This window comes from Paramormyrops kingsleyae, chromosome 4, assembly GCF_048594095.1.
Source record: "Paramormyrops kingsleyae isolate MSU_618 chromosome 4, PKINGS_0.4, whole genome shotgun sequence".
In the NCBI taxonomy this organism is placed as follows: domain Eukaryota; kingdom Metazoa; phylum Chordata; class Actinopteri; order Osteoglossiformes; family Mormyridae; genus Paramormyrops; species Paramormyrops kingsleyae.
Genome location: NC_132800.1, coordinates 45,007,029 through 45,079,117, shown reverse-complemented (window position 1 = coordinate 45,079,117; position 72,089 = coordinate 45,007,029). Strand labels below are relative to the sequence as shown.

Here is a 72,089-nt window from a genome sequence, read left to right as displayed (position 1 = left end):
TTATTGCCACTTAAGTATTCAGTTACAACTGACCCACCACTTACTTACAATGTACAGGCCCTGGACACTGTTTATTCTTCTGAGGAAAGTACTGATGCAAGAAGTTCCTATCTTGACACACTGAAAAACATTGCTGAACAAAGTGGTAGGTCTTTCAGTGACATACTACATGAGGAACTTTCACAAATCTCACATTTGTTGGACCCGGTGGATGGAAGTATTATTAAGGATGCAGATGAAGAGGGTGAATGTGAGGAGGCTAACCCAACCAAGGAACAGTGTAGGAATTATTAACTCAGGTAAATTTTAATATCTCCACCAATATGTTTGAATTAATTAAAGTTTAATTAATTATTATTTAATGCTGATTATTAATCAATTGTTATGCCGAATGGTCGGCTCCTCCAAACTCGATTGCGTTATCCCCGTGAGTCTGTTAATGTGAGACTTAAATGGGATTCACTAATTACCAATATCACTTAGTAACCTGGGTTAGAAGGCTCGTCCACCGAGCTGCGTCACCAGGTAATGTAAACGATTGGTAGCGAAGCTCCCCTCACGGCCGATGAGAGAGAGTCTCGCGATGTTTCAGGCGAGTTTGAGGTTCAGAGCGTGTAGCAAGATTGCACAACGGCAGGGACTTATTGTGAGCACTCAATGACGGAGGCTGAAGTTGTGTAAAAGACATGCATTTATTCCTAGCTAACACTACAACTAACATAAGACAGACATTACACCTAACACAAACAACAAACACGAAATAACGGAATAAAACAAATGATGTAATTATGAAAATACAATGACCGGATTTAAATGAGTAACCTTAAATGGGAAATACTGTTCTGCAAAGCAAGCCCAGTTTGTGGAAACACGACCCTAAAGTATTATAGCAGGTTAACAGAACAGCTTAAGTGGTTAGAATGAAAGGATGTTGGCTTACTTGGTTGAAGAGTGGGGGGGGGGGGGTCTTGGCAGTTGATGGCAGAGCTGCTGAGCTGATGGCGCTCAGGAAGGAGCGGCGGTTGGAGCAGTGGAGTGGAGCCCCTTTGGATTCTCTCTCCTGGTGAAGCTTTGTCTTGGGTGCTGTTCTCTCTTCAGCTGGGCCTTCACCGGAGGACTTCTTGTGGGCTTCTCTTCTCCCGGGCTGATGGTCTTTTTCTGCGCTGCTGATGGTCGTTCTGTGCTTGATGATCTGTTTTCCCCGGCTGATGGTTGTTCTCTCTCTTTTGTTCTGAGGTGCCAGGGTTTTATGCTCTAAAGTTCATGAATAGGGATGACCAGGAATTCGACTCCTGGCCCAATGGCTGGCCATCCATTTGGCGGGCTTTTGGAAGGGGGTCTGTATCAGTCCTTTTGGGATTTATGACTTTACTGATGATTTTCATTAATCTGTTATAACTTTTGATACACCCACTTTTATGGTAATCACTGACCAGATTTGGAATCAGGGGTGATTAACAATCAGTTTGACACCAAACATGCCATACCAGCTTCACAGGTACATACCTCATACCATTTGCATTAATTGATTAAACAATGAATTATTTTATCTATGTGACTGATTCACATCAGTATAGGATACAGTTGTTTTGGGTTGCACCTCAACAGATGTTACACTTTGTGCGGATATTACATCAAATATTCATATTACAAACAGCACATCTTATCCATAGATAGGCGTGGCCGTTAGTTTGTGGTAATATCAATATAAGTTGCACATCTGGAAACAACATATTTTGTTTGGTGTGGCTTATGCCAGTTGATCTTCTCCAGAATGGATAAGATACACCTTAATTCAGTTCTTTTAACATAGCATGTTAGAACAAAGAAACTTGGTCCACCAAGATCAGATAAGGACCACAAAGGAATGTTAGAAGAGAAGGAGGGTTGTTAACAAACTCTCTAAAAGTTAGGACACATTGGTTACACTAATTTTCCAGATTCTTCTGGTATACCATGAGAACATGTATACAATGGTAGCTATACCTATTTATTTATTTATTCAACTTTATATAAGTGTTCAAGTGCAAAGGGGTAAAATAGGTGATACTCCGTGAACATGGTTATAAGGGTGGCACACAAAACACTAAGATTATCTAAGGACACATTCAAACATAACCCATCTGTATATTTTGACTAGTAGTCATGAGTAAATCAATATACAGGGTATACAAAAGCCAAACTTAAATGAAACTTTCTTTAGGGTGTTGGTTTGTTCGGTGAGTGGTATGCAAGGCAGGATATCTGGGGAGGGGGTTGTGTGCCAAGTCGAGGGACCCCTGTCCTTGAGGTCCACTCTGCTTGTCTATAGGTCCCTAAATCTTTGGGCAAAAAGTTGGAGTGCTGGCCTCCCTTGTTATCTGTGTGTGTTTGTGTGTGTTTATGTGTGTAACCCCCCTTTGGTGCCTCTCATACCAGGCTCGGCCTTGTCTCAGGCCACCTGGAATTTAGGCCCTGTGATACAGTATGTGCATGTGTGATCCTACAACAGTGTGATAAGAGCCCCTGCTTGCCCTAGCCTTCAAAGGTTCTTTCCAGGGTATTACTAAGAAAGTTAAATCCTTGAAGACCCCTCTATATCTGATCTGCATAGGGTCAGGAAGATCATGGAGAGTCTCTTGCCTCCAGCTGCAGACGTCATTAACTGCTTTATTAAGTGTGGTTTACAGTCTTTTAAGATAGTGGAATATTTTCTCACCAGCATTCTGGAAAGTGTTCATGAATTTCACAAACAGCTCATCCCCATCTTCAACCTTACCAAAAGCTGAATCAAGTAAGTCAAGGTAGGCTCGTGGAGAAGCATGACAACCTAATGGCTTAAGAGAGCTGGAGTATTCTAGCCTGAAGTTGACCGTCATCTTCTCAGGCAGTTTTGTCAAGGCTGCTGGGATGATGCTTTAATTACTGACCTCAGCCTGGAGAAGTTGAACGACCCACCAACTTTTCAAGAGTTTCTGAAGTTGCTTCGCACATGGGAGGATAAGCATGCAATGAAATTAACACGCATGAAGCAACACCTGGGAGCAGAAGGAACTTTGACATTCCCAGTCAGCTCAGGTGTACCACCAGGGTACTGTTATCACAGGTGAACTCACTCAGGGTTCTGTTTCATCTGAGACTGTTGATTTGAGGAAGCCGATTGCTGAACTCAAAGCTCTGAAACAGAAGCACACTAGGTTAGCTAAAACCAAACAGTTTTAGCTAACCTTGTTATCTGTGTGTGTTTGTGTGTGAGAGGTCACTAACCCCCCTTTGGTGCTTAGGCTAACGAGTACCTCTCGTACCAGGCTAGACATTGTCTCAGGCAACCTGAAATCTCAGCCCTGTCATATGTGCATGTGTGATCCTACATATGTATACATATGGTTTTATTCTATCATTTTTTCTTTTGTTTCCTTTAATGTCTTGCTCCTGAGGTGGGGTGGGTGCTGGTGGGGCTTCGGTTCTGGTGTTTTTTTCTCTTCTGTTTTGTATGTTGAACACATCTGATGTGTCACTTTTGTGTGCATTTTACTAAAACCCAATAAAAAATTGGTTGCAAAAAAAGATTCTTATGCTTTACCCAATCTTGAAGAGTCTTTTTCAACCTTAACTGGTTCGAAATGGTTCTCGGTACTAGACTTGAAATCTGGATATTATCAGATAGAAATGGAGGAATTTGACAGACATAAAACTGCGTTCATATGACCACTTGGTTTTTGGGAATTCAGCCAAATGCCACAGGGAATTACTAATGCCCCAAGTACGTTTTAAAGGCTAATGGAGAAGTGCATGGGAAATCTACATCTGAGAGAAGCTTTGATGTTCCTTGATGATCTTATCATATTCTCTCAGACCCTTGAGGAACGTCTCATGAGAGTGCTAGGAAGGCTCCGAGAATACGGTTTAAAGTTATCCCCTGAGAAGTGTAGATTTTTTTCCAGACTTCAGTACGTTATTTGGGGCATATCATATCAGAAAATGGAGTTGAGACTGACCCTGAAAAAATAAAAGCTCTTAAAACCTGCCCAAAACCTAAGAACCTCAAAGAGTTAAGAATTGAGTTAAAATTAATTAAATGAGCTCCTTAAAAATAACTATTGAAAATGAGTAACTGCAAGTAGCACGCATAAATGAATTAAGTAAAATTTAAACAAAAATATTGGTTTAATTTGACACCCCCTGCCCAATGCAATTGAGTCCTACTTAATGGAATTGTTTTGACGTAAAACAAAATGTTATTTTATTTAAAATGAGCAGGTTAATTAAAATAATTTAAATCTGATTTCAGGTATGAATAATAGACACAGGTTTCAAATATGAATTACAAACTCTGGCTTTAATATTAACAACAACAGCCAAAGAAAATTCTCATAAAACAGTGTTAATATACTCTTTGTCAACATCACTGCATCTTTTTTGTTCCAATTTCTTTTAAGGCATATCAATTCACACAGGACAAGAACAGTAAAGTTTGCACATTTTGTTTAACTTTCTAGACACATACTGTTCAAAAAACATAATGCAGTTACACTGTTTAAAATAAATGCATGTAACAAACATGGTTTTCACCTTTTCAGACCACACAAATGAAACATTGTCTCACCCAAAAGGGTCTCAAAAGGAACATAAATGTTTTAAATGCACATCCAATAAACACACACTCTGGATTTGTGACTCTTCAAATGATTACCAAGATGTTTAAAATATTCCTTTTCACTGGTATAAATACTTGAGCAAAGCACACACTTAAGAGAGAGAATTACTTCCGACTATCTTACTTCATCTTGTGTATGATACCTTGAGAGATGTGTGCAGAGAGCAGTCCACGTTTTAAAGGAGCAAGGATAATCCAAATGGAGACACTCCACTGAGGTTCCAGCTGACCAATGGTGTAGTCTGTAATGTTGTAACAGGTCACCCCTAGTCGTTGCGTTATACCTGCAGACTTTACAGCTCCATTTCATTGCACCTATTAAAAAAAAATTAGAGTACATTTCACTTCCAGTTTAAAGTACTATGCTGTGCAACAATATCCGTTTGTGTTTAGTGATTATTATTGGTAGTACATCAACTCATCAATGAACTGGAAACAGTGTTGTGTCAAAGTTGGTTGCCCCATCGAGATGAGGTTTCTTAGCCCCACCCCTGTGAAAACTCGCCTTAAAAAGCAAAACATCATTATATGCGTTGTATTGTTTTTTTTTTTTTTAAATCACTCTATACACAACCCATGGTTCATTTATGATTTTTTACAAATTGAATCATTTTATTTGGTACTTCTGATAGGATATTTTATATTTTATAAAACATGGACCACTGTGCTGTTTCCTTTAATATGTTTCCTTTAATAAGCAGTTAAATTATAATAAATAAGCGCGTGAAATTCCATTTCTTTTCTTCCATTCCAGGGATTAAAAATGGTAACAGTGTCAAATTTGGGCTTTACCGCGCTCTGTTGAAGCTCGGTGGTACGCGCATAACCTCTTGCGGGCGAGTCTTGCTCTGAATGCGCGCTCCCTGCGCCGTTTTCACAGGGGTGGGCCTAAGAAAACTCATCCTGATGGGGGATCCAACTTCGACACAACAACGGCATAGCCATTGTACATCTGCAAAGCTTGTTTGAATGTTATCCCCTTAATTAATCGGTGTAAAATATGCGTTAAAATATAAAGTCTGCTAATGCGACACACACATACTCTATATACACTCACCTAAAGGATTATTAGGAACACCATACTAATACGGTGTTTGACCCCCTTTCGCCTTCAGAACTGCCTTAATTCTACGTGGCATTGATTCAACAAGGTGCTGAAAGCATTCTTTAGAAATGTTGGCCCATATTGATAGGATAGCATCTTGCAGTTGATGGAGATTTGTGGGATGCACATCCAGGGCACGAAGCTCCCGTTCCACCACATCCCAAAGATGCTCTATTGGGTTGAGATCTGGTGACTGTGGGGGCCATTTTAGTACAGTGAACTCATTGTCATGTTCAAGAAACCAATTTGAAATGATTCGAGCTTTGTGACATGGTGCATTATCCTGCTGGAAGTAGCCATCAGAGGATGGGTACATGGTGGTCATAAAGGGATGGACATGGTCAGAAACAATGCTCAGGTAGGCCGTGGCATTTAAACGATGCCCAATTGGCACTAAGGGGCCTAAAGCGTGCCAAGAAAACATCCCCCACACCATTACACCACCACCACCAGCCTGCACAGTGGTAACAAGGCATGATGGATCCATGTTCTCATTCTGTTTACACCAAATTCTGACTCTACCATTTGAATGTCTCAACAGAAATCGAGACTCATCAGACCAGGCAACATTTTTCCAGTCTTCAACTGTCCAATTTTGGTGAGAAATTGTAGCCTCTTCTTCCTATTTGTAGTGGAGATGAGTGGTACCCGGTGGGGTCTTCTGCTGTTGTAGCCCATCCGCCTCAAGGTTGTGCGTGTTGTGGCTTCACAAATGCTTTGCTGCATACCTCGGTTGTAACGAGTGGTTATTTCAGTCAAAGTTGCTCTTCTATCAGCTTGAATCAGTTGGCCCATTCTCCTCTGACCTCTAGCATCAACAAGGCATTTTCGCCCACAGGACTGCCACATACTGGATGTTTTTCCCTTTGCACACCATTCTTTGTAAACCCTAGAAATGGTTGTGCGTGAAAATCCCAGTAACTGAGCAGATTGTGAAATACTCAGACCGGCCCGTCTGGCACCAACAACCATGCCACGCTCAAAATTGCCTAAATCACCTTTCCTTCCCATTCTGACATTCAGTTTGGAGTTCAGGAGATTGTCTTGACCAGGACCACACCCCTAAATGCATTGAAGCAACTGCCATGTGATTGGTTGATTAGATAATTGCATTAATGAGAAATTGAACAGGTGTTCCTAATAATCCTTTAGGTGAGTGTATATGAGTATCGGGTACAGAGTAGGCGTAAAGCCAACACAATGTGGTGACATTGGCTGAACTTGAACACGATGGCGTCAACAATATGCAAATTGACATGTGACGTCACCTAGCGAAATCGTTGCCAACACAGACCATAACTCATTCGGAGCTCTAACATTGTAGATCCTGCAATGAATAGCTTGCCTGTGATGCACACATCGTCCGACTGCACTGTAAAAAAAAAATGTTCAGCCAACTCAAAAATTCAAGGCAAAATGCTGCAATACATTTTTGAGTTAAGTCAACTCAGTTACAAAAGTTCAACAAACCTATAGACAGAGATTCAGCTAACTTTGACTTCAGAGTTAAGGCAACACTAATACAAGTTAGATTAACTTAGGTACAAAGTTTCAATAAACTTAGATTGTTAAATTGTCAACACTATTTTGCAAGTTCGATTAACATAGGCACAGAGGTTTAGTCAATTTTGTTTGGGGAGTCAAATTAAATTTAAATTAACCTGCCTTGTTTAGGTGACATTTTAAGAGTTCATGTTTTCATTAACTTTTTTAAATAACAAGATTCAACTGTAATATTTCAAGTTGCCCCTCCCATTTGCGTCTGATTTCGACCAAACCGATCGCAATCGTGTGTGGCGTTAAAACTGTCCTTTGTGCTGCTTCCATGCAGATATTGCTTATTTAAGTTAGCCCCCCATTTGCCTCCGAACTGGTTTCAATAGTTTGTGCCGTTTAAAAATTGTTTGTACTTGTTAATTTCAAATCAAATTAACTGTCACACCCTGCTCCGTACGATCCCGATGTGTGCCACGCCCCCCTCATTACCTCGTGTTCTTCCCTAATGGATCTCACCTGTTGCTCGTTTCCCTCAGCTTGTCTAGTGTATTTAGTCCTTGTCAGAGTCAGTCATCCCCAGATCAGTCGTGTTGTATTGTCCGTAGATGTCCGTGCCTGTCCGTCTGAATAAATCCCGTTTACCTGACGTTCTGGCTGCACGTCGCCTGCTTCCCTGCTCGCCCGAGCCCGAACCCGAACGTGACAGAATGACTGATCTCCGTGCAAGCACGAAGCAGCAGTCCGAGCACCACCGGCTGCACTGCCTGCTGCTGCCGCCTCTCTGCCTGCGGCACCGCCTGTTGCAGCTGCCACCTCTCTGCCCGCGGCACCGCCTGTTGCAGCTGCCATCGCCGCTCTGCCCGCGGCACCGCCTGCTGCTGCTGCTGCTGTCGCCACTCTGCCCGCGGCACCGCCTGCTGCTGTTGCGGCCGCCCTACCAGCAGCACTGCCTGACCCGCCTGTCCTGCCTGCAGTCCCTGCAACTGCCACCGCTCTGCCTGTGGCACTGCCTGCGGTGGCCGCGGTTGCGCCCCCTGCTGGCCGCGTGATGGCGGCGCCCCCGGCTGGCCGCGAGATGGCGGCGCCCGCTGCGGCGCCCCCTGGTGACCAGGAACTGAGGGTGCCCGCTGCAGCTCCGACTGAGGTGCCCGCCGAGGCGCCCCCTGCTGGCCGCACACCCGAGGTGCCCTCTGAGGCGCCCCTTGCTGGCCACGTGACGGCGGCGCCCATCCTGCTGGCACCTGAACTGCCTGTCTCGCCTGTCCTGCTGGCTCTTGACCTGCCCGTCTCGCCTGTCCTGCCGGCTCTTGACCTGCCCGTCTCGCCTGTCCTGCCGGCTCTTGACCTGCCCGTCTCGCCTGTCCTGCCGGCTCCTGAACTGCCTGTCTCGCCTGTCCTGCCGGCTCCTGAACTGCCTGTCTCGCCAGTCCTGCCGGCGCCTGAACTGCCTGAGGTGCCCGCCGAGGCACCCCCTGCTGGCCACACGCCCGCGGCCCCGTCCGAGGCCGCCTCTCCCGTCCTGCCCGCGGCCCTGCCTGAGGCCGCCTCTCCCGTCCTGCCCGCGGCCCTGCCTGAGGCCGCCTCTCCCGTCCTGCCCGCGGCCCTGGCTGCTCCGCCTGCGGCCACGCCCGCGGCTCTGGCTGCTCTGCCTGCGGCCACGCCCGCGGCTCCGGCTGCCCTGCTTGTTGCCTCCCTCCTGACTCCCTCGCCCTTAACCCGGCAAGGCCGACGCCCCCCAGGACCCCACCTTTCGGTGTCCCGTAAGGGACGGGGACATAGGCGTCGGGCCCGGGTCCCGCCCGCCCTGCCCCCTGGCTCGCCCGTTCGGCCCCTGGCGGTGGCTAGGTGGCTGCCTGCGGGTCCTCCGGCTCGGGGTCGGCGGTCCCCTCCGGGTCCCCCCCTGGATCCTCGGTGCCGGTCCTCTGTCCCGCCTCCGGGTCCATGTCGGCCGCCTCCGGGCCCCCCTGCTCCGGCTGGGCGTCGGACGGCGCCTTCGCCGGCTCCGGCTGCGCCTCCGCCTGCCGCGGCTTCCCCCTTTGGCCTGCCTGCACTGGTGTTCCCTCCTGCTCCCTCCGTGTCCCCTCCGTCACTCCCTCGTCCCGTTCCCTTGGCCCCTGGGTGGTCCCCTCCTGCTCCCTCCTCCCTCTCCCCTGCGGCCCCTCCGGCCGCTGCCCGTCGCCCGCCTGGGCTCCCTCGTGCTCCCCTTGTTCCTCCTCCGCTCCCGTCTGTCCCTCCTGCCTTTGTTCTTCGTCCCTCTCTGTCTCCTCCATTCACTCCTGGCCCTTTTGTTCCGCCTTTCTCCTCTTCTTCTGTGTCTCCCTTCCTGGTTTGTCTGTCCGCCTTCCCTGTCTTGTGTCGTGTCTTGTCTTTCTTCTCGTCCCTGTTCTTGTTCTGCGTCTCCGTTCTGTTCCCTGTTTTTGGTTGACGTTCTGCTTTGTTTTCCAGGTCCTGTTTTCCCGTTTCGTCTCATCCGTCGCGTCTCCCCTGGCGCGCCCGGTGTGCGCGCCTTTGGGGGGGGGGTTCCGTCACACCCTGCTCCGTATGATCCCGATGTGTGCCACGCCCCCCTCATTACCTCGTGTTCTTCCCTAATGGATCTCACCTGTTGCTCGTTTCCCTCAGCTTGTCTAGTGTATTTAGTCCTTGTCAGAGTCAGTCATCCCCAGATCAGTCATTGTTGTATTGTGCGTAGATGTCTGTGCCTGTCCGTCTTTGTGAATAAATCCCGTTTACCTGACGTTCTGGCTGCACGTCGCCTGCTTCCCTGCTCGCCCGAGCCCGAACGTAACATTAACAAGTTTAATTTACCCATTTGTTTTAAGTTAGGTGCACTGAATAATCTGATTACATTCAAATCAATAGTTTTTATTAATGCAGCTGAAATTTTAGACAAGTCAACTTAAAGTTTGCAGTTCTTACAAGACAGAGAACTGCTAAATTATACAATCTTTTGTTTTCAGATTTTATTATGTACAACCACATAAATGACTTCTTTGTCCATTTCTCTAAATGACACATGCACTAAATGCATATTTAGAATAGATATGACAAGAAATGATCATAACTACTTTCATTTAACAAGTTGTCAAAATTCCACTGAGCAACAGCTAGCACATTTTTAAAAAGTGCATACTTAGTCAGCCCCGCCAGCCAGATACCACATTTCAAGATCGTGCTGAATAAATTTAGGTTCTCAGCGGCTAACATCCAAGCACTTAGTATTCATTTTATGCTGCTATTTAATAAGGGGGAGCTGTATTTTCACGTGAGCAATGCCATTTTAGAAATTGGGGGGCAGGGGCGTTAATATTTTTGAGGTCTATACCTGTGTGCATTAACTATACACACACACACATACATACGTATTCATACATAGACATACATATTTTTCGCTATATTTTTACAAAGACAGTAAAACTTCATTATTGGACATTTTTATTTAACCGCCTTGTGCAAGAAGTAAGAGGGTCTATGGGAAGGTAAAGACATCACAATACACAGTGCAGGCAAAATGACAAGAGTTTATTATACATTGTTGTACAGTATTAAGCATTAACTGGGCGTTCACTACCTTGTAGCAAAACGCTATGTACGTCTGTACAGGATTTAGAGTTCTGTGATGTGCTTTACCACTGTAAATGGCACACAATCAGTTTTGACACCGCAAGAGCCACTTTCCATACTGTCGTTTTGTTTTTTCACTCCCAAATTACACGTTCCCAAGAATCTTTACATCTCAAGGAATCGTACTGTGCTATGATGAGTTGGTAGAACAGATGATGACCTTGGTCAACCCTGCACGTAACGAGGCAGTATGTAACGGTCGGTCATTTGTGAAAATATCTAGCATGATCCTAAAATGCTAACGTAACAGCGGAGTCACGTAACTATGTAAATAAGCAATATCTGCATGGAAGCAGCACAAAGGACAGTTTTAACTGCACAAACCGGCACAAACAATTGCGATCGGTTTGGTCGAAATCAGATGCAAATGGGGGGGGCAACCTTACAAACATTAATATCTCAGAAACTAAAGCAGCACAAAGGATAGTTTTAACGGCACAAACGCAGCACACACGATTGCAATCGGTCTGGTGGAAATCAGACACAAATGGGGTGCCAACTTCACGCTGATGACGTCACCATGTAAACAAACATTTATATCTCAGAAACTAAAACAACACAAACAAAAATTTTAACGGCACAATCCGGCACAAACGCGGCACATGCGATTGAGACCAGTTTGGTTGAAATCTATAATATATGGGGGGCCAACTTCACGCAGGTTCACAAATTTCTTTAAATATCATAAACATGGCAAATAAATAATTTTTTATATATTTGTTTTGGCATTAAACTCATCTTAATCTTACTGTACTTTGTAAATATGTCAGATTTATGTGAAGTTTGTAATTTAATTGACATCAAAGTATAGACATTGCAAAATGCAGTTTGGAACACTTGCAGAAACATTGTAAAAGTACATAGTAAGCAATGGTGCCAGTTGATCCCAGATATCTGATCACCAAAGTCTTGGCTACATGAAGATGACTAAATGATGCAGTTGCAACATTCAGTTGGATAAATAAATAAGAAAAAGCTAACTCATGTCACTCTTTCTGGTCTCCTGCCATTGAGTATGTAGCAACTTTCATGTGTATGAATGAGCCATTGACACCTGCATGGCCACATCCCTCCCCCCCTTTTATGGTGCTGATGGGGATGTATCTGGATTGTCACACCCCGCTCCGTCCGATCCTAATGTGTGCCACGCCCCCTCGTTAACTTCATGTGGAATCCCAGTGTTTTACAGCTGTTTCGGATTGTTGTCATTAGTTCAGTGTATTTAGTCCGCGTTTCCGTTTGTATCCCCAATCCGGTCATTGATGTTGTTATGTGGTGTGCTTTGTGTTTTTGGCATTAAACGCCGTATTCCCCGATCCCTGGCCTCCGTTCGCCTGATTCCCCGATCCGTGCTGCACGCGACATGACATGGCGTTGTTCATTAAATTACCATGCGAATGCAATTTGAATATGCGCTAATGCGGCTATTTAGAATGTAAATAGTGATCTTCTGGTGAGAGCGGTACTACACGCCCCCGATGCAGGTAAAACAAAGTAAGGTGACATGGTTTACTTTTTCGCCGATTTAACCTAATTTAAAAAACTTTAATACTTCCGACAATTGACGTTTTGAAAAGATGACAGATTACGGATTTAACCAGCGTTTCTTCATGTTTCTACAATAAGATTTCAGCGAGTTATGAACTGAAAATACATGAGAAAGATATGCGGCATCCAAAATAATTCCACATCACCGAAGTAGCTGCTTTTTGGGAATTAATTCTTCAGCAGTACAGTGTGATTCATGCTTGTTTTGCCATTTGCTGTTCTGTACTCATAAGTTTTGGGACCCTCTGATACAAATTCCACAATGTGGTCATCTGCGTCCAAATCACTTGTCAGCTCCCCGAGGAAGTCCCACAAAGGTGGCATCCAGTCACCCAGCTTGCTGACAAAAATGACAGAGTCTCTATCATGATACAACGTGCACGTCCCTAAGCGATCCATAAGGTTGTGAAGCTCAAGCCTAGCATATTCCGTAGTAACTGCGGCAATAAACGCATTGCCGTGTCGCGGCGTGCTAGGGTAACCCATTATGTTCCGCCATTGGACCAAGGCAACATCATCATTCAGAAAGAAAAAGTGAGACACATCAACCACAGTGGCCGAGCCAGAGGGGTGTCCGGGGTGGCACTGGACACCCCTGACATCCGATTGACCTACCCGGGTGCCACCCCAAAATTTTATTTGCTGCTGGCAGTTCCTGATGCTGATTGACATCTCATTTGTCTAAAGAAGTTTTTTAATTTTGCCGGCAACGCTGCTCAAGCTATTTTCAAATCAAAGACGAGCCGAAGACAAGAGCATGGTTTCAAGGTAAGACGAATAATAAAACATCATATTTGAAATACGTTTTATAGTTTATTATAAGGTTTGTTTAACGAGGCGCTGACGACATCAGTTAACTTAATGAGATTTTGTCGGCGCAGGATAGGGAGACACGCCACCAACAAATATATTTTAAATGGGGATCTTTACTAAGAGGGTCTAGTCGGTTTCCTTCACAACGTGTAACAAAATAAAAGTATACAGAAAAGGAACAGAAATAACATACACAATGTAATTTGGTTTTAATTTGGCAAAACCGTATTTCTCCCTTTACAGTCCGGAAATATCAAACAAATATTCAAATAATGTTCAAAATGGCGCGGCCACGTCCGGACGCCTTCCTGATCGCTCCGCTTAGACTGTGCTTTTATTTTATTTTTTACCTAGTTTTTATTGCTTTTCATGCAAGCGAAATAACTAGTTTGGTTATTTATGACAGTGCAACGCTTCTTAACATCGGAAGCCAAACTCCAAAGTTTATTTTAGACGATTTTAAACCCGATCTGTCGTGGCCGGCTCAACGTTCGCATCACTGAGGACCTGACATGGACAGAACACATCCGGAGCCAGTGCAGCAAGGCAAGACAGCGTCTCTACCACCTGAGACAGCTGAAGAAATTTTGCGTCTCTACTGGGATCCTGAAGTTGTTCTACTCCGGCCGTGGAAAATGTCCTGACACAGAACATCACATCCTGGTATGGAAATAGCCGTGTCCAGGACTTAAAGGGACTGCAGAGGGTGATTTGGGCAGCAGAGTGCTGCACCAGATCTGCTCTGCCGTCTCTGCAGGACATATACACCAGGAGATGCCGGAGCAGAGCAATCAGGATCATCAAAGACACTACTTACCCCAGTAACAGTCTGTTTGAGCTGCTGAAATCAGGCAGGCGCTTTAGAAGCATTACGGCAAAAACAGAGAGGCTCAGGAGGAGCTTCTATCCTCATGCCGTAAGACTTCTCAACCAGGACATGACACCACTACCTCTCAAATATCATACAGAAGATACGTAAACTGCTGTATGATATTTTTTTCCCACTCTTTAAGGCAACTTCAATGCACACTGCACTTTGCACATCACCTTATGCGTCACCACTTGCCACTTTTTTGTATTTTGTATATGTTGGATATTTTGTTAATTTTTATTCTTATTGTCTGCACTTTATGTTTACAGTATATTGTCTTATCTGCACTTTTTTTTTTTTTTTTTACTCTTTCTCTTTTTGCACAGTCTTTGGATCGGTCAGGGTTCATTTCACTGCATGTTGTACTTGTTATAACTATGTATGTGACAAATAAAGAATCTTGAAATCTTGAAATTTATTTGACCCACCAAACGAAGATAATCTTATACGTGAAAGAAGGTACTACTATGCACTAACAGCCCCTTACTCTGGACACTTTCCTTCAACGAAGGAAATCCATTGATCTATTTTCATACAATTCTACAACTTTTACAACTTATTTTATGTCTGCGTTGCTGTACTTACAACAAAAGTAATCTGCAGCTACTCAGCGCCCAACAGCAGCTCCGACTAACTCTCGGCTTTTTTAGTCACGTACGCACAGCAATCCCAATGAGCTTTGCAAAGCTCATTCGCGTACAACAAAGTGACGTCACTGTAGTCCTTCTCTCCCAAAGGAACATACGCCTGAAACACCACACAACTATTTAAATGTGTTCATCCCATCAGACATGACCCGACTACATTCTCCCCTGCTTAGTCGTTACCGTTCTCGGGAACGACAAGTGAATTTCTCACTTCCTTAACAGCTTCCCTAAAGAATACTGTACCTAGGCTGGCAATAATCTGCGAAACTGCCGCTGGACTAAATGCCCCTGCCTCCAAGACTGATTTTGGTTCATGATGCAGATTTGAATGGTGCCCTGCAGTTACTCTCTTACTCTTCCTAGGGACAGGAACAGGTCTAGAGTCACAACTGGACTCTGATACAGGTGCACTAGGTGCTCGCTGAACCTCCACATTAAGCTCAGGTTCCGAACCCCTTGCCCTGGCAGCCAATCCATTTTCACTTGTATCAGCTGGAGTTGCTGTTTGCACCCCCTCACTCAGACTTGGACATGGATTGGAAAACACCACCTCTTCCACAACCACACCACCATCTAACGCTGTATCTGCTTCCATGACTACTGCTTCCACTACCAGCTTGTCACTATCTTTACATCTCTGAGGCCTACGTGGCCTGGGAACTGGCACGGAGTGCGGAGTAACATTATATGCATAGACTAACTCAGGCAAGGTTACTCAGGAAGTTGATGATAAGAAGGCCTATGATGTCATCTACTTAGATTTCCAAAAGGCTTTTGATGTTGTTCCCCACTAGAGGCTCTCACTTAAACTCAAAGCGACAGGTATTTTAGGAAATGTAGCGACCTGGATTGATAACTGGTTAACGGACAGGAAGCAGCGAGTAGTTATAAGATGCTCAATGTCACAGTGGGCCTGCGTTCATAGTGTGGTACAGCAGGGTTCAATTTTAGGACCACATTTGTTCCTAATTTACATAGATGATATAGACACCAATATATACAGTAAACTGGTGAAATTTGCAGATGACACCAAGGTGGGTGGTGTAGCAGATACTGAACTAGCGGCTCAGCAGCTACAGCGGGATCTTAATTTAATTAGTGACTGGGCTGACACCTGGCAGATGAAATTTAACATAGACAAATGTAAGGTACTCCATGTAGGGAGCAGAAATATAAAGTACAGGTATTTTATGGGACCTACTGAAATAAAGGTAGCTGATTATGAGAAAGACCTTGGTGTGTATGTTGATGCTTCCATGTCTCATTCTCGCCAGTGCGGGGAAGCAATAAAAAAGGCCAATAGGATGTTGGGGTATACAGTATCTCCAGGTGTGTGGAGTTTAAGTCAAGGGAGGTAATGCTAAGATTATAGAATTCCTTGGTGAGACCTCACCTAGAATATTGTGTACAGGTTTGGTCACCATATCTTAAAAAGGACATAGCGGCCTTAGAAAAGGTGCAGCGTAGGGCCACAAGAATGATTCCTGGTCTCTGAGGAATGTCATACGAGGAAAGGTTATTTGAGCTAAATCTGTTCAGCCTCAAGCAAAGGAGACTGAGGGGGGACATGATCCAGGTCTATAAGATTCTAACAGGTTTGGATGCTGTTCAACCGAATAGTTACTTCAGCATTAGTTCAAATACAAGAACTCGTGGCCATAGGTGGAAATTAGCGGGAGAACATTTCAAACTGGATTTAAGGAAGCACTTCTTTACACAGCGTGTAGTCAGAGTATGGAATAGTCTTCCTGATAACGTAGTGCAAGCTGAATCCTTGGGTTCCTTTAAATCAGAGCTAGATAAGATTTTAACAACTCTGAGCTATTAGTTAAGTTCTCCCCAAGCGAGCTCGATGGGCCGAATGGCCTCCTCTTGTTTGTATAGTTCTTATGTTCTTATGTCTACTCGGCTGACTCGTTTGCTCGGCCCTCCTTCCACCGGTTCCACTGTGAATGTGGTACCCTGTATTTCTACCACCCGGCACGGAATGGGCTTCCATGCATCCTGAATTTTGTTTCGGCCAATTGGTCGATTCCTCAGATACACTGTCTGGCCTACCTCAACAGGAGGACAATACACTTTAGCACTGAGCCCTGCAATCCGCTCTGCAGCTTTCTGCTCACTATATTCCCTCGCCCTCGCATGTGCCTCTTCCAGTCGCTTCTGGTGAATGGCGGTCAATCGTGCTTTGCAGCAACAGCCGACTCCCGTCCTAAAAGGGCATCTACGGGAAGGTGTGGGTCAACCCCAAACAGCAGATAATAGGGAGAATAACCCGTGGTAGAGTGCGGAGTAACATTATATGCATAGACTAACTCAGGCAAATATTCTGGCCACCTGCGCTTCTTCTCTGGTGGGAGAGTACATAACAACTCATGTAGGGTTCGGTTGAAACGCTCGCACTGTGCATTCCCAATAGGATGATGCGGTGTTGTACGGCTCTTTTTCACCCCATAAAGCTTACACAGTTCCACTATCACCTCACTCTCAAAATTTCTACCTTGGTCTGAATGCAGCCGCTCTGGCACTCCATATTTCAGAAACCACTCCCTCAACAAGATTTTTGCTGTGGTGTCAGCCTTTTGGTCGTGGGTGGGAAACGCCTGTGTGAACTTGGTAAACACGTCCGTGACTACCAACACATTTTCCCGTCCATCAGCCGCCATCTCCAATACAGTGAAATCCATCGCCACCACCTCTAATGGTCTGCTGGCCAAGAAAGCTTTCATGGGTGGATGAATTTTGGGATGAGGCATTTTTGTTAGAACGCAGCGCTCACATTTTTGTATCCACTGCTTCACATCCTCATGAATCCCAACCCAGAAACACCTTGGTCTTAACAACGCTAACACACGGTCACTACCTTGATGACCCATGGAACCGTGAACACTTTCCAGCACTTGTGGCCGCATACTAGCAGGCACTAGTAGTTGGAAACATTCCCCATGTCTCACATCATCAACCACCCGATAGAGAAGTCCATCTCTCTCCTTAATGTGCAACCAGTGCTTTAACAGAACCAGCACCGGTTTTGCCAAGTTCTTTCTCTCCTGGAAATTTGGTTTCCTTTTCTGCTCCCAGAAAGTCCTAAAAACTCGGATCACTGGGTCCTGATCCTGAAACATACGCCACTTTTCCTTGGAATAGCCAGGTAAAACAGGAGTGTTACCCTGTGATAGTGTATGGGCTAAGGAACTACCACTCTCCAATGCTCTTATCTGCCTGACCTTACAGCTAGCAATTCCTGCTGCTGCCAGCTCAGTATCTACTTGGGTTCCCTTCTCTATCACATTGCAAATAGCGACACACCCATCAAATTCCACATCATCTGCAACAGGTTCCGGCTCCCCTGCTAAAGGGTGCCTAGACAGAGCATCTGCCGCCTTATTTAACTGGCCAGGTCTGTACTTAACCTCAAAGTCAAATACTGCCAACCAGGGGCGTCGCACCCGTGGGGGATGTGGGTGTTTTAACACCCACACTTTTCCCGGTGAGAGGGTTCAACACCCACACTTTTTCTACAGTTTTCCCGCAGTTTTGAACAAACGCCTTTGCATTCGCTCCTCCGTTTCTCTGGCCGCTCTGTGTCTATGCTCGCTTCAGCTCTCTTCTCCCCTCCCTCTCAAACATGACACCGGCTGATGATTGGCTGTTCTGCCTTAAGTCTTGCCTCTCTTGGTGTGTTAGATTTATCGGTCAGCTCGTGCAGAGGAGGTGGGAACTTATGGTTGTTATGATTATTTATATCTCCGTTTTCCAGGTACTTTCCCAGATAGCAATCATTATTGATTCAACATTGAATTATGGTCAGAAAGTTTGTTTTGTGGTTGAAGTTACAACTTCAACTTTAAATCAACATTTTTACAACAACAACAATTTCTATGTTGAAAATGAGCCATTGAATCAATGTTGACTAAGGGTCCTGTTTTCAACATTGAAACTTTGGAATACGTTATACCCATAGCAGAGAAGCAGAATCACTTCCTTGTTTTAAAAAGCTTTTAAAAATCACATTTCACTTTATTGTAAAGTACTTTGAGTTGCATTTCATGTATGAAAGGTGCTATATAAATAAAGCATCTTCTTTTTCTCTTTAAACAAAGCAGTTTTTCCACTGCAATGCATGCAACATATTTGGATAATTAAGCAATTAAAATGATGTGGAGAACTTTTAAAAGTCGCTCTTTAAGGGAAAACAGACATTAAATTACCAACAGAAATTAAAGGCTTGCGCTGTGCATCCCTGTTTTTATATAGCGATCTGGGTCACACCATTTTTTGGTGCGGGGGGCGTATTATACACATAGTTGTAGATAAATCACAGTTTTTTTAAATACATGAAAATAGTCTTATGTTACGTGTGTAATGTGTAATAGAAAAACATCTAAAGGTCATCTCTGGACAGAGACTGAACCAAAGAAGGAGCGCGCGGCCCCCTGTTCGGAATGTTCCATACTTTAAACCTTACCCGCCAGCACCATCGCGCATTCACGCCATCATTGTCTTTGAGGCTGCGAAGAGAGAGTGAGTTAAATTTGAAACTTACTCTTATACTGACCGGTTCTGTGAATAAACAAAACTGCTGTTATTGGGGCTGAGATGCTCCTCGAGCCTAGCCCGGTTGACGCGCACTTTACAGCCAGCCGGTGTCGTCAATGGCGATTCCGGTGTTCCGGGCAGTTCAGCTTCCCTAGGTTTCCCCTGTCGCGCGCTGATTTGTACACTGTTTCGCTGTTGTTTTCATGTCTTTTTACGAAGCTCTTGAGGTAAACAAGCCGTATATTTTAAAACATCACATGCCTTTTCGATGTTTTTTGTTTTTACAGATAATAAATTAAATTATTTAATTCGCTGGATAGGGATGTGAGAAATACTTGAAGTCTGCAGTGTGTCTTTCATGTAGTACAGTATAGTAGGAATGTTACTTTTCTTAGTTTCAGATAAGGTACAGTATGTTCAGATGTATTTCAGCAGAAACCTCATTAGTAAAACTATTGATGTTTGAATGAATATTGATCACAAACAGTTTCAATATTAAATCAATTAAAACAGCTGAAGACTGGCTTTAGATAATGGTTGAATCAAAGTCCTGTCAGACCCATGCCACTATCAAGCTTACCACTGTCCTTTTGTCACGCAGTATCATTAAGATGCAGAAAAGAAAGAGGCAGGAAAAGATTGACACCTTTTTCAAGAGAAATCCTGTAAGTGAAGTTGAGAGATGAAAGTTGAAAAATGTTGACATTAAACAACAGTAGCCTATTACCATTAGATGCTATTTGCATTTATTTCATTGTATTGCTTTTCAATATTCACTGAGGTTTTCTAGTGCCACAGCTGTAACTGTTTGAACCTATTACCACTGCAACCTTGTTTAGGAGAGGACGTTGCTGGAGGCATTGGTTTCAGAGGCAGCACAGGAAGGTTCACAGGTGAGCAATTAAATGAATGTTACAGTTTGTAAAAGAGGTTTATGAAGGAAGAGGGGCTGTGTGTGTGTTTGTGTCATGGGTGGTGCTTATTTCCATCTCAGGTGCACACGTGTGTATGGTGTGTTTATATCAAATTCACAAATTCATTTTAAATGTTTTGATTATGCTGTATGTGAGGATGTGGCCAGGAGTGAGGAAGACAGAGATGAAGAGGGAGTAAAAAGCAGACAAGAAGCAGACAGGCAAGCAGCAGACAGGCGAGAAGCAGACAGGCGAGAAGCAGACAGGTGAGAAGCAGACAGACAAGAAGCAGAGAGACAAGAAGAGATAGACAAGAAGCAGACAGACAAGAAAAACAGAGTGAGGGGGAAGTCAGAGAGGATAAGGATGAAGATGAAATGGTAGAGAGAGGAGCAGAGAACACAGACGTGGATGTTACTCGCCATCAGTTCAATAAACCCAATCAACCAGATCCAAAATTAATTTCTAAACAGTCCTTGCCCAAATATTCTCTGAGTTTTCAAACTCAGTGGTACCAGAAATTTCCATGGCTCCATGTGAGTCCTGATGTTGAGGGTGTATTGTGCTTTTACTGCTCCAAAGCCTTTGACTCGGGGACATCATCTCTTGCCAAGAATGCTGATTCAGCATTCATTTCATCTGGGTTTAAAAATTGGAAAAATGCCCTTGAACGATTTACTGTGCATGAGCGATCTGATAGTCATGAGACAGCCATGACAACGCACATCTATGAAAATCGATCAGTACAGGTTCAGCTATCTAGTGTGAGTGTGAAACAGCAAGAGGAAGCAAGGGGATGTCTTCTCAAAATCAATGGTGCTGTGCAGATGTTGGCTAGGCAGGGCTTACCTTTTAGAGGCCATGAATGTGGTGAAGGAAATTTTGAACAGGTTCTGAAGTACAAATCAGAGGATGACCCCTCTCTAACCAAGTGGTTGACATGTGGTAGAAAGGATGTATATACTTCAGCTATTGTTCAAAATGAAATCCTAACTTTGTTCAGCAGCATGATCATACGTGAAATAGTTGAAAACATCAGATCACTTCCACACCTGCAGTACTCTGTGATGATGGATGGGACACGAGATGTGTCTGGAAAAGAGCAAGAGGCGGTGTGTTTGAGATATGTTGATAAGGATTTAGTCCCTCATGAAGAATTTATTGGTCTTTATGAAGTTTCTTCGACATCTGGAGAAAATCTAGCAAAAGTAGTCATGGATGTTTTGCAGCGCCTAAACTTGCCTATCACTGGGTTGCGTGGCCAAGCATACGATGGGGCCGCAAATATGGCTGGCAAATACAATGGAGCACAGGCCATTATAAGAAAAATACAACCTCTGGCTCCCTATGTTCATTGTGCTGCACACTGTGTTAACCTAATTACACAGAGGTCCTGTACTGCCTCAATATTTATCCGTAATTCTCTGGATTGGGTCAATGAGTTGGGTGTGTTGTTTGGGCAGTCAGGGAAACTGAAGGACATATTTAAGGGAATTGCAAGGTCTGAGGGGGGTGAGGGTCCATGTCACACTATAAGACCTCTGTGTCCAACAAGGTGGACCGTTCGCACTAGTGCCATCCACACTGTGATAAACCAGTACGAGTGCATAATCAAGGCTTTGGCTGAAATGGCAGTGAGTCAGTCTGATGCGGCTAGTAAGGCACAGGGGCTTTATGACACATTTCAGCAGGGAAATGTCTTTGGTCTTCTGTGTGCTTTGGAGATCACAGAGGAGTTGGAGGTTTTGAATATGTCCTTCCAGAGCACAATTCAGACCATGGATGGGATGCTTTCAGCTGTTGCCTGTGTTAAGGAAAGTTTCAGCAAAAAGAGAAACTCAGAGAGTTTTCAGGCTCTTTACACAAAAGCAACAAGTATGTGTGAAACACTCCATCTCACTCCTATTGCCGCTCCTCGTGTCCGTATCCCACCTCAGCGCTTCACAGGTAATGCTCCTGCACATGTACATGTGTCCCCTTCTGACTACTACAGGACTGAATTCTACAAAGTTCTGGATGTTGCTGACATGCAGTTTAGAGAAAGATTTGAGCAGGAAGGAATGTAAATGTTAAGGCACCTGGAACAAGTTCTATTAACTGGAAAAATACATGTTGTTGTCCAACAGTACCCAGAAATCAACCCAGACATCCTCAAAGTTCAGCTTGCATTGTTCAGAATGAAGTACAGCTTCCAGTCTAGTACTGAAGTTGTTGCAGTTCTTCAAGGAATGACCCCAGAGGTCCGTGGTCTCTTTGACCAAGTCGAAACAGTTGCCCGACTCCTCCTAGTTATTCCTGTGTCATCAGCAGAGGTAGAAAGGAGTTTCAGCAGCCTCCGGAGGCTGAAAACATGGCTACGCAGCACGATGACCCAAACTCGCCTCAACAGTGTTGCTGTGTGCCATGTACATAAAGACAAGCTGGACAGGGTAAACAGAAAAAAGGTTGCTGAGCAGTTTGTCTCTTGTAAGGAGAGCAGAAAGAGCACTTTTGGTTCTTTTAAATGAGAGATATAGTTGGTCATATATTATTTGGTCAGTTGTTGTTGGTTGCATTTATATATGTACATAGTTGTTTATATTTTTGTTCTGAATATACAGTATGTTGTTTGTATGAAATGTTGTCTGTATATTTGGAGCAACAAAATAATTTCTCCCTGAGATTATTAAAGCATTTCTGATTCTAAATCTTTAGCAAGTCTAGCAAGTGTGTTCTGAGTGTGTTTTTAGTATCACTCTAGTTTCACTATCACTCATTTAAATTGAAAGCTTTTTATATCTTGTATGTTAATACCTTTTGTACCCTTCTGTCATTGTATTCATCATTTTTATTGTTAAACAAACCACATTCATCCCCCACACTTTTGAAAAGCTTGCTACGCCCCTGCTGCCAACTGTGTCATCCATCTCTGTTCAATGGCTCCTAATCTGGCTGTAGGTAAGTGGCACAGCAGATTGTTGTCCGTTAGAACTACAAACTTAGAACCCAACAAATAACCTCGGAATTTGTCTTATATGGCCCATTCAGCGCTAGAAGTTCTAACTTCATGCTGCGGTAGTTCCTGTCATTCTTTTCAGAATTTCTGAGCCTTCGGCTAGCATAGGCGATCACCCTCTTTTTGCCCCCTTGCTGCTGATATAAGACTGCTCCCAAACCGTGACTATTGGCATCCGTCTCTACAATAAACGAGCGGGTAAAATCGGCAAATCCAAGTACTGGAGCACTTGTAAGTTTTTCTTTTAAAGTGTCAAAAGAACTCTGACACTCTGGAGTCCACAAACTGCACACCATCTGATTCACTTTAGAAAGAGATGCTGCATGCAAACACAAGTTTACCAGGTCATGAAGTGGCCCTGCTATTTTCGAAAAGTGTTCAACAAAACGTCTATAGTAGCCGCAGAACCCTACGAACGACCTCAACTCCTTCAGCGTTGTGGGGACAGGCCACTGTCTCACGACTGCTATTTTATCTGCATCTGTCTCTATCCCTTCAGCTGAAACCTGGTGCCCTAAAAACTTAACTTTCTGCAGCAGTGAAGCCCAGTTTCACTTTCAGACCAGTATCCTGCAAGCGTTTAAGAACCACCTCTACTCGTTCCAAATGCTCCGCAAACGTCCTAGAGAATATCAAAATATCATCCAAATACACCAGCATTATTTGAAATATGAGATCATTCAAAGGGCGTTTTTCCACCGCACCAGGTACCGTACTTTCGGTACTTTCGGTACTTCCATGAAGTGCCGAAAGTTTGGTACTTCTTTCATGTCGGTTTTCCACTGGCGTAAAAAAATGGTACCGGCGCCAAATGACATCATCATCAGTGACCGCCCCTGACTGACAGCCCAAAATTAAAACTAACAGTTGAGGCTGGAAAATGCGATTTATTGTTATGTCAGCTTCTATCACAGTATAAGATTTAGTAAAATCCAAATCATGCTGCCATCAATTACGTTTACGTAGGTACACTTACTTTGGCTAAGCCGATCAAAGCAGTAAGAATTAGCTTACTGCTAATTCAGTCTTTTGAAAGCAAACAAATTATTTAATTATGTTTTTTGATTTTCAAGCGGAATTGTTCGGTGTTTCGCGTGTGCCCCATTTCTTCCAAGCGGCTTGGTATTACGGTGTTCCCGGCAATTCAGTTTCCCTATGTTTCTCCTGTCTATCAGGAAATAATGTTTCCCCTAATATTAAAGCAAAGAGGTATGTGAAATGTCTGAAAATCACTCAGGTACATTATTACATATGAATACAGTAGATCGTCACGCATAATATAGTCTTATAAGCAATACTATACCGTTTTCATCAAGAAATATCTCTATCGAGCGAAATAAGTAATTTAATTTATTATCTGTAAAAACAAAAAACATATAAAAGGCATATGATGTTTTAAAATTAATATATGGCTTGTTTACCTCAAGAGCTTCGTAAAAAGACATGAAAACAACAGCGAAACCGTGTACAAATCAGCGCGCGACGGGAAACATAGGGAAACTGAATTGCCCGGAACGGCAAAAACTTTTTTATTTCGAGTCGTGCCATCCAAATCCCACTGGATCTGTTCATCCGACCATATGGCGATTAAAGCCTGTGTTTCCTCGTTTGCCCATCCTTCCATTTTACTTTTTTATATTTTTGTTTCTACTGCTTTTTATTTTGTTTCTCGCGGTGATCGCTCTGTTCGCTGTGTGTTTCAAAAGATGGCGGTTGTATTTTGTGTTTCAGCGGCAGGCTATTTGAATAACCAATCGACAGCAAATACGTTTGCAAGTCTCACCCCAAAGTACCGAAGTACCAAAGAAGTACCCCAACTGGTTTGGCACTTTTGGTACTCGAGATTTCGGTACTGGTACTCGACCGGAAGTCAATGGAAAAGCGAAAGTACCGAAAATACCGTACCAAAAGTACCGTATTTTGTGCGGTGGAAAAGCGCCCATAGTGACTTGCATCAATCTTTGAAATGTTGCTGGACCATTACATACCCCCATGGGCATTCTCAGATGTTCATAAAGGCCAAAAGGCGTCGTGAATGCTGTTTTGTGCCGGTCTTGCTCAGCAACTGCCACCTGGTGATAACCACTCGCTAAGTCTATGGTCGAGAAAAACATAGCACCCTGTAAGGCATCAAAACTCTCATCGATGCGCGGCAATGGAAAAGCGTCTTTTTTTGTTTTCTGATTTAGCTTGCGGTAATCGATGCACAGCCGTATGCTACCATCCGTTTTTCTGACCACCACTACTGGGGATGCATAGGAGCTGGAGCTCGCTTGAATAACCCCTTTTTTTTAACAGTTTAGAGATATGCTCCTTGACCTCATTGTACTGGTTGGGTGGAATGTGGCGATAAGACAATCTGACGGGAACATCATCCACCAAGTTTATCTCGTGCTTAACACCGTAAGTATAACCTAGGTCATCATCATCGATGGCAAAGACCTCTGGATACCGAGACAATACTGCTCTTAGCTCTGCCTGCTGTCCCTCCGTACCCCCAATGTCTAGGCTGTCTAACACCACCTGCATACTCGAATGGGCAGAACCCCTAGGATCAATGGAAACGTGCTCCGTGCCAGCTGAAATGCGGTGGAACTTCACTTCTACCTGGGGTTCATCACTCAGGCACTCCACGAGTGAAAATACACCCAGACGTGTTCTTGGACACAGCCACACATCCTCCTGCGTGAGATTTACAATCTGGACGGGCACTCCACCACGGCTAGTATCCACCAAGGTGGGCAGCACTACCAGGCCCCCTGGCAAGGGTATGTTTAGGGGCTCTAACAGCCTCTGGCAACCACTATCTGATTCTTTTGTAATACCCCTGACTAATACTGGAACCACTGAGGATGCAGGAATATGAACTTTGTCTTTGCCAACCACTCTTGCAAAAGTCCTCTTCTTAATCACACACTTCTGCACTCGCTGAAACGCGCTTCTCCAATCTGAATCTAAACTGCCCCCCAGAGTAGACTCAAACTCAGCATGGACTAGCTGTCGACAGCGACTAATGATGTTCATGCCAATGATGCCTGTTGTTGACACCTTGTTGTTGACAATCTTCAAACCCAAGGCCTCCACTTCCAACTCAAGGTAGCCTAAATAGGGAATATCTAATCCGTTTGCAGCCGTCAACTTCAACCAACCGGTCGTCGACAACATGTCACCCTCCCTGTCACACAAATGTTCACGAAAGAACCCTTCTGTGAGGGTGCTCACTTGACTATCTGTGTCCAACAGACAATGTGTGGCTATCTTCATTTCCACGACCGGACATGTCCCTACTGCACGAACTAGTAACTGGTCATGAGCGGAGCTAGCCCTAGCTGAATGGTTGTCTTTTCCCCTAATTGCCCTATTAACTGCCACATAGAGCCCATCGGCCCCCTGATGTTTAGCTGGCCTTTGGTTCTGTGCCCCCCCTTTCTTTGGGCAGTATCTAGCTATGTGCCCCTCACCTTGGCACTTAAGGCAGATGGGCGTACCAGCCTTTGTAAATTTCAGAGGAGTCCTAAGCTTGGTACTGTCCTTATTGCTGACACTGGTCTGGTGCATCGCTAGTGTCTTTACAGCTGCTGTCAATTCACTGATCTGTTTCCCTTGTTCAGCCACCACTTTCCAAAGATCTTCTAAACCCAAAGTAGGCGGTTCCTTTGCGTTAACCACCGTACACCGAGCCTCATTAACTAGGCCATCAGATCCTTTAGTCCTACCCCTTACTACCTTGTTAGGACTCTTTACTTCCTCCATTACCCACAGGGAGGCCTCTTCTCGTACCTCTATCAGGGTAGAGTCCGGTTTTGCTCTAACAAACTTCCGCAGCTCTCTCTTAAGACCTGAATCTTGAAGCCCTTCAATAAAGTGGTCCCTAAGCACCTGCTTCTCATCAGCTACAGCTCTTGGATCTTGCTTCAGCACAGTTCTCATGATCTGGCACAAGGCGTGAGAATATTCTAGTATATCCTCCCAATCTTTCTGCTTGCGATGGTAAAATTCATGCAACAACTGTGCAGTACCTGTTTTATCTCTAAAAGCCTCTCTCAAGTACACGAACACATCACTGACCTGACTGAATGCCCCATCACTCCTACATCTTACTTCCTCCAGTGCAGTACCCCTCAACAATGACATAACAAAATCATATTGATCCCTCACTGACTGGTTTCTCGCTTGTAAGACACGTTCCACTTCTTCAATAAAATCATCAACAGAACGCCCATCTTTCTCAATCTCGCCACTAAAAGGAGTGACATGTCTTTCTCTAGGTATATACAAGTAGGACCGCTGGGGTTCTTGCCTCAGAGCAGCAATATTCGCCATCGCTTGATCATGTTTTCTGCTGAGTTCCAGTAGCTGTGCTACTACATCAATGTCCCCATGTTCAGCTGCCTCACCATAAGCCTGCATGGTATCAGTCGCTGGTTGCTTTGTCACCGTTCACAATGATGAGCTGGTCTGATGATCCCCAAGGAGATGCGGTCTCGACGGCGCAGTCCCTTTCGGTCTGCCAAAGTCTGCACTCCATCGGCACGTCCTCACGCCACACGGGGTTGGTCCGTCCAGCTCGTCACTGCTGCCTGGTATCACCACTGTATACCGTTCACTGCCACCCACCTCTGTACTATCTTAGCCACGCTGCAATCTATAACCTATCAGATAAACCCCACTCCTGGTACCAAGTTGTGTACAGGATAGGGAGACACGCCACCAACAAATATATTTTAAATGGGGATCTTTCCCAGCCAACACATCCATGTGGGGCCCGCAAGGGATGCACTTGGGCTGACATGGGAAACCCAAGTGGGGCCCAGTCAATTTTATCCGCAGTTTCCATGGTGGCCCCACATGGGTTAGCCCACATGGGCTAATGATGAGCTCTTGATGGGCTCCATATACACTGAAAAAAAGAACATGTTGGATTTACTTAATTCAATAGTGGACAGTGGTTAAACAGATGTTTTGCTTTGGCAGCAACTTGAACAATTGAGTTAAAGTATTAATCTTTATTAACTCTAATAATGTTTAATTTACAACATAGGGTAAGTCAAGTCAATGAGTCTCCACCTCCAAACATCTGGCCCGTTTTAATATGCGCACAAGTCATGAGGATCAGAAGAGCCAGCCCAGATTTACCCACCATCATGAGAAAGACTCTGACCAAAAAGGACCTTACAGCTTTTTCTTGTTTTATTTTGAAGCTTTGTTGGTTCAGTTCTGATTGTTCTTGGAGATTAGGAAGCTGTGGTTCTGGTGCTTTTTTTTCCTGATGTGTGATTTTATCACATATTGATGTTAAGTCAGATGAAAAACTTTAGGAAGTGTACTGGGCATGTCTCCTGAGTGGTATATAGTTTAAAGGGATAGGCGTGTATTTGGCTGCTGGTCCTGCCCTTAGATGATTAACATATGCAGAAAGGTGTCAGGACATTTGTATTACCCTTTCTGTAGAGTTCCTGGAACTGCCTACTCCCCTGTAGACCAATAATGCTGGGTGTATATTTGCATAGCATGATACAGTACTGTCTTTGAGTGAATAGAGTTTTTTTTTTTTTCTTTTTTTAAACCACCACGATTGCGATGAATAGGGCAAGAGAATAAAAACCACAGAAATGGCTCGGTGTGTTGCTCCTTGTGACTAGACTAAATGGTTTTTGCCTCTATGGCTTAACTAGAGAATGCATGCTACTATGAAAAATCAGTTATTTTGTTTGTAGGCTCTCTAGAAAGGATATTTGTACCTCTACAAATGAGGTTTCAGTGGGGATGCACATAGATAAGTACTACAATACTCAGACAAATTAGCATACACAGATAACCCAGAACAACTAATAGTAAAATGTGGTAAAGACTAAATATCAGTGCCATACCATCCTCAATCGTGGTGGGTTTCTAAAAATGAAGCTTAATGAAGATCTGAATATTAAATGAGCAAAGTGATTAGATTTGTTCTTCTATCCCAAGTTGTGGTCTAAAAGCAATAAGGCCACCACACATTATATATGCTTTAGCAGAAATACACTCCTTCGACCATTAAGATAGCTTTAACCTTTCCTCAGCCCTTTCATACCAGGGATGGTTCTCAAGAAAGCTGGTTCTTCCATACCCTAACTGAAGACACCTTATTGATGCTTGAATACATACATTTATAACAACAGCTTTTCAATACACTCCAACTTACATGAGCACAGTTCTTTGGGTATAAAGAGCTGAACTGGGGGGGGACTTACATAAAAAGAGAAAAGGCTATGTTGGTCTGAATCTTTCTCATGATGGTGGGTAAATCTGGGCTGGTTCTTCTGATCCTCATGACTTGTGCGCATATTAAAATGGGGCAGATGTTTGGAGGTGGAGACTCATTGACTTACCTTATGGTGTAAATTAAACACTATTAGAGTTAATAAAGATTAATACTTTAACTCAATTGTTCAAGTTGCTGCCAAAGCAAAACATTTGTGTACAACCACTGTCCACTATTGAATTAAGTAAATCCAACATGTTCTTCTTTTCAGTGTATATGGAGCCCATCAAGGGTCCATCATTAGCCCATGTGGGCTAACCCATGTGGGGCCACCATGGAAACTGTGGACAACATTGACTGGGCCCCACTTGGGTTTCCCATGTCAGCCCAAGTGCATCCCATGCGGGCCCCACATGGATGTGTTGGCTGGGTTATTATCTACAAGACCACTAAGAGGGTCTAGTCGGTTTCCTTCACAACGTGTAACAAAATAAAAGTATACAGAAAAGGAACAGAAATAACATACACCAGTGGTTCCCAAACTTTTTCCAGCCACATACCCCTTGAGACATGTCAGCCTCAGCCGCGTACCCCCTGCTACCAACGACTCTTAATTAGTGTCTATAAATAGATTGCAATACCGCATGCATAAAAATAAATACTGAACAGTCGATTATTTCTCACCACCAAATGAATGTATTAATATATTTTAGTAATAGATTGTTGCTATCCGGTGGGAGAATTTCACAGTAGGGATGGGCACGGAAAATGTTTTTGGTTCCCATCCCATTCGCGTTGGAGGGTTTCCGTTTCCATCCAATTTAACCGCCAAATTTTCAAAACCCATTCCCATCCCGTTCAGTCCTGTGGGATGTCATTCCCGCCGTCCCATTCCCGTCAAATTTCAAAAAATCTTCTACCGCTCCCGTGTTTTTCATATATTTCCGTTAGCGCTTGTTTTCCGCGACCAGAGTGGCAGATATTTTTGACTAGGGTCCTGGGAAAGTTGCACCAGCATCATACTGGTGCATGCCATGGCAGAATTTCAGAATAGAAACATACGCAGGACTTTATTTAATGTGCGGTTAGACGCTGTTAGAGACAGTTAAGTTATCTGTGACCAAACTCTCCAGTGAGTGTCATGCCCCGATCGTCTGCTCCTTCCGTGTGCCAAGCCCCCTCATTAACCCTGTGTGGATTCCCCGTGTTTACCAGCTGTTCCTGATTGTTGTCAAACTTGTCATTAGTCCATTGTATTTAGTCCGTGTTTCCGTTTGTTTCTCCAGTCCTGTCATTGTATTGTAATTCTGCTTTACCGCTAGTGTGTGTTCCTTTTGCTCATTAAACCCCGCATTTCCCCGATCCTATGTCTCCTCGCCTCTGCTTCCCCGGTCAGCGTTGTGACAGTGAACCTACTTCCATGCTGCAATGTGAACATTTGCAATGTTCCTAAAAATTCTGTTTATTGCACAGTGTCTGACCACACAGACCTAGATCATACTGGACATATCAACTGGACATATTTTCCACTATTACAGATTGAAGTCTTGCACATACTGATTTTATCGATTATTCAAGAACATACAATATAATTAATACCAATTGTTTTCACTGTAGAAATAATTCCCATGGTTGTTCATATTCTCATTCTTACTTAATATTTACTTTTTAATAATATATATAACGAACAGAATCAGGCTTAATCAACACAGGTGATCTATCACTTTAACGATCCCCAAAATTAACCTCCTGGACCGGACAAATACAAATTAACGAATGATTAAACATTATATGCTTCTCTTTTTGTATGTTTTCTAAATAAGACCGCGTGCCCATACCCAACTGTAATAGCGATTAAAGCGATCTATTCTTTTAGTATTTATTTTAAAGACATTTATTTTATTACTGTTGTGGGATTAATCTTTGGAAACACTTAAATTTAATAAGCACAAAAACATATGACATAAACACGACTGTATTTTGTGTTTTACGGCTTTTTTGAAGGTCATCGACTCCGCTGTTGTGAGAATTACTGACTGTCTCGTTCGAATTCGTGATTCCCCCCGCTCCCTCGCGTACCCCCTACAGCCTCTTGCGTACCCCAGGGGGTACGCGTACCCTAGTTTGGGAACCGCTGAACTAGAAAAATCAAATCCTGTTATTACTTATTAACTCACAACAAAGTGAGTAGATGATGAGTAAATTATTATATTTTCATATTTTGAATTAATAAAATAAAATAAAACTTTTGAATTCCTTAATTTATAATTTCAACTTTATGAGTACACTGCGTGTGTGTGTGGACCGCCTGAAATAGCAGTGGCCACCCCCTGGCCACTCCATATAAAAAAATTGTAGCTCCGCCACTGATCAACCAGCTTTGAAAAAATGAACATGAGAAACTCATCAGGATCCTTGATAAGCGTCGTGCTTGTCTGATTTATTCTCTGGCCAAACTTTCCCCAAAGGCTGTTTAAGAACAATTTGGAAATTTGGCGTTTCACTTTGTTAACCCCGATGTTTTCGGGGTTGAAACGGATGCCCTCCTTCTCAAAGTAAGTCTGAATGTATCTCTCTTTATCCTCAGCACTCTTTACCCAAGAGGGATAGCCAGAAGCCTCCTGTTTTCCCTTTAAATGGGTGTTAATATAGTCAGTGTCTGTTCTCTCGGGGAAATACCAGACCTCGTAAAGCTTGACGATTTTGTACCCCTTTTCAAAGGCCTTGTTTACTTCGACACTGCACCACGTGCCGATCAGAGCTCTCTGCTCATCTGAATGATTGCAGACCCCCTGACTCTCAACTTCACAACATGTTCTGCAAAGTGTGAACATGAGTTTACCCCCGGACCTGCAAGGCTGAAAATGCGGATGTACAGGCATTCTTGAGGGAATTTGACTTTCCAGAGCATAGGTAAAGGCCTCTTGGTGGATCAACCTTGGCTTTGATCACACCAAAATAGTTTTCAGCACTGTCAAAATCATGGTAAATGATTACAGGGTGGCCTACTGGGTACTCCTTAAACTTGTTGACCGAAAGGTAAAGGCTCGTGAAGTCGTAGTAATCTATGCGTTGATCGACCTCTGCTTTATAGGACAATTGCAAGACGTTAGTTCTGCAACCAAACAGAGCGTCCCGAGGATCGATGCACTCTGGAAAGTCAAATTCCCTCAAGAATGCCTGTATATCTGCATTTTCAGCCTTCAGTTTATTCCACTGGTGTTTCCAAATAACATGTACATTGAGATTGCACTTGTGTTTAAGGGCAAAGATCTTATCCTGAAACTGCTGATGCATGTCCCCAAAACACAGTAATGTTACAGGGTTGAATGCGTTTGAATCAAAGCATTCCAGGCACCCGTGGAAAAAACAACCCGCAAATTCGTATGCCGCATGAACCCCGTTGATTTTGGCCATCAAAGTAGTAGTTACCCATTTTCACCTCTCCTCTACAGAGTGTGTGCTGAAGTCATAAAACCCATAGCGTTCTGTCAAGTCCTCAGGCTCTACTGGCTCAATAAAGCACCGATGCTCACACTCAGCTGTCAAGTGTTCTTTACAAAAAGCACATCTTTTAGCTAGACATTTATGCGCCTTTGGATTATTTATGCCGATAGTGTATCTTCAGTTACACTTGTCACAATACTTGACCGAATTACACAAAATATATATTCCACTGTGTGGTTGCCGTTTTGAGATTTTGTGCTGCTCAAAGCAATACCGTGTATGTACTCTCTGCAGTGCTTATGGCACTCGGGGCTGACACACACGTTGCACTGATACTTGCATTTGTGTTGTGTTTTATAGCTGTATGAGGTGTAACAATAATCACAGACGTATGATTCCACAAAAAATGCCGTCAAGCTTTTTATGCCGAAATAATGCTGATCTTGAAGGTATAGAAAGATTGTTTTATCACAAAAGTTCAGGGGTTGTCTGCTTTTTCACTTGATGGCAGGATTTTAATATGCCCAAGATGGTTATAAACACAGTCTTCTCTTGTCTTATTGGTTGTTATTGTCAGAAGTGGGTTGACCTAATGATTCCCCACTGACCACACTTTGTTAAAAAATTTCTCTAATTTTTTCCTGACAGATTTGAGATGCGGCAATCTGTTACCCAGAATACACTGCTTCCACTGTCTCGCTGGTTTGCGAGGCACCCATGTTGAGTTAGGCAGAGGAGCCATCTCTGGATTGGACGAACTCCTTGCTCTTGTTTTATGAAATCTGCAAAACTTTGTCAGTTGCTTTCCATATTGCAACCTTGAAGCAAAAGTTAGTTTTCCCAATGTCTTTCATGCCCCTTAATAAGGGCCAGCTTGGTTGGGGATGCTTGCGACATCTGTTTTTCCAATCATTATTCTTTGGCTTGATGTGTTTTGATGTGTGGTTTTGGGTAAACAGGCAGCGACGGTTTATGACACTCCCAGTGATCGGATTGTGATTCCTGTTCACCCCTTCCATTTGCAACAAATGGTCAGTAGCATGAGACTAACACCATATTTGGAGTTTCTGTCAACTGGTGTGTATAATGGCAGTGGGACCTCTGCTGCGTCACAGACCCTGCTGTGAACCCCGCAAGCCCATAAAAAAAAAGTGGACAGCCCCACCTACAGTAGCTGTCCACACCCATGTTTCTAAATTTGTTAAAAACACAAAAATTCATTTCCTAAAACTTATCTAGTTTAATCACATACAGTGTATTAAACAATGTATTTAAAACAGTACATTTATGTTAAAGAGAATTATTTCTAATTTAAAACATTAGTGGCACAACAATTTTTTTATTCGCACAGCTTTTGGGGCAATGCCATATGCTCATTTTAACAAGGCTTGGCTGCGTTATTCCTTTATTCTTGTTGTCGAAATGCTTAGGATGTTTTATTGTAAATAACACATTGGCCGAAAAGAGTTGTAGGATCACACATGCACATTTCATTTCATTTAAGTTTGGCTTTTGTATACCCTGTATATTGATTTACTCACGACTACTAGTCTCAATATACAGATACGTTATGTTTGTATGTGTCCTTTGTAGGATCACACATGCACATATCACAGGGCCTAAATTCCAGGTGGCCTGAGACAAGGCCGAGCCTGGTACGAGAGGCACCAAAGGGGGGTTACACACACAAACACACACACACACAGATAACCAGGGAGGCTAGCACTCCAACTTTTATTGCCCAAAGATTTAGGGACCTACAGACAAGCAGAGTGGACTTCACGGACAGGGGTCCCTCGACTTGGCACACAACCCCCTCCACATACACTCTGCCTTACATCTCACTCACCCAACAGACGAACACCCTAAAGGAAATTTCAGTTAAGTTTGGCTTTTGTATACCCTGTATATTGATTTACTCACGACTACTAGTCTCAATATACAGATAGGTTATGATTGTATGTGTCCTTAGACAATCTTAGTGTTTTGTGTGCCACCCTTATAACCATGTTCACGGAGTATCACCTATTTCACCCCTTTGCACTTGAACACATATAAATTTAAATAAATAGATAGGTATAGCTACCATTGTATGTATGTTCTCATGGTATACCAGAAGAATCTGGAAAGTGAGTGTAACCAATGTGTCCTAACTTTTAGAGAGTCTGCTTTGTTAAAAACCCCCCTTTCTCTTCCAACATTCCTTTGAGGTCCTTATCTGATCTTAGTGGACCTCACCAAGTTTCTTTGTTTCTACCATGCTATGTTAAAAGAACTGAATTAAGGTGTATTTTATCCATTCTGGAGAAGATGAATTGGCATAAGCCACACCAAACAAAATATGTTGTTTCCAGATGTGCAACTTATATTGATATTACCACAAACTAATGGCCACGCCTATCTATGGATAAGATGTGCTGTTTGTAATATGAATATTTCATGTAATATCTGCACAAAGTGTAACATCTGTTGAGGTGCAACCCAAAACCCCTGTATCCTATACTGATGTGAATCAGTCACATAGATAAAATAATTAATTGTTTAATCAATTAATACAGATGGTATGAGGTATGTACCTGTGAAGCTGGTATGGCATGTTTGGTATCAAACTGATTGCTAATCACCCCTGATTCCAAATCTGGTCAGTGATTACCATAAAAGTGGATGTATCAAAAGTTATAACAGGGTTAAGCAAGAACCCTCCGGTGAAGGCCCAGCTGAACAGAGAACAGCACCCAAGACAAAGCTTCACCAGGAGAGAGAATCTAAAGGGACTCCACTCCACTGCTCCAAACGCCGCACCTTCCTGAGTGCCATCGGCTCAGCAGCTCTGCCATCAACTGCCAAGACCCCCCCCACCCCCCACTCTTCAACCAAGTAAACCAACTTCCTTTCATTCTAACAACTTAAGCTGTTCTATTAACCTGCTATAAGACTTTAGGGTCGTGTTTCCACAAGCTGTGCTTGCTTTGCAGAACAGTATTTCCCATTTAAGGTTACTCATTTAAATCCGGTCATTGCATTTTCATAATTACATCGTTTGTTTTATTCCGTTATTTCGTGTTTGTTGTTTGTGTTAGGTGTAATGTCTGCCTTATGTTAGCTAGGAATAAATGCATGTCTTTTACACAACTTCAGCCTCCGTCATTGAGTACTCACACTAAGTTCCTGCCTCTGTGCGATCTTGCTACACGCTCTGAACCTCAAACTCGCCTGAAACATCGCGAGACTCTCTCTCATCGGCCGTGAGGGGGGGCTCCACTACCAATTGTTTACATTACCTGGTGACGCAGCTCGGTGGACGAGCCTTCTAACCCAGGTTACTAAGTGATATTGGTAATTAGTGAATCCCATTTAAGTCTCACATTAACAGACTCACGGGGATACCGCAATTGAGTTTGGAGGAGCCGACCATTCGGCATAACAATTGATTAATAATCAGCATTAAATAATAATTAATTAAACTTTAATTAATTCAAACATATTGGTGGAGATATTAAAATTTACCTGAGCTAATAATTCCTACAGAGTTTTATTAGTTAAAAAACATTATGGTTAAAGGGGCTTATTTGAAATAACAGACCGCATGTAGCCCCGTTGGTGGCGCCATTTTGAAATGTGTGTCTGCGTGAGTGTGGGTGTTCTCAGTGCACATGCGCGAGTGTATCCCGCCTCCGAAAATCCTTTCAATCGCGTCTTTCAAAGGGACAGGAAGCAGGGTACCAGAGCTGCGGGACTCCTTGGACGTCGTTAGCAGATTACGTGACCTTGTATCTTCGCTTTTGGTGAAATACTTTTCTATTTTACATTGAAATAAACTGTTAAACTGATAACGGCTTTGTTTAAACTCAGCATTTGCTCTTCTGACAGTGTTTCGTTCAGGGCATGTTTGTACTTGTTTAAATTTCGCCTGCCTTGGCTTTTCCATCTTTAAAAAGTTGAACAAAGTTTGGGACTTGTGCCGTTTTTGTTTAAAAGTGAATGTTTTTTAACTTAAAAAACATTAAAAGCGCTACACAGCCCTAAACGCTATTATAGCCTAAATTTCAAACCCGATATATCATGTTAACAAATGTAACCATTGTTTTAATACAAGCTTTAAAATTACTCATTTTAATTTTAGCTAGGGTTGTGGTGGGGGTTGGAAGGAAGAGGGAAGGGGAGGAGGGGGTCGGAAGGAACCTGGACCTGTCAATCATCAGTGATGATGTCATAGGCGAGGGGCAAAATAGGCTTCCCCCAAGGTACCACTTAACCTTTTTTAACCACTACTATTGTCTATAGATGTCCAATACATCCAGTCCATTAGACTGAATTGTCAGTAGGAGGTCCTGAACTAAAGTGTCTTTTATTTTTCTTGTAATTGTACCATTAAAGTTATAAAAAGTAATGTTGTTTTTTAATGAGTGCAGTCGAGATTTACTCCTGTGGCCGGTCGCATCATTTATAACCAGCTAACATATGACCCATATCCAGCATGACACAGACTAAATGTATCACAGCTCATGTTAGAGCAGATTGCCCAGACTCACCTCTCTGTGCTTCAGGGCAACTGAGCTGTAGACCACATCGCTGGCTGGGGTTTCAGCAGGACAGTGTGAAGAACATCTAGAGGACACCTGCTGAGAGTATTTAGCTGTTTACAGTGGAGGTACAAGACCAACCTTTGTACAAAAACCACAAATCCATAAACTCCCAAACCTCCCATCAGAATCACTGTGAATTATCAAGGTATCATGGTACTTCTTGGTACATTACATCTAATTCTGATACATGGATCTGAGAGATCAGCTGAGATGTAGATGTGCCTGCCTAGTCAGTATATTACTGATATACGTGTCACTCTCATTGGTACTGGCATAGGAGCAGTATCACAAAAACTGATTTACATGAAATCATCTTACCTCTGGATCTGGCAGGACAATGGAGCTGTAGGTGACATCAGCACCGGGCTCCACAGAGGCCTGAGAGAGGAACATTATGACTATGTATCTCTACAGAACCACCTATTTATTCTTTAACTGACAGCAATCAAACTTCATTGTTGTTGAATTTGGTGATACTCCAATGTAGTGAAGTAAATGATTTGTACCATGACAGATATTGTCCAATATTACGACTTCTTATTTCCATTTAGAAAACATTTTTACCATAATGTAATAACTCACTTTTGAACTGGCAATGAATAACAAAGGAACTATCAGCACCTGGTACTAAAAATGGGAGAACCGGCACCTAATTCTGAATAACAAAGGGTGTAGGGGCACCGGTTAATAAATAACAAGAGGGGTAGAGGCACCCAGAGCCGAACAACAAGGGGGAGAACCGGTATTTGGTTCTGAACAACAAGGGGAGTCCTTGGAGTTGTTTTTCCCCACTTCAAGCACTGGGAGTCGACGCTATCAAAAACACACATACTCCACTGGAGACACTACTCTGATGTTACACTTTTACAACACTCTTTACAGCGTAAAAACATAAGTACACACATTATGTAACATGATTACACATATAGTATAAGCTGATAACCTGAATGATCAGTTGAGCAGACCGGCCCCACAAAATCGATCATGATATCTGTCACGCTCGCGGGTTGGGCAAGCAGGAAGCAGGCGAGCGTAGCCAGGTAGTAAGGGTAACGGGGTTTAATTGCAGGCAGACGTACAGGCGGGAACATCAAAGGACACTACACAATGACAGATCTGGGGAATACAGACTGAGACTCGGACTAAATACACAAGACTAGGTAACAGAGAACGAGCTACAGGTGGGAACACTTAGGGCGAAACAGGAGGTAATGAGGTGGGCGTGGCACACATCGGGAGCGGACGGAGCGGGGCGTGACATAACCCCCCCCCAAAGGCGCGCACACCGGGCGCGCCAGGGAGGAGGCGACGGACGGGACGAGGGAACAGGACCTGAAAGACAAAACAGAACGTCAACCAAACCCAGGGAACAGGACGGAGACGCAAAAGACGAACAGGGACGAAACGAAGGACAGGACCTGACAGAGAACAGGGAAGGCGGAGAGACAGACCCAGAAGGGAGACACAGGGGGAACACCCACAGGCGACACGAAAGGGCCAGGGGTGCCAAAAGGAGGGACAAAGGGACCAGAAGGAGAAACAGGCGGGACGAACGGAAAGGGAGGAGGAACAAGGGGAGCACGAAAAGGCCCAGGCGGGCGACGGGCAGCGGCCGGAGGGGCCGCAGGGGAGAGGGAGAAGGGAGCAGGAGGGGACCACCCAGGGACCAAGGGGACGGGACGAGGGAGTGACGGAGGGGACCAGGAGGGAGCAGGAGGGAACACCAGGGAAGGCAGGCAGGAGGGGGAAGCCGCGGCAGGCGGAGGCGCAGCCGCAGCCGGCGAAGGCGCCGTCCGACGCCAAGCCGGATCAGGGGGGCCCGGAGGCGGCCGACCGGGAGCCGGAGGCGGGACCGAGGACCGGCACCCAGGGACCAGGGGGGGACCCGGCAGCGACCGCCGACCCCGAGGCGCAGGACCCGCAGGCAGCCACCGAGCCACAGCCAGGGGCCGAACGGGCGAGCCAGGGGGCAGGGCGGGCGGGACCCGGGCCCGACGCCTGTGTCCCCGTCCCTTACGGGACACTGACAGGCGGGGTCCTGGGGGGCGTCGGCCTTGCTGGGGTAAGGGCGAGGGAGTCATGACCTCTAATGAGGCAACAGGCGTGGCAGTCAGAGCCGCGGGCGTGGCCGCAGGCGGGGCAGCCAGAGCCGCGGGCGTGGCCGCAGGCGGGGCATCCCGAGCCGCGGGTAGGACCGGAACGGCGGCCTCAGGCGGGGCCGCGGGCGGGACCGGAACGGCGGCCTCAGGCGGGGCCGCGGGCGGGACCGGAACGGCGGCCTCAGGCGGGGCCGCGGGCGGGACCGGAACGGCGGCCTCAGGCGGGGCCGCGGGCGGGACCGGAACGGCGGCCTCAGGCGGGGCCGCGGGCGGGACCGGAACGGCGGCCTCAGGCAGGGCCGCGGGCATGAGTCCAGCAGAGGCCGCTTGGGCGGGCGCCTCGGGTGTCCGGTCAGCAGGGGGCGCCTTGGCGGGCGCCGCCAGCACGCGACCGGGAGGGAGTGCCACGGCGGGCGCCGCCATCACACGGCCAGCAGGGGGCGTAACTGTGGCCACCTCAGGCCGTTCAGGTGCCGGCAGGACAGGCAAAACAGGTAGTTCAGATGCCGGCAGGACAGGCAACACAGGTAGTTCAGGTGCCGGCAGGACAGGCAACACAGGTAGTTCAGGTGCCGGCAGGACAGGCAACACAGGTAGTTCAGGTGCCGGCAGGACCGGCAAAACGGGCGGTTCAGGTGCCGGCAGGACGGGCAAGACGAGCGCCGCCGTCTCGTGGTCAGCAGGGGGCGCCTTGGCGGGCACCTCCACCACGCGGCCAGCGGGGAGCGCCTCGGCGGACGCAGCCTCCACGCGGCCAGCAGGGGGCGCCTCGGTGGACGCAGCCTCCACGCGGCCAGCAGGGGGCGCCTCGGCGGACGCAGCCTCCACGCAGCCAGCAGGGGGCGCCTCGGCGGGCGCAGCCTCCACGCAGCCAGCAGGGGGCGCCTCGGCGGGCGCAGCCTCCACGCGGCCAGCAACCGGGACTGCAGGCAAGCCAGGCGGGTCAAGCAGGACAGGCGAGTCGGGCTGGACAGGCGAGTCGGGCTGGACAGGCGAGTCGGGCTGGACAGGCGAGTCGGGCTGGACAGGCGGGCAAAGGGGTGCTGCAGGCGGATCGGCGGCGGCAGCAGGCAGTGCAGCCGCGGGCAGATCGGCGGCGGCAGCAGGCAGCGCAGCCGCGGGCGGATCGGCGGAGGTAGCAGGCAGCGCAGCCGCGGGCGGATCGGCGGCAGCTGCGGCAGGCGGTGCCGCGGGCAGAGAGGCGGCAGCGGCAGGCAGTGCAGCCGTGAGCAGATCGGCGACAGCAACCGCAGCAGCAGGCGGTGCCGCAGGCAGAGCGGCGGCATCAGCAGCAAGCGGTGCCGCGGGCAGAGCGGCGGATGCTACAGCAGGCGGTGCCGCAGGCAGAGCGGCGGCAGCTGCAGCAGGGTCCGGACCATGCAGGTCCAGAGGCGGCAGGAGGGGTGCCGAGCGCGCAGGCGCCTTCCCTTTAAGGGCTCTCGGGACCCGGGGAATAGCGTCTCTTACGGCGCGGATACCTCCGACGCCCAGACGCTCCAGCCGGTAATAGTACGCCTCCATCGGAGGTGGCTTCTCCGGATGGAGGCGGGCCAGGCTGGTAGTGGCGGTGTCATCCCAGGCGGGGAGGAGAGTGCAGGCTCCCAGGTAGAGCGTGGGAGTCGCCTCCTGCTCTTCCTCTCCTCGCTCGGTGAGCCGGCGCTGTAGCCGACGGAGGCATTTCCGGGCTTTCGTCAGCGGGTAATGCTGTCCGGGCGGGCGCTCCTCTTGAAGCAGGTCCCGGCCCCGGCTAGCCAGCTCCATGGCTACCGGGTCCTCCAGGACCTCTGGCTGGGATTGCCAATACACGAAAGTTTGCAGCAGTCCGAGCCGGTGGTGCTCGGACTGCTGCTTCGTGCTTTCGGGGAGATCTGTCATTCTGTCACGCTCGCGGGTTGGGCAAGCAGGAAGCAGGCGAGCGTAGCCAGGTAGTAAGGGTAACGGGGTTTAATTGCAGGCAGACGTACAGGCGGGAACATCAAAGGACACTACACAATGACAGATCTGGGGAATACAGACTGAGACTCGGACTAAATACACAAGACTAGGTAACAGAGAACGAGCTACAGGTGGGAACACTTAGGGCGAAACAGGAGGTAATGAGGTGGGCGTGGCACACATCGGGAGCGGACGGAGCGGGGCGTGACAATATCATTGTATATATTTTATTCCTGTGCCTTACCTGTCCTGGGGGGGCTCCCTTACTGATGCTAGTTCTGTCGATTTCTGCATATTCAGGGTCTGGGTTCAGCTAGAACAAAGTCACAGCTGAGTCAAAAAGACTTGCTTATCAGGGTACAACACTCTTTATTTGCAGTCTTTAGCAGGACTATAAGAAGCACTCAACGAGCACCTAACCCAACAAAATACGAATACACAGGATGGTCAGATGCTGGACCGTCAGGTACACACACGGTGGGGAATTTAAGCAATGCTAAAGACATGCGAGGATTGAACAGGGTGCACATAAGACACGGGCAACCATACTTGCCACAATCGGGAACACAAATATTAATCAATTATACACGCGCTCGCAAGACATAGGCAGATTGTCATACGTACGGAGCAGGCACAGAGCAGGGAAACAGGCAAAGGGAGCCGTGGAGTCAGGTAAACGAGGGATTTATTAGGGGTTGACATGAACGGGGACACGGGACATTAAGACGTTAATGACCAGACAGGGGATACATACTCTGATGTGGACTTAAACACACAGGGCTAATTAGATACAAGAAGAAGCAGCTGATAACACGGGGATTCCACACGAGGTACATGAGGGGGCGTAGCACACTGGAGGATCGGCACGATCGTGGCGTGACAGATTTTTTTTCCCTTATGGAACATGAACTTACTGTCCTTCCTAGATTTTGGCTCCCAGACACATTTTTCTCTACAAGGAAAAAAATTAGGGAAAAATATCAGAAAATTACTCTGCTGACACCACTGTCTCTGCCCTTAACTGATACAGATAATTTGCTTCATAACAAACACATTCCCTCTTAATTAGCATGTACATACATCTGAAAATAAGAACATAAGAACATAAGAAATTTACAAACTAGAGGAGGCCATTCGGCCCATCAAGCTCGTTTGGGGAGAACTTAACTAATAGCTCAGAGTTGTTAAAATCTTATCTAGCTCTGATTTAAAGGAACCCATAGTTTTAGCTTCCACTACACTAGCAGAAAGACTATTCCATACTCTAACTACATGCTGTGTAAAGAAGTGCTTCCTCAAATTTGTTTTAAAATGTTCTCCCGCTAATTTCCACTTATGGCCACGAGTTCTAGTATTTAGACTAATATTGAAATAGTCATTTGGCTGAACAGCATCCAGACCCATTAGAATCTTATAGACCTGAATCATATCCCCCCTTAGTCTCCTTTGCTCAAGGCTAAACAGATTCAGTTCCGCTAACCTCTCCTCATAAGACATTCCTCTAAGACCAGGAATCATTCTCGTAGCTCTTCGTTGCACCTTTTCTAAGGCAGCAATATCCTTCTTGAGGTATGGTGACCAAACCGGCACACAGTATTCTAGGTGGGGTCTTACCAAGGAATTATATAAGTGTAACATCACCTCCCTTGACTTAAACTCCACACACCTAGAGATATAACCCAACATTCTATTGGCCTTTTTCATTGCTTCCCCACACTGGCGAGAGTGGGACATGGAAGCATCAACATACATACCTAGATCTTTCTCGTAATCAGCTACCTTTATTTCAGTGGAACCCATAAAACATCTGTACTTTATATTTCTGCTCCCTGCATGGATTACCTTACATTTATCTGTGTTAAATTTCATCTGCCAAGTATCAGCCCATTCGCTAATTAAATCCAGATCCCTTTGAAGTCTATCAAGTCTAATTAATGAGTAAAACTATCTACTCAAAATGTATTCATTTTCTCATTTCCATGACAACTGATTACCAGTCTGAGCTTGCAGGCAACCAGCCAGTGAATCCCAGCCGACCCTCGTTGGAATAATTAACTCAGGGAGGGTTTTTATAAGCTCAGCTGGGTGGATACAGACTCAGAGGGTCAGAGGAAAGCCTACAAGATCATGGAGGGAAGGCTCCTTCAGGGCTGCTGTGCTCTGATATCCTGTGCGGTTTTTGGCTCTACACTGTTTATACTCTGTTCTCAAAGGGGCAGTTACCACAATTTGTGTTTTAATTTCACTGCATAGACCTCTGTGTTTGAATGCTGCTGTCTGTGCCCGTCCAGCCGGCTTTGGAAAAGGATAAAAGCATGACGTTTTAGCTGCTTCTTACAGGAGTGCAGAGGGACATGCATCACTGCTCAGACAGTCTGGTCACTTATACACCATCTGCATTAGCAGGTACTCACTGTGTTTGTACCACACTTTCCATGTGATGATGAGGATGATCAACAGCAGCACCAATAAGCCCAGTCCTACATACAGAAACACGCTGCACCAAAGAACTGAATAAGAGGGTGGATTTGGACAGTAAACAGTCTTGCATGCTTTATACCAACACGGTACAGCCACATCTGTACAATTACACAGCATAACTGTGAGGAACAGGAGACATTAACAAAGAGCATGAAAATAGCTAAAGATTATCACACAACATGTTCATTGTCACAACAGCATAGGGCACAAGGCAGGGGCTCATCCTGGATGGGATGCTACCTCAAGTTTATTATTAAGAAAAAAAAATAATATCTGGTCAAGATCATTATCTTTTTTTCTTAGAATTAAAATGACAGTTTCCCATCAATGTGTGACCATGTAAATGCTGTTAGCTGGACCCCCACACTACTGTAAATGCTGCTGAATGCTTACCTCAGGTTTTCATTATCCCCTCCTTCTTTATCATGTACAGAGAAAAGGACAGCAGTGGAAACAGGATAAAGGATTGTTAATAAAAAAGCAACGTTCTGTTAGTCAATAAATACTCTTAAGAAAAGGTCACTCATGAAACTGAAATATAAATTATGAAAGATATTCTACAGAGGAACTGGTTGGATGCAAAACAATAAATTATGGTTATGACCAAAGTGTTCCTATCCCATGGCACTGATAGTGAACAGGTGAGATTACTTATTTTATGAACATATTATAATGTATTTTTTGTAGCAGGGTGGCACAGTGGTGCAGTGGGTTGTACTGTTGCCTCATAGCTCAGGGACGTGAGTTCAAGTCTTTGCCAGAGTTCTGTGTCTATGGAGTTTGCATGTTCCCCCCTGTGTCATTGTGGGGTTTCCTCCGGGTACTCTGGTTTCCCCCCACTGTCCAAAAACATGCTGAGGTTAATTGGAGTTGTAAAATTGCCCGTAGGTGTGCTTGTGTGAGTGAATGGTTTGTGAGTGTGTCCTACAATGGGTTAGCACCCTGTCATGGGATGTTCCCTGGCTTGTGCCCATAGGTTTGGGACCCTGAATTAGACAAACAGTTTCAGACAATGGATGGATGCAGCACTGGAACAGATATTACAGAGTACAACTGTAACACTGGCCTTTGCTAAAATGAGAAACCACCTACAGACATGTCAGCCTGCCTGCACACCTTTAGTAACAATTCATCCATCACAAAGATGAAAAAAATGCCTGAATTATGTTGCAAACTACATCGATTTGTCTGGATTTGTAACAAGTGGCTGGCTGTATGTCTGCAGAAAATGCTGTGACTTTTGTCATATTACAGACTGATCATAAACTAGAAGACACACACTCTCTATTAGAGACATATTGGATTGTTGGAGGAAACACACACAGCCTGAGGAGAACATGCAGACTCCACACATACAGAGCATTAGCCAGATTCAAACCCCTACACATGGAGGTGTGAAGCAACAGTGCCACCTAGCATAGAAAGTATAATCCCAATAAATAACCCTATTTTGCAGCTGAAAAATAGGGGACTATCCCCACAAAGAAGCACAAACCCCTTTGTGAGTGAAACTGTTGGGTTAATTAGTTTTTATCTATTTCTATTCAAGCATAAATGATTCACAGGCAGATTTAAATGAATTGCTTACGTTTGACAATAATATGAACTGGAATCTGCCGGTTTCCAGCATCACACCAATACCAGCCTGTGTCCTTCCTCTCCAGTCCCCTCATTGTGACAATGAAGGTTTTTTTTTCTGTGTCATTCCTGATCAGGACAGGTCTCCCATCCAAACTCCCAGATCTCTCTGATGCACAGGAGCTCCCCATCTTACACCACATCCTATGTCCTTTATTGTTTCCGTAGCGACACTGAACACTGACACTGTCTCCTTCCACACCTGTCACCTCCTGGTTGTCCACTGACAGCCCTGGAGGACCTGAACACACAGATAAAATACTCAAAGGTCTGCACAACAATAAAATGTTTATGAATGTCAGGCCATTACAACATGCATATGTAAATGTTTGTCCAATAAACTGACATTTATTAACATATTCCTTATCATATTTAACCCCATGAAGTCGCCCAATTTAGCTGACACTGTTACTTCTTCCAAGTCTTGTTTATCACATTGAATGAAATTAAAATGTGGAATTTTAAACTATTAAATATATTTTTATTCAGTGTTTGTGTTAATGTCCTTCCTTTCTTACTAAATGACATGATACATACTGTGCATCTCATTGGCTACAGTCTGCAGTACAGATATCTTACCATCAGTAACTGACAGATTAACCCGATCCCCAACATCTGAACCTCCACTGATCTTCACACGACACCAGTACTTATCAGAGTCCCCAGCTGTCAGATTGTTGATGGTCACAGTGACGACTCGCTGGTCAGGATAATGCCTGACTGACACTTTACCCTCCTGTGGAGAGTCAGTGAGTACTATGGGAGTACATGAACTCTTATTCCCTCTGCACCAGTATTTCTCATGGGTTTTATATCTGTCATCATAGAAACATGGAATGGTGACAGATCCTCCTCTCTGTACAGGCATCTGTTTCAGTGTGGACACACCTGCAGGGACAGTATGAAAATTTAAAAAGCTAATTAACTCTCACTCCTTCTTACACCATTTATACACCAATTAATAAAGAGGCAGAATATTAAACACCGAGTATTAAACAAAGAATATTAAAATTTGTTTTGCTAAAGGCACAGGTCAAATAAACATTGTAATAAAAACCTGTTATTTTAGCGTTGTGAGGACCCTTTTTTCAGTGCCCATAAGGAGAAATTCAATTCTCTAAAAATATGTGACTGCAATAAAAACTAAAAATGCCAAAACACTTGTATTTTGTTTGATTACCTATGCTTAAGGTTAGGGCTGGTTAGGGGTTAAGGTTGTCATTGTTGGGATTAGGGTTGTAACCATAGAAATGAATGGACGGTGCCCACAAAGATATGAGTACAGGTCTGTCTGTCTGTGTGTGTGTGTGTGTGTGTGTGTGTGTGTGTGTGTGTGTGTGTGTGTGTGTGTGTGTGCCCTGCGACAGGTTGGCGCCCCATCCTGGGTTGTTCCTTGCATGGACGGATGGATGGGAATTTACAGCCCTGAAGGGAGCTGAGGAGAGTGTGCTGATACTGTGCGTCACTGCATCCACCACACGGCGAACCACCTCAGGGATGAGAACCTGAGAGAAGCCGTGTGGCGGGCCCCTGATGTAGCCCATTTAAACTGATACTGTTACTTCTCTCTGAATTTATTTATCACATAAGTGATAAATATGTATATTTGTGTTACGAGCGTGCGGGCGAGCGGGGAAGCAGGTGAGATGAGCCGTGAATACGGGTAGCAAAGGGGTTTATTCGTCGGGACACGAACAGCATGGCAGACAACATCAAATGTCATGACAATAAACAATGACCGATCTGGGAGACAGTGGGAGACACGGACTAATATACACCAAACAAGCCAAGAGAAACAGGAAACATGTGATGACAATTGGGAATTAACACGAGGTGACGAGGTGGGCGTGGCACACACGAGGATCGTACGGAGCTTGGCGTGACAATTTGGACATTAATTTATAAAATGCAGTTTAAAACTGACTGATTCATTCCTTTTATTTTTTAATTTCCATCTTTATTTAAGAATAAATACTTTACAGTCATTTCAACTCTTACAATGAACATTTGCATTCATGCTTATATAGAAATACATGTATGAAAAGGGTCTGATTAAATATTTTGTACAGACATCTTACCTTCAGTGACTGACAGGTAAATCTGATCTCCAACATCTGAAGCTCCACTGATATTTACAAAACATGAGTACCAACCAGAGTCCGCAGTTGTCAGATTGTTCATGGTCACATTGAAGACTCGCTGGTCAAGATCATCTCTGATTGACACTTTCCCCTCCTGTGCTGAGTCAGTGTGTACTATGGGAGGGCATGAACTCACATTATGCCTTCTGCACCAGTATTTCTCATGTGTTTTATACAAATCACCATAGAAACATGGGATGGTGACAGATCCTCCGTTCTGTACAGTCACCCATCCAACTGTGGACACACTGTCAGCATCTGCAGGGAGAACAACCAACTGAATTCACATTTTCCACATCACAGTGTCTCTAAGTAACTATAATGTTTGCATACTTAGATTAGGGTCACATTCGTTTATCAGAACCATGGGGATGTATAAAAGACAAAAACTGTCATTTTGTCACAAGAACAAGGGAGAGACACAGGAAAACAAAACGGGTGTCGGAGGAAAACCAGGACCTAAAATCACTGGTAATAAGGCACAAGGGAGGTGAATGAATGGGCTCGTCACTTTGTGGGATGACCACGCCCCTTTGACACTAATCTTAACTTAATTCTGTGGTAATTGACATAAGAATGTGATACAGGAAGTATGTAAATGCATTTTAGCTCAGCCATTCATCTTCCAAATGCTAGTACAGGGTCAGTACAGTACAGGGAGAGTGGAGCTGATCTGAGGCAGCAAAAAGCACAAGGCAGGGGAACACCCAGGACAGGATGCCAGTCTGTCACATGGCAAACACTCACACACAGTCACTATGGGCACTTTTAGAGGCACCAATTCACCTGAACCACGTGTCTTTGGACTGTAGGAGGAAACCGGAGAACTCAGAGTAAACCGGCATAGATACAGGGAGACCATGCAAACTGCCCAGAGAGCTGGGCTTGATATCGAACCACAAGCCTGGAGGTGTGAGGCCCCCACGCTGCCCCCAGTCTCTACCAGCTAGAGGTTAACTAGCTCTCCAAACCTGCTGCAGAGTGAAAGACAACCAGGTCTAGTCTCAACCTCAGAGGCTGATCTTGACCCCAGATAAACACAGACCTGCTCCAGCAGCACATGAAGCTGGGTGTTTAGACCCCTCTGTCTGTACACACAGAAATGACTGATGGCATCCCAGCTGTCAGCTCACATAACCACCTGTGCTGCTGAAATGATCCCAGTAAGATCAATCACAGGCCACACAAAAAACCAAAGGGGACAAGAGACAAGGGCATTAAAAGAGTCTTTTTTTACTGCTTGATCACTAAAAGGGTGTGCTAAGAGCATCACACATTATATGTAGATATTATACTTACAATATCAATAATAGATACTTTATTAATCCCCAAGGGGAAAGGGTCTATATGCCTCCCTCAACTTGCTCTTTGTGGAGTAAGTTGTCCACAGAGGGCAGCCACCTGCAGTGGTACCCAGGGAGCTGGGGGTTAAGGGCCTTGCTCCAGGACCCACAGATGTGCTGAGGCTGGGTTTGAACTGGCAATCTTGTGATTATAAGCACACAGGCTTAGCCCACTGAGCCACACGCTGCCCAATAACCTAATCCCTGATAGATTGGTCATGTGTTTAATATCACTGTTCCTGAACTTGAAAACACTTCAAAAGACAAATCGACTCTTTAAAAAACTAAAGAAATTACAAATCCATGAGCAGATATTTTTTCTCTTTTGGAGTTACAGTGGACACTTCTTATAGTGATCTGGGTGAAATTGATCATTATAAGTGGATGATCATTATAACAGATTTTTTTCTTCTTTATGTCTCAGGGAGATTACCGTCTAATTGAGGTTTGTATATTTTTACATGAATATAAGGTAATATAATGGACAGCGTCGGTATTTGCTGAATTTTATTTACGATTTCAAGATTCAGTACAGCTGTTTTAAACTCTTTTCAAATTACTGTACTGTACAAATTAAATTTCTGAACTGTGTGTAATTCAAATATGCGATAATACAGTACAGTACTGTACATAAATATTCATTTCAATACATTTTTTTTTACACAGCACATATTCACAGCGTTACATTGTTTCAAAGCGCTTATTGTAGTTTCACTGCGACATCTCGGTGGCTCGTTTTTGGTGGCTTTGCTGAGTCTGTATTTGTCATTAAAAGAAAATTACTTCCTTTTTCCTGTCATGTTTTCTGTGCATGCTGCATTAGCCTCAGATAGCAGGGCGACCAAAGTAAAGTTAAAAAAGAAGAAGAAGAAGAATGTTGGGTTGAAATTGTATATATATTATCACTCACGTGTATTCTGAAGAATGCATAACTTGTTTCATGAAACCACTGTGTAAGTGTTTACCAGTAATTTTCCATCACGTGCAGCAGATGAGCCCACTTCTGCTGTACGTTCTGTTGTTCCTGTTCCCACTCCCACTTTCCCATTGCATCCTATCCCATTCCAAATGTTGTTCACACCCACAATGTAACCTGATCAGTATGTTTACCTTGTAGTATAAATAAACCCTGTCGAGGGGCCACACCTTGGAAGCCATCACTGTAACTCACTGTAGAAGGTGTGGGCCCCCTTTGTACAAGTAAAACAGCGCGTGTCTCATACTCTGTGGGCCAGCAGCCGGGGGGGGCTGATCACTCTCTCCGACATAAAAACTTGGCCCTTCGAGCCGGATCACAAACCAGTGATCCGTGCGGATCGGGGAATCCTGAGGACATCACCGGGGCGCCGAGAGGAGCGACACCGAAGTCTGTCGACAGCCGCTCGTCTAAGACGGGTCGAGAAAGTCCTGGAACGTGATAATTCGTGACCAGGCCGGTGGTTAGGACTGCGCTCGACGCCTGGTGATGCCTGACGGACCCCGACTGTCGTGACTGACCCCAGAGGTGAGACGTTTGGTTATATTTCGCCGAAAGGAAATAGTTTGGTTATATTTCGCCGAAAGGAAATAGTCTAAATTTGGTTATATTTCGCCGAAAGGAAATAATCTAAATTGGTTATATTTCGCCGAAAGGAAATAGTTGAATTAGAATTTAATTGACCTGTTAATTGACAAAGGCTAGAGTTGGCCGTAATCAACTGGGTATGAATGTTTGTGTGAATGTGGAAGACTAAGTGATTTATAGAATCCTAGGCTGATTCTACCAGTCCTGTTGTTTCTTTGCCTGAGAAGAAAGACGTACTGGTGATTGGGAGATCAAGGACGGGTTCCATCCCTGAAAACTGACACCGCTGCACAGATAGTGTGCAGTAGAAGGCCGTGTTAGTGTCCTCTCCATAATCTCGTGCCAGAGAATTTCTGCTCAGGACCCTTGTAGTAATAACAATAGACAAGTAAAAGGATGGGAAAGGGGCAAAGTAAACAGCCATCCTTAGAGGGAGATGAAAAGTTTATGGAAGGATATGTAGAAGGAGCAGGGACTATAAGTAATCAAAGGTGGAGAAGAAAGCATGGGTTTGGAGGAAGCCTCCATACGTCAGACATTCTCAAGTTACAAAGTGATTTAAAACTAGAAATGTTGCGCACTAAAAATAGCGGAAAGTTGGACAGACGGAGGAAAGAGTCAGAGTTGCAGGAGATTTCACAGGGCATGCGTACGACGGAACACCCCTCCCGCATGATTCATCCGTCCTGATACACAGCCTAAGGCAGCTAGAAGAAAGAGTCAGAGAAAGATTTTCAAGGAGAGCAGATTACGGTAAAATCTCACTATGCAGACAGAAAGAAGGGGAAGAGCCAGAAGACTTCCTGGACAGATTGAGACCAGTTTTCAGAAGTAATTCAGGCATTCCCCCAGATAGTGATAAGGCCGGAGTATACCAACAACAATTAAAAAGGGCATTCCTTGCCGGTCTAAACCCTGAACTTAAACGGTATATAGATAAACATTGGGTCCATCAGAATACAGGCTCAGTGCAGCAAGCTATAGAGTACGCCCAGCACGCACAAAAAGCACAAAAACAAAAGGGAGAAGCGACCTTCGCAGCCTCTGGCGATACAATCGCAGTAGTCTATTCAGGCCCCCAGAGCAGGGGAAGTTACAGAGGCCGAGGAGGTAGAGGTCGAGGTTGAGGAAGAGCTGGTAGGCCAGAAAACTCGCCTCAGTATGATAACAAATGCTGGAATTGTGGAAAACCAGGTCATATAGCTAAGCAGTGTAGAACTAAACGCGTAAATAACCCAAACTCGACAGAAAATGATCAGTGACGCCAAGCTGAGAAGTTGCAGGCACCACCCCTGCTAGGGCCCCCACTAGATAGGGAGGAGGAGGAGGTTGACCTTCAAGCGGTGTGCCAACTGATAGCGCTTAAACAGCCTGCAGAACTGCCTAGGCGGCGGATTATTATAAATGGACAGACATATGATTGTTTATGTGACACGGGAGCCTGTAGAACAGTATTAACTACAACTCCGCCAAAAGCAACGTTCTCTACTTCAACAGTATATGTGAGAACGGCCGGAGGGCAATCTGAGACCCATCAATTAACTAATCCCATAACGGTAAAAGATGAAGAGACAGGGACAGAGTGTGAGGTCCAAGTTCTGGTGAGCCCGTCATGCCCAGTAAACTTACTAGGAAGAGACCTTATGGTCCGGATGGGCATAAGCATTGTTGCCACGACCACAGTCATGAAAGCAATAATAGACAGGCAAGCTCTAGTGGTCCATGGATCGTCAGTTCCGCAGTATTACTGGTCTCTGGACCTAGGCCAAACACCACAAGCTCGGGAGTTGCTAAGGAAAACTAGAGTAAAGCAGGGAGTAGATAAGGTCCAATTTATGCCCGACGATGGCCTTCATGTGACCATGTGGTACAAACCCACACCTGGCCCCGACTACCGATATGATCGGCAGTTTCACGCTATGGGACCACCCCAGGTCACATTGCAGTATCTGTATGTTAATCCCACGACTGGCTACGCTGCAGCCTCAGTGTTATTGGATCCTAAACAACAAAATTTATTTAGGGAAAAGGTGCCCCATGTGTCATTATCAAAGCCACCCCAGGGTAGATGGCAAGATCTCAGGTATTTTGTGGAAGATGCCTCTCACAGATCTGCATCTTATCAGCCAAACCCAAATTCAGATTGGAAACATGATAAAAGCACAGGGGTTTGGAGGTTCCCCCTCGGATGGAGAATTAAAGTCACACCTGTGACACATTTAGATGAACCTGAATGACAAGATCTATTATCAGCTGAGGCAACGGAGGACCCAGAACTGAGCCACATCCCTGAGGGACTGTGGTCCAACTCCCCTACGGATGTAGGATTGATTAAAGGGTTCCCTCCTTACAAAGTGACCCTGAGATCAGATCACCGCCCAGTGGTACGTCAGTACCCATTAAAGCCTGAAGCTGAACAAGGCATAGCCCCAGTAGTGCAAGACATGCTGGCATCAGGGATACTGAGGGGGGCGCCAGAGTCCACGTGTAATACCCCTATTTTCCCAGTGCAAAAAGCGAATATGGGTAAATGGAGAATGGTACAGGATCTGAGACCAATCAATGACATCGTGCAACATGCAGCACCAGATGTTCCAAACCCCCATCTCCTACTCAATTCATTGACACCAGACAAAAAATATTTTTCGGTAGTGGATCTGAGCAATGCGTTCTTCTCAGTACCCCTACATCCAGAGTCACAACATTTGTTTGGTTTTACCTATAGCGGACAAAAGTATACATATACCAGACTCCCACAAGGGTTCTCAGAAAGTCCACATGTGTACACCATGGCCCTCAGGTACTCAATGAGCACATGTCCCACGCCAGCCCATAGTCAAGTGTTACTATACGTGGACGACATACTGATAGCCTCAGACACAGAACAACACTGTAAAGAAGCTACACTAACAGTATTAAGGCATCTGTACGAGACCGGACATAAGGCATCAAAACAGAAATTACAATACTGCCGGACTGAAGTAGTGTATCTAGGACATAGACTTTCCCAGTATGGTCGTTCACTGCTAGAATCCAGAAAAAAGGCAATCCAGGAAGCACCCAAACCACACACGAAGCAACAAATTATGTCCTTTTTAGGACTCTGCAACTACTGCAGGGAATGGCTTCCAGATTATGCAGCCTTGGTCCAACCTTTACAATCCCTAATATACAGGAAAGACATGGCCCTAAGGGACAAAATTGAGTGGACCAGAGAAGGGGAAGCAGCATTCACAAACCTTAAACTAATGCTGCAAACTAACACCACATTGGCTCTGCCAGACTACAAACAGCCCTTCACCCTGTGTGTTGACGCGAGTCAAGGCTACATGAAAGCCGTATTGACACAGCCTTTTGGGTCTAAAGACAGATCATTGACAATATACACTGACAGTCAATTCTCAAACGTCATTATCCAACTCAGTAACTGTGTTTGTTGATGGTTCGGCGTCTAAAGACAGTACAGGGAGAAATAAGGTTGGCTATGCTGTAGTTTTAACTGATAAAGTACTTGAAGCTAATGCACTTCCCCCGACATGTTCAGCCCAAGCAGCAGAATTGTATGCTGTCATCAGAGCATGTGAATTGCACAAAGACAGATCATTGACAATATACACTGACAGTCAATATGTGTTCGGAGCGGTTCACCATCACTCCAAAGTATGGAAGAACATCTTTAAAACATCGCAGGGCACCTCTCTAACACACACAAACCTGTTATTACGATTATTAGACGCTGTACATCCGTTGTTGGATGGCAAGGAATTTCCTCATGTTAAATACTGAAAAAACTGAGGTTCTTTTAATCGGTCCTAAGGAGGCCCGCAATAAATTTGTAAACCCCAACCCTAGCGGCCTCCCTACTCAATTTAAAACAGTGGTCAGAAATCTTGCTGTCCTGGTAGACTCCGACCTCTGCTTCAGTGCTCACATAAATAGCATTACGAGTACGGCATTTTATCATCTACGGAACATAGCCAAGCTTCGGAAGTTGCTGTCCTTTCAAGATGCAGAAAAACTAATACATGCCTTTATAACTTCTAGATTGGACTACTGCAATGCCCTCCTTTCGGGTTGTCCATCTGGATCCCTACATAAACTTCAGTTAGTACAAAATGCAGCTGCCAGAGTTCTAACAGAAACTAAAAAATTTGATCACATTAGCCCTATCCTGTCTTCCCTGCACTGGCTACCGGTCAAGTTTAGGATTGACTACAAATTATTACTATTGACTTACAAAACTCTGAATGGCCTTGCACCACAATATCTCAATGATCTTCTGGTCCCTTACAACCCTTCTCGCCTGCTTCGTTCACAAGGAGCAGGATATCTATTAGTTCCTAAAGTAGACAGGGCTACGGCAGGCTGCAGAGCATTCTCTTACAGAGCTCCGCAGCTGTGGAATGGTCTCCCGGCGGATGTGCGGGATTCAGGCACACTCTCGCTTTTCAAGTCTAGATTAAAAACGCACTTGTATAGCTTAGCGTATAGGAAACCTAGTTCTGGTTCCAGCTAGTCCCTCACTCCCAGTCAGACTAACAGTATGAGGTGATGAGCTGGGTGGGCATCGGTGTCATTGGCTTTGGATAAACTGATGCGTCAGTGCTGTCACTCTAGCTCTACACTAGAGAGCTGATGTTCAGGGAGTCCCCATGCCTGTGTTCCCGCCTGTCTCTCCCTCTTTCTCGTGCTGCTATACTCAGATCTGCCGGAGCCTAGACGAATATTGCACTCGATCATTTTGCTTGCACTGCCTCTGGTTTCCTCAACTCTGACTAATACACAATTATTCTCACTTCCTCCCTCACCCCTTCTGGGGTGTGCTCCATAGAGCACAATGTCATTGAAGAGTTTATGCCTCTGCGGCCTGCAAGACAACTACCTCCACCTCCGGCAACTACCCTCCAACCTGCCTGCCCTTGGCTCAACACGATGCCTCGCCATCCATCCTGCGGCTGTGTGTCTATTAATCCTGCCATCGTGCATCAAGCACCACGTGCCTGCACCGGTCGGCCGCTGCATTGAGACATATATTTCAACCCCTGTATTAGCTTAGTCATTTCATCTTGTCTGTATTAGCTTAGTCATTTCATCTTGTCTGTATTAGCTTAGTCATATCATCTTGTTTGTTTGACTCATCTGCCGGCCCCTGGAGGATGGGCTCCCCCTTTGGGTCTGGTTCCTCCCAAGGTTTCTTCCTCTTAGGGAGTTTTTCCTTGCCACCGTTGCCTTTGGCTTACTCAATGGGAGGTCCATACGAGGCAGAAATGTAAAGCGCATTGAGACAATGTAATGTTGTGATAATGCGCTACATAAATAAAATTGAATTGAATTGAAAAATACAGCTACCATCTGCTATTGCAATATGTAAATGTAAAGCCCACCAAACTGACACCACCTTCACTACAGTAGGAAATAGTTTCGCAGATGCAACAGCAAAGGCAGCAGCTCAGAAACAACCGACATTGAAAATGTCAGATCTCCTACTGATTGACACAGATATACTAAGTGATTCTCAAAAACATGCGCCGCTCTCAGAAGTAAAAGCCTGGATCAATAGGGGAGCAATTCAGATTAATGATATCTACCATATCAATGATAAGCCTGTATTTCCAAAAAATTTATACAAAACAGCGGCATTGGTGAGCCACGGGAATACCCATGTCTCAACAGGAGGGATGGTACATATAATACATCAACATTTTTATACTATAAACTTTTCTGATTATGCAAAAAACTTTTGTAGATCATGCCTTATCTGTTGTAAGCATAATTCACAGGGCAACCTGAGACCAAAGAGAGGACAGTTTCCGGTAGCAGAACACCCATTTCAAAACATTCACATGGACTTTATAGAGCTGTCATGGTCACAGGGAAAAAAGTACTGTTTGGTAATAATTGATACGTTCTCAAAGTGGGTTGAAATATACCCAGTAAAACACTGTGATGCGATAACAGTGGCAAAATGTCTGGTAGGCAGTTATTTCCCTACATATGGTATTCCCCAAACCATCAGATCGGATAACGGTACCCATTTTGTAAATCAAACAATGAACCTGTGCTCTCAAGCGCTAGGGTTTAAACTAAAGAATCATTGCGCATACCATCCTCAGAGTGCAGGATTAGTGGAAAGAACCAACGGTACCATAAAAACTAGGCTAAGAAAAACAGTGGAAGAGACAGGGAGACCATGGCCGGAATGCTTATCTCTGGTAAAATTGTGGATGAGAATTACGCCAACCCCAGCAGGTCTTACGCCGTTCGAAATAGTGCATGGTAGGCCTTTTCCCCTAGCTACAGAAATGAGTGACATAACAAAGGCGCACAGGGAAACAACACTTGCGGATTGGATGAGCAAACTGCTGCGCACTCATGAATTACAAAGACCCAGTAGTCTGCCAGTAAATTCTGCTTCTGTATTACAGGACACCCTCAAACCTGGAGATTGGGTTCTCGTTAAGGTCCTCCTTCGGAAGGACTGGAGCTCTCCCAGGTGGGACGGCCCATATCAAGTGCTCCTCACGACCCCGACAGCCGTGAAGATAGCGGAGCGGCCATCGTGGATACACAGAAGTCACTGCAAACTCATTAAACCCCTACAGGAGCCAGTACAACCGTAGCAGTGGAAGTCCGCTACAAAGGCGCGGTAACCAATAGGGTGCCGACGTCTCAACCCGGTGAAGAAACCAACTGATCTGCACTCACTTTTAGAATGGCTCACTGTAAGCGGTTCCTTGTAACATGGCTTCTGGTCCTCCTGACTGTAGTCAGCGGGTTGCTTTTGTGGACGAGGTCCGCATTGTATAACACTCGCTGCACCCCCAGGTGGACGCACGATGGCTCCCATTTGAGACCTCTTACAACTAACCACTCGCATGTTTGTGTTTTATTGAACAATACTTGTTGTACATACATTCCAGACAATGTCCATTCCCCTAACATGACTGACGCCATGAACTGTCTCAGAGATCTTCGGAAAGCCATGGCCGAGGACTTTCACCCTAGCACATCCTGGTTTGATTGGCTATTTCAAGGGGGATGGCTCGGACTATTCAAATTTGTTGTAATAATGGTTATCACATGTTTGATTTTTCATTGTATTCTTTCCATTTGCATTATACCATGTTGTAAAGCTGTGATTAGCAGAATGGTTGTTAATTCTTTTGTTGTAGCATACACTGCCCTGAGCCAACAAGAGTTCCTCGCTGATGAAGAACATGATGACACCGTTTAGTGATGCCGCCCACAGAAAATGTTTAGACAAGATGTGGATGGCGGATGTAAAATACACGGTTCATGATAAACAGGAGGGACTGTTGGGTTGAAATTGTATATATATATTATCACTAACGTGTATTCTGAAGAATGCATAACTTGTTTCATGAAACCACTGTGTAAGTGTTTACCAGTAATTTTCCATCACGTGCAGCAGATGAGCCCACCTCTGCTGTACATTCTGTTGTTCCTGTTCCCACTCCCACTTTCCCATTGCATCCTATCCCATTCCAAATGTTGTTCACACCCACAATGTAACCTGATCAGTATGTTTACCTTATAGTATAAATAAACCCTGTCGAGGGGCCACACCTTGGAAGCCATCACTGTAACTCACTGTAGAAGGTGTGGCTCCCCTTGTACAAGTAAAACAGCACGTGTCTCATACTCTGTGGGCCAGCAGCCGGGGGGGGCTGATCACTCTCTCCGACAAAGAATTTCCGCAGTTTAAAATTTTCCATAGGTTATCATCTCCACAAGTGGTTTCCACTGTATGCAAAAATGTGAAATTTGTTCAACTTCAAGAAGTATTCACAATTTCCAAGACAACATTATTGTAACTGGCAGCAGATCTCCATCGTGGTCTCCAAACTGTTGTTGACAGTGTGTGGAGGAGCAGGAGAGAGGTCTCTACTCAGATTCACTGTAATGGGAGACACTCACCTGTGCGCCCAGCAATGAGAAGAAACAGGAGCATTAGAGGATCCATACGTGTGTGTGTCACTGAACCCAGATCTGTGGAGACTGACACTCACTTCCTCATCCTCTGTACCTTCACTATCTCTGTTATTCCTAATCTCACACACAACAGTCAGTGTGAAGGGGGAGTGGACACTTTAAACGGGAAATGACAAAACCACGGCCGAATGCTTAGCACTGTAGCATGTTATTCTATTATTATCTGTCTGTAGAGCATAAAAAACTATAGAAGTAAAGACTGCATTAATAAAATAAAAATATCAGCATAAAGATGCATGAATAGTGTTAATGTGTATTTATACTGTGTTGTTGCTTATATAAAACATATGTGTTTGATCTCTCTGTTGCGTCAAAGAGTCATCTGTTTTCATCATTAGAATAATTATGCAGAATCTAGATAGGATCAAGATAGATTCTAGATGCTCATGCAGGAAGCACCAGTGTAAAGTGAGGTAAACCTTCAACAGCACATCAGTCCTGTCACGATTGCGGAGAAGACGAGCCGGGAAGCAGGCAAGCAGAGCCGGTAATACAGAAAGTCGGGGTTTATTATGGGATACGGGCAGACATGACAATAAATGACACTACAATGACTAATCTGGGGAAGACTGACTGAGACTCGGACTAAATACACAAGACAAGGCAAAAGGAATAGGCAACAGGTGATGACAATCAGGCAAAAACAGGAGGTAGAGGTGGGCGTGGCACACATTAGGCTCGGACGGAGCTGGGCGTGACAGAACCCCCCCCAAAGGTGCGCACACCGGGCGCGCCCGAGAGGAGGCGACGGACGAGACGAGGGAACAGAACCTGAAAGACAAAACCAAAGACATCACTGGGGCACCAGAAACAGGACGGAGACACAGAACAGGAACAAGGACCAGAAGAAAGACAAGACCTGACAAAGTACAGGGAACGCAGACAGGCAGACAAGAAAGGGCGAAACAGAGGGCACAGAAAACGGAGGAACAAAGGGGCCAGGAGTGAACGGAGGAGGAACAGAGGGACGAGGAGCAGAGACAGGCAGAACGAAGGGAGGAGGAGCAGACAGGGGAGACCAGACAGGAACGGAAGGGGGACAAAAGGGAGCCCGAGGGAACCCAGGCGGGCGACGGGCGGCGGCCGGAGGGGCCGCAGGCGAGAGGGAGAAGGGATCAGGAGGGAACCACACAGGGGCCGAGGGAACGGGACGAGGGAGAGACGGAGGGGACACGGAGGGAGCAGGAGGGAACACCAGTGAAGGCAGGCAGGAGGGGAAAGCCGTAGCAGGCGACGGCGCAGCCGGAGTGGCGAAGGCGCCGTCCGACGCCTGTCGCCGGCTTCCCCCTCCTGCCTGCCTTCACCGGTGTTCCCTCCTGCTCCCTCCGTGTCCCCTCCAGCTCTCCCTTGTCCCGTTCCCTCAGCCCCTGTGTGGGGGGCCCGGAGGCAACCGACATGGAGCCGAAGGCGGTGCCGAGGACCGGCACCGAGGCACTGGGGGGGGACCCGAAGGCGACCGCCGACCCCGAGCTGGAGGCGCAGCAGGCGACCCCGGAGCCCCAGCCAAGGCGGGCGAGGGCGAGCCAGGGGGCAGGGCGGGCGGGCGGGAACCGGGCCCGACGCCTGTGGCCCCGTCCCTTATGGGACACTGACAGGCGGGGTCCTACAGGCCGTTGTTCCCGGCTGGGCAAGGGAGCGGGAGTCCATAGGGAGGTCCCCGAGGGGTCCCACTCGAGCTCCTCCTCTGCCAAGGAGGAAGGAGCGGTGGTTATGCTGTCTGGGACCTCCTCGGGAACTTGGACCAGGGCTGGGGGGACTGGAGTCAGGGCCTCTAACGAGGCAGGCAGCGGACCCGCTGGATGGGCTGAATGGGCAGGACTGGAGGGACGGGCAGGACAGGAGGGACGGGCTGGACGGGCAGGTCAGAAGAGCCGGGCTGGACGGGCAGGTCAGAAGAGCCGGGCTGGACGGGCAGGTCAGAAGAGCCGGGCTGGACTGGCAGAGCGGCGGCCTCAGGCAGGGCCGCGGGCAGAGCGGCGGCCTCAGGCAGGGCCGCGGGCAGAGCGGCGGCCTCAGGCAGGGCCGCAGGCGTGTGGCCAGCAGGGGGCGCCTCTGCGTGCACCTCGGGCGTGCGGCCAGCAGGGGGCACCTCTGCATGCACCTCGGGCATGCGGCCAGCAGGGGGCGCTGCAGCAGGGGGTACCGCGGGCAGAGCGGCGGCAGCTGCAGGGACCACAGGCGGGTCAGGCTGGCAGTGCGGCGGCAGCAGCAGCAGGCGTAGCCGCGGGCAGTGCGGCGGCAGCAGCAGCAGGCGCTGCTGGCAGGTCCGGAGCAGGCAGGTCCGGAGCAGGCAGGTCCGGAGCAGGCAGGTCCGGAGCAGGCAGGTCCGGAGCAGGCAGGTCCGGAGCAGGTACGTCTGGGACTGCCCCTTTAAGGGCTTTAGGGACCCGGGGAACAGCGTCTCACAGCGCGTATTCCCCCGTGGCCCAGGCGTGCTGCCCGGAAACTATACGCCTCCAACAGAGGCGGCTTCTCCGGGGTGGAAGCCGGCCAGGCGGACAGCAGCGATGTCGTCCTAGGCGGGCGGTGAGCCCTCGCACTCACTGGCGAACTCCCAGGCTGGTAGCAGAGAGCAGGCTCCCAGGAAGAGCGTTGGGGCGGCTTCCTCTCCTTTTCCCCTTCGCTTCTTCTTTTTGCGCCAACCCAGATTGATAGGATGAGGCGGGGTTGCCTCTGTGGGGGCGAGCGGCTGGAACCGCTTCTCCTTCACCTGGTCAACAAGCTGCTGCAGGAGGGAGCGCACTTCCACCATAGCGGGCACTTCCGTGGCTGGGGTAACTCCCTGTAATAAGGTCCAGCTCCTCTCCACCAGGGCGAATAAGCTTGGATCCTGTTGGATCTCCGGCAGCTCTCGCCAATAACTCACCTTGTGCAGCAGGACGAGCCATAGGTCCTCGTCCTGCTGCGGTGAGTCTTTCGGGAGATTAGTCATTCTGTGCCAATTGCGGAGAAGACGAGCCGGGAAGCAGGCGAGCAGAGCCGGTAATACGGAAAGTCGGAGTTTATTATGGGATACGGGCAGACATCAAAACAGCAGACATGACAGTACATGACACTACAATGACTAATCTGGGGAAGACTGACTGAGACTCGGACTAAATACACAAGACAAGGCAAAAGGAATAGGCAACAGGTGATGACAATCAGGCAAAAACAGGAGGTAACGAGGTGGGCGTGGCACACATTAGGATCGGATGGAGCTGGGTGTGACAAGTCCATTGCAGGGCACTGGAACCTGGAGAAATGCCATGTTACCAGAAGAAGCCTGGAAACTGCCTGGAAACTGCACACAGACACAGGCTCGGACACCCACATTCAAAATGGGTATGAGTCAGATATCTCATATCAGGATAAATTAAAGACACAGAGGGACTTTGGGGAACCACGGCAAGACCAACAGAAGACATGGGCTTCTGACAGTAAGGCCTCAAAATCCAAGTCAATGTCTAGTTGCTCTTAAATAAACTGCAAGTGTAACCAAAGTGGATTTTTAATAAAAACTTGCGTGTTTTCCTGTCATACATGTGATTCATACAGATTTTTCATAACTTCACAATTAAGGTGTGAAATGAAGAACTGTGAGGCCCTGTATAATCTATCAAAGGATATCATCTTTGAGAGAACTTGTTTGTGCACTGATGCATTTCTGTGTATTTCTTGTCTGTAAAACGGAAAACAGTTTGATGCTGCTTTTATCCTGCTCTTACCAGGAATAAATATTTTAATTACATCTGGAATCTTATCATTTTAGAAACATAATTTCATAGCAAAATTATTGATAGTTGGTCTTCATAGTGAATCATTCATGCTCACAGAGTTTAAAATACAAAGAAATGAATCAAATAAGTCTAGCTTTTTTCTGAATTGTTACTTCCTCATTTTTCTCTTGCAAATGAGCATAGGCAAATGAGCATAGAGCAGTGAAATCCTTAGCATGATGCAGAAGATAATTTCAGACAGAAACTTATTCTGAAAAGCAGAAATGTCATCATACAGGATGTGAGGGTGAGTGTCACAGCTCCACCCACTTCCCCTGGTGCTATGGCTCTTGGCCAGGATGAGCGCCTCTGCTCTGACTCCGCCCATCTTCTTATTGCCATGGCTCCTGGTCAGGGTGATCGCCTCTGCTCTGACTCCGCCCACCTTCTTATTGCCATGGCTCCTGGTCAGGGTGATCGCCTCTTCCCTGACTCCGCCCACCTTCCTTTTTGCCATGGCTTTGGGCCTGAGTGCTTACCTGTCACAGCTGGCACTGATCAGGGGGTAATTACAGTCTATTAAAGCTTCTGCAGTGCTTGCAATTCTTGCTCTGTCCTAAGTATTCTGTGCTTTTGCCCTTTGCCTGCTACCTTGGTCCTGCTGCTGTGCTCTCTGCTGCTGTGCTCTCTGCTGCTGTGCTCTCTGCTGCTGTGCTCTCTGCTGCTGTGCTCTCTGCTGCTGTGCTCTCTGCTGCTGTGCTCTCTGCTGCTGTGCTCTCTGCTGCTGTGCTCTGTCTTTGCCTCCCCTGTTTGCTAAGTGGTTTTGTTGTGCCTAGCTTGTGTAATGATGCCGGTTTCAGTCATGTCTTTCGCCTTCATTAATATTTGATCTTGCTTTTTGGTGTTCTAGTCTCATTGTTCCCTTGATTAAACCCCAGTACAGTCGCATCTCTGTTCCTGACTGTCTTCCTTAAAGTAACAGGTGAGACTAGCTTCTGATTATTATTAAAAGAGAAACCCCTGTTCTGTTACTCTGCAGAGACTATTAAGCATCAAAAATTGCTAAAAGCAATATAAGGCATAAATGATTCTGAGGTCAAACCCCTGAGAGAGCTGGATCTGAGCTAGAATCACCCAGGAGACTCAGGAGTGAAGCTGCTCTCTGCTGTACTGGAGGATCCCAGCTGGAAACTGGAGATACTGAAATGAGTACAGAGTATGTACTTTACAAAAAATAAATTGGACATGAAGAAAAACCCATGATGCATTTCAGCAGTGAGCTTCTGTTTTTGTCTCTTAGCATGATGCAGAAGTTATTCTCAGACACACTTATTCTGAAAAGCAGAAATGTCATCATACAGGATGTGAGGGTGAGACTGCAGAAACTGTGTGCTGTATACAGAGGGTCTGTACTCAGGCCTTTGTTTCAGTCTTTATTAAGTTTTATACAGTTTTAAAGTGTCACTGCAGTAGGTCCTTTTAATCTCTGTGGATCAGTACAAATCAAGAGGTCCATTAGGAAGGTGTCTGTATGACAGGGGTGGGGATGTCCTGGGGGTTCAAAGTCAGGTGAAACACTTCACCTAGGCCTTATCAGCAGTCCTGTCAGACTGAGTGCTGTTTGTGTTTCTCTCAGCCTAACCACAATGATGTTTTACACATAATGAGGTCAATTATAATGGGCCTCAGTTAAATTCAGGCTTTCAAAGTTCATCAATCATAAAGTCACGTATCATGGATCTGACATTCTGACACTTATATTAATTTGTTGAAATTCAATTAATATACTACGTATTACAGCCAGATGGTGGATCAGTCTGCTCTTTATCCATTCCTCACTGGCATACCTGGGTCTCTCTACAGTGCTTTCCTGAAGCATCAGATCCCTTTATTAGGGCGTCTTCTGCATCTGCCTGCCCTCTAGTGGATAAACAAAATTCAGCTACTTAAGTCAATATTAATACATTTAACCCCAGTATATTTCATGGTTTCACTGTGAGGCTTGACTGTATTTCCCTCCTCAATTATGAGTTTAATCTAACAGGTGAAGCTGAAGGCAGAGCTGGAAATTAGTTTAGTCATGACTTCAGAAGTTACCCTGACAAGGGATTCTGTACAATCAGAGATGGAGCTGTGGGTTGGGTTGGTCATCACCTGTTATTTCTGACTGATGTAGTTCTGAATGTAAAGTTTCAGACTGCTTAATATGTATTAATCTGTTTTATAATGTTCACACAAATAGAGCTTTGAATGTGTTTGCACCTTATATCTACTATAATGTGGTTCTGCATTCAGTTCATACAAAGAAAAATAACTGGAGAGAGACAGGGAGAGAAACTTCAGGAGTCCAAAATGTCCAAATCCTTTTGGCTGGTTAATAAAAATACTTCATTTAAATTACCTGTAACCCACTGTGAGCCTTTCTACACTCAACAGAGCATCATTGACAACAAAATAAGTGAGGTACAGTTAAATCAGGTAAAGAAGTCCATCCATCCATCCATCCATTAACTTCCGGTCGGGTCATGGGCGCAGCAGTCTAAGCAGGGAAACCCAGACTTCCCTCTCCCCAGCCACTTCGTCCAGCTCCTCCGGGGGGTTCCCAAGCCAGCCGAAAGACATAGTCCCTCCAGCGTGTCCTGGGTCTTCTCCGGGGCCTTCTCCCAGTGGGACATGCCTGGAACACCTCACCAGGGAGGAGTCCAGGAGGCATCCTAAGCAGATGCCCGAGCCATCTCATCTGGCTCCTCTCAATGCGGAGGAGCAGTGGCCCTACTCTGAATCCCTCCCGAATGAGCGAGCTCCTCACCCTATCTCTAAGGGAGAGCCCAGCCACCCTGTGGAGAAAATTCAATTTGGCCGCTTGCACTTGCATTCTCTTTCTTTCGGTCATTACCCATAGCTCATGACCATATGTGAGGGTAGGAACGTAGATCGACTGGTAAATCGAGAGCTTTGCCTTTTGGCTCAGCTCCTTCTTCACCATGACAGACCGATGCAGCGCCCGCATCACTGCTGACGCCGCACCGATCCGCCTATCGATCTCCCGCTCCATCCTTCCCTCACTTGTGAACAAGACCCCGAGATACTTAAACTCCTCCACTTGGGGAAGGACCTCCTCCCCGACCCGGAGAGAGCACTTCACCCTTTTTCAGCTGAGGACCATGGTCTCAGATTTGGAGGTGCTAATTTTCATTCCAGCCGCTTCACACTCGGCTGCAAACTGCTCCAGTGAGAACCTAAGGTCACGGTCTGGTAAGGCCAGCAGAACCACTTCATACTCCTGGAGCACTCCCCACAGGACTCCCTGAGGGACGCGGTCGAATGCCTTCTCCAAGTCCACAAAGCACATGTAGACTGGTTGGGCAAACTCCCACGCACCCTCCAGGACCCTACCGAGAGTATACAGCTGGTCCACTGTTCCACGGCCAGGGCGAAAACCTCATTGCTCCTCCTGAATCCGAGGTTCGACTATCCGACTGACCCTCCTCTCCAGCACCCCCGAATAGACCTTACCAGGGAGGCTGAGGAGTGTGATCCCCCTATAGTTGGAACACACCCTCCAGTCCCCTTTCCTGAAGAGGGGGACCACCACCCCAGTCTGCCAATCCAGAGGCACTGCCCCCGATGTCCACGCGATGCCGCAGATGCATGTCAACTAAGACAGCCCTGCAACATCCAGAGCCTTGAGGAACTCCAGCCGGATCTCATCCACCCCCGGGGCCCGGCCACCGAGGAGCTTTTTAACCACCTCAGCGACCTCTGCCCCAGAGATTGGCGAGTCCACCCCCAAGTCCCCAGACTCTGCTTCCTCATTGGAAGGCATGTCGGTGGGATTGAGAAGGTCTTCAAAGTATTCCTTCCACTGACCCACAACGTCCCGAGCTGAGGTCAGCAGTGCACCATCCCCACCATAAACAGTGTTGATGCTGCACCACTTTCCCACCCTGAGATGCCAGATGGTGGACCAGAATCTCCTCGAAGCCGTCTGGAAGTCGTTCTCCATGGCCACGCCAAACTCCTCCCATACCTGAGTTTTTGCCTCAGCGAACGCCGAAGCCGCATTCCGCTTGGCCCGCCAGTACTCATCAGCTGCCTCCGGAGTCCCACAGGCTAAAAAGGCCCGATAGGTCTCCTTCTTCAGCTTGACGGCATCCCTCACCGCCGTTGTCTACCAGCGGGTTCGGGGATTGCTGCCGCGACAAGCACCAACCACCTTACGGCCACAGCTTCAGTCAGCTGCCTCCACAATGGAGGCGCGGAACATGACCCATTCGGACTCGATGTCCCCCGCCTCCCCCGGGATCTGGCGAAGTTCTGCAGAGGTAGGAGTTGAAGCTCCTTCTGACAGGGGATTCCGCCAGACTTTCCCAGCAGACCCACACTACAGTATATGCTTGGGTCTGCCAGGTCTGACCGGCTTCCTCCTCCACCAGCGCTCGGGCTCAGATCGGGGGGGCCGTTCCTCCCAATCACGCCCCTCCCGGTCTCACTGTCATTGCCCACATGAGCATTGAAGTCCCCCAGCAGAACAAGAGTCCCCGGGAGGAGTGCTCTCCAACACCCCTTCCAAGGACTCCAAAAAGGGTGGGTATTCTGAACTACCGTTTGGCGCAGAAGCGCAAACAACAGTCAGGACCCGTCCCCCCACCCGAAGGCGAAGGGAGGCTACCCTCTTGTCCACCGCGGTAAATCCCAATGTACAGGCACCCAGCCAGGGGGCAATAAGTATGCCCACCCCAGCTCGACGTCTCTCCCTGTGAACTACTCTGGAGTGGAAGAGGGTCCAACCCCCTTTGAGGACACTGGTTCCAGAGCCCAAGCCGTGCGTCGAGGTAAGCCCAACCACATCTAGTCGGAACCTCACAGCCTCGCGTACCAGCTCAGGCGCCTTCCCCACTAGAGTGACCCACGTCCGGGCAAGGGAAATCGTGGATCCAATATTTTGTTCATCATTAGGGATCTTGTGAGCCGCATTTTGTCTGGTTCCTCACCCAGGACCTGTTTGCCTTGGGTGACCCTACCAGGGGCATAAAGCCCCGGGCAACTTAGCTCCTGGGATCATTGGAACACGCAAACCCCTCCACCATGATAAGGTGTCGGCTCCAGGAGAGGAGGTAAAGAAGTTTCATTTGGAATTTGGTGATCCAGGTTTTCAGCACCACGGACAGCAACTAGATTTACTGTCATTTAACCAATAGATCACACAGGGATATTTTCATTTGATATTGGCCAATATGTATGTGATACTGTTTCCTCCTTATCTGATATGCACAGGCTGTTGTTAGCCGAGACAAGCTGGTGTATTTGTACAGCAGACTGAAAAGTGGGTGGTCCTGATTTAATGTGCTACATCACACTCTAAGAGAGTCCCTGATTGGTGGGCTTTGACAAGGAGGCATGACCTAAAAACACCAAACCATTTAAGTTTGTGAAATTAGTTTTTAATAATTACCAACTTCAGAAAAACACAAAAATTATTGTAAAGCATCAATCTATTAATCATTTATTAAATTAAAACAAATAATGACCAGTACAAAAGACATAGAGTACTGTGCGAAAATCTTGGGCCGTCAAAGAAAATGATGTTCAAATGATCTTCATGTTGGTCTACAATTATACTATGTCAGTCAAAGTGTGCCAGCTTAGTCATTTCAAAATCTCTTCTAAAGTCACCACAGTATTTGCACCAACCATCCAATACACCCATATATTTTTGACTTGACCACTAACACACCTCCTACGGCTAATCAATAGATCATTAACTTTTGTTTGCTAATTAAACTAATGAATTAAGTGAGCTGGTGGTGAAATTTAAGAAATACTGGCTGAGGTGTCCCTGAGGAGAGGTTTGGGAACCAAAGCGTGGTGGTGCAGCTGAATGGCGATGATGGTGCAAATCAGAAAAAAACACACCAGTCCCAGCTTTCAGTACAGCATTCAGAACCTGCTCCCACCTGTCAGACATATAATACATCAGTGTGTCTGTCAGTCACACGTATCACATTTAAACCTGAAGAAAAAAGCAGTGAATCTACTCTAACAGAATTATAACCATCTTGATGATCAACAGCAGCATCAATAAGCCCAGTTCTACATACTGAGCCAGCCGGACCAAAGAGTTGAATAAGAGAGTGGATTTGAACAGTAAAGTCTTACATGCTTCATAGCAGCAAAGAACAGCCACATCTGTACTCTTACACAGGCTATGTATATCTGTGAGGAATAGGAAACATTAACAAAGAGCATGAAAATAGCTAGAGAATGTTTACTGTAAGTTTTACAATGCTTATTACACAACATGTTATGCTGTTTTGTATAATCTATCCATTGTCCAAACAAGCCTGCAGTCTATCCCCAGCAGCATAGGACACGAAGAAGGGTCTCACTCTGGATGGGATGTCAAGTTTACTATAGTTAAGGAAAAAAAGAAAAAGCAATATCCTAATTCTCATAATTATAATGCCAGTTTCCCATTACAGTGTGACCAGGTAAATGCTGCTAGCTGGACCCCCACACTACTGTAAATGCTGCTGAATGCTTACTTCAGTTTATCATAATTTCCTTCTTCTTTGTCCTGTACAGAGAAAAGAACACCAGTGGAAACAGGAGAAAGAATTGTTAATTTACAAATTAGAAAAAAATAATAATAACCTTGTTCGGTAAGACACTAAAGACTTATAAGAAAATGTACCTTTTAAAACTGATATAATGTAAAATATTCCATAGAGCGCTGGTTGGATACAGAATAATAAATTACTGTTATGTTCATATCCCAGGGAACTGGCAGAGAATTGTTCATATTATTTATCATATTATTTCATTAATATATCATAATGTATTTATTGTAGCACTGGATAACTGTAACACTGGCCTCTGCTGCAATTTGAAACCACCTATAAACACATCAGCAAGTTTGCACACCTTCTGTAACAATTAATCCCTATATGGAAGAAAAATGCCTGAATTCAGAAAGAAATTTTGTTTTTAATTCTGTGATTTTTGTTGCATTATACAGATTGATCATAAACTACACAGCAAATGTGTCAGTGTTAAATTAACACTGCATGGTGTTTATATGTGTCCACACCAATCAGTGTTACATTTAACACTTTACAAAGTGCAGTGAGTGTTGTTCTGTTAACCTTTATTAACTTTTATAGTGTTCAGTTGACACCATAGAATGTTAAATCACTGTGATGCCACCTCTTTCCAGACTGCAAGCCCATATGGGTGGCACCATGGGAAAAACTAAAATGGACTTCATGGCCTTTTCTCATTTTATTTTATTGTAATGCTGGCATTTAAAGTTAATCTTTCAGTCCATTCATACAGACACGTAAAACTACAGCCATCCACCCATATATCTTCTAACTGTTCATCCTGGTCAGGGATGCGGGGCTGGAGCCTATCCCAAGCAGGACAGGGTTCAGGGATGGAGTACATACTGGAAGGGATGCCAGTCAGTCACAGGGCACATAGACACACACTCTCTATTAGAGACACCAATTAGCCTGACTGCATGTCTTTAGACTGTAGGAGGAAACCCACACAGCACATGAAGAACATGCAAATTCCACACACACAGAGCAGAAGCCAGATTCAAAACCCTAAACAAGGAGGTGTGAAGCAACAGCGCCACCTAATGGGCCACCAGGTCACCTGCATGGAAACTACAATCCCAATCAATAATCCAATTCGGTAAAAATTGATAAATAGGGGAGTTCAAAGACACACAACCCCACCCCACCCCCCATAGATCAGTGTGCTGTATACAGAGGGTTTGTCCTCAGGCTGTTGATTCAGTCTTTGTTATGTATTATACAGTTTTTAAAGTGCCACTGCAGAAGGTCCTTTTAATTTCTGTGTATCAGTAGGAAACAAGAGGGCAATTAGGTATGTTGCGTAACTTTTCCATGCGTGATGGATGTCTGTTGGAAATAAATGAGGACACATTAGAGGACTTTAGAAGGCGTGATGCTAAAAAGCATGTGCCGATGGCAACAAAGCAGTGTACGCTGGCAGCAACGCAGGCAAGGAGAGATCAGCTGGCAGAAGAGCTGAATCGTCTGTAGCCAAGGAATTTAAATTGTGAGATCTAGAAAAATAACAGCGCTATTGCTTTTTATTTGAACATTTTAAAACTTAAAAACTGTAGGTTGTGTTTTGTTGGAATAAAAAATTTTTGCGAACTGCAAACCCAAAATAAAGAAAAAAACACACACATAAGCATAATTATGTCCCTGTTTCCAACTGCTGTGCCTGTTCAGCAGTAAGCTTCTGTTTTTCCCGTCTTCTGACATCATTATACCACTTTCGGCACTGCTCGGATGATCTAATGATGCCAGAAAACGAGGACACACTCGCTGCTACATGCCACGCCCGCTTCAGCTCGAAAGGCTTCAGTGGAAGAATGGTGCTCCTGTAGAATCCGTGTATCGTTTGTTCGTTGAATGTTCCGTTTCAAAACCAAATCGGAAAAAGCAGCGTTTTCTCCGATTTAAAATCAGAACGGGAAAAAGGAAAAAAAACTTCATGTTTGTTTTTTTTGTTTTGAATCCATTTGGGAAAGCTCTGTGGGTTGGGAATCAGAAGGTTGCTGGTTCAAATCCCGTGGTTAGCAGAGTGATCTCACTTTTGGGCCATTTTAGTAAGCCGCTTAGCTGAGATTGCTACATAATCAATATAATAAACCCTATAAAATCATGTCTTAGCATTCCAATTAATTCCAAAATAATTTCAGTAAAATCCCCTTATAGTGGACTCACATATAACGGAATTTCACTTATAATGGACAAACAATTTGGTAGGACCGCTTTGGTAGGACATGCAGGCTCCGCCTACATTCCGTGTGGCGTGCCGGTGATATCCAGCGCATATACTTAGTCGGGATTATTAATAGTCATGCATCTAGTCAGGTAAAGTTGGATTGCTACATGTACAATATAATAATCTATACCACAAGTGCATCTGCTGGGGTGTGGCATGAGTATAAATGCATGGTGTCCTGTACACAGCAAATGTTCCAGTGTTAAATTAACACTGCATGGTGTCTATAAGGGTCCACACCTTTTAGTGTTACCTTTAACACTGTACAGTGTGCAGTGAGTGTTGTTTTTACAGTGTTAATATTTATTAAATCTTGTAGTGTTCAATTCACAACATAGAGTGTTAAGACAATGTGTCTCCACCTCTTCCCAAATTGCAAGCCCTTATGGGTGGCACACGAGTACAAAATGGGTGGCCCATATCAGCCCCATTTTAATGTACTCTCATTTAAACTCATTTGGGCTTTCAGCTGCTGTGTTTTACTAATCTACCATAATACGAAAGACTCAGACCAACATAGCCTTTTCTCTTTTTATGCAAGTTCTATTTCAGTTCAGTTCTTGATACCCAAATAACTGTACTTATGTAAGTTGGAGGACATTGAAAAACTGTGGTTTTGGATGTATTTATTTAAGCATGAATAAGATAGATTTCATCGATTAGGGTAAGAAAGTACCAATCAAGCTCTCCTGAGAACCACCTGTGCTATAAAACTGAGTAAAATGTATGACACCAAACACAGATTATGAAGTTAGACTGCATAACATAATTTAGCAGGGCTGAGAAAAGGTGAGAGCTATCTAAATGGGTGGAGTGTATTTCCGCTTAAGCAGGTATAATTGGTGGTTGCCTTATTGCTTTTAGACCACAACTTGGGATAGAAGA

The 72,089-nt window shown here is 45.6% G+C and overlaps 1 protein-coding gene and 1 long non-coding RNA gene across 2 annotated transcripts; one reads left to right on the top strand and one right to left on the bottom strand.

The window, feature by feature from the left end:
- The first annotated feature begins 13,089 nt into the window (after positions 1–13,089).
- Positions 13,090–20,347, top strand: LOC140589067 (uncharacterized). The gene is made up of 3 exons (XR_011990261.1): positions 13,090–13,178; positions 19,882–19,945; positions 20,120–20,347. It is a non-coding gene; the product is annotated as an uncharacterized lncRNA (long non-coding RNA).
- Positions 20,348–37,385: 17,038 nt separating this feature from the next.
- On the bottom strand, positions 37,386–58,704 carry LOC111841656 (polymeric immunoglobulin receptor-like). The gene is made up of 6 exons (XM_072711723.1): positions 58,603–58,704; positions 47,695–48,015; positions 46,196–46,504; positions 45,567–45,857; positions 41,041–41,286; positions 37,386–37,453 (listed from the first exon to the last, which is right to left on the bottom strand). Exons 1-6 carry the CDS (start codon positions 58,646–58,648, stop codon positions 37,386–37,388), a joined length of 1,281 nt encoding a protein of 426 aa, XP_072567824.1. The 5' UTR covers positions 58,649–58,704.
- Between the last annotated feature and the right edge of the window lie 13,385 nt (positions 58,705–72,089).

Coding starts and splice junctions, on each gene's coding strand:
- LOC111841656 (XM_072711723.1), bottom strand. CDS start 58,648: ATGGATCCTCTAATGCTCCTGTTTCTTCTCATTGCTGGGCGCACAG. Junction 46,505..47,694: donor TTACCTGTCAGTCACTGAAG/GTAAGATGTCTG, acceptor CTGTCCCTGCAG/GTGTGTCCACACTGAAACAG. Junction 45,858..46,195: donor TAATCTGTCAGTTACTGATG/GTAAGATATCTG, acceptor CTGTGTGTTCAG/GTCCTCCAGGGCTGTCAGTG.